The 72,089-nt window shown below is 40.5% G+C and overlaps 1 long non-coding RNA gene across 2 annotated transcripts; it reads left to right on the top strand.

Moving 5' to 3' along the window:
• The first annotated feature begins 48,613 nt into the window (after nucleotides 1–48,613).
• On the top strand, nucleotides 48,614–70,395 carry LOC113603648 (uncharacterized). Of its 2 annotated transcripts, none has more exons than XR_008300014.1 (4): nucleotides 48,614–49,006; nucleotides 64,437–64,622; nucleotides 64,950–65,025; nucleotides 66,730–70,395. It is a non-coding gene; the product is annotated as an uncharacterized LOC113603648 (long non-coding RNA). The 2 variants fall into 2 exon arrangements; XR_008300013.1 differs by having other exon boundaries at nucleotides 63,718–64,622.
• The last annotated feature ends 1,694 nt before the right edge of the window (nucleotides 70,396–72,089 follow it).

The raw sequence follows: 72,089 nt of genomic DNA, 5'->3' as shown, positions 1-72,089 counted from the left end.
CTTAGTCTTCACACACCTCCTCTGGTTCTTGCCGCCTAACTATCTGTGGTCTGAGTGCCCTCTTCTTGAACCACATAAACTTTCTAGCAAGGTGCAAGCATAGGTGGCTAGAATCTTGTGAGAATAATCAGCACAACCAAAGCACCAAGGACGTTTCTGACGTGTTAAATGCCACCTGTACAAGAAGACATTCTTTGATCCTAATAAACAGTGAATGTTTATTTTAAATAAACTGCTAATTTGCAATGGTGAACTTGAGTTTAAAAGAGTGCTAGCCACCAGTTTGCCTCCAGCTGATTAGAAATCTACTCCCAAATGTCCTTCAAGTACAATGCTAATAGGACCAAGTTTGAAGACTGCCCTGTTTGTGCAGTTTAAGAGTATGTTCTTTTTGGGGTGCTTGGGTATTTCAGTCGGCTGAGCATCTGAGTCTTGATTTGGGCTCAGGTCATGATCCCAGGGTCATGGGATAGAGCCCTGTGTGAGGCTCCATGCTAAGTGTGGAGCCTACTTAAGATTCCCTCTCTTTCAGGGCTTCTGGGTGGCTCAGTTGGTTAAGCATCCAACTTTGGCTCAGGTCATGATCTCATGGTTCATGAGTTAGAGCCCCATGTCAGGCTCTGTGCTGATGGCTGGGAGCCTGGAGCCTGCTTCTGATTCTGTGTCTCCCTCTCTCTCTCTGCCTCTCCCCTGCTCAAACACTGTCTCTCTCTCTTTTTCAAAAATAAATAAACATTAAAAAAAAAGATTTCCTCTTTCTCCTGCCCCTCTCCCCAACTCACTCTCCCTCTCTCTCTAAAATTAAAAAAGAAAAAGAGTATGTTGTTTTCCCTTCTGATTCTACAATTAATGCACATTCAGTGCAGGAAATTTGTAAAACAACAAAATATACTAGCCATAAATTTCATAATCCATGTTGTATACATGGGTTGGTGAATATATTCCAGTATTTTTCATATATATCGTGGACTACATAGTACAAGTTGTTTAGTAACAACCTGCTATTGACAAATAAGAGCATATTGTGAATATTTTCCCATGTTATTAGTCTTCTACTTTGTTGTTTTAGTGACTGACCTATATCCTATCACAAGGGCATACCATAACTTTATCCCACAAACTCTATTAATGGATGTATTAGTTACCTATTGCTGTATTATAAATTATCTAAAATTTAGTGGCTTAAAGCAGCAAGTATTTATTTTCACAGTTTTTGTGGGTCAGAAATCCAGACACAGGTTAGCTGGGTTCTCTGACTTAGGGCCCTCACAAGGCTACAGGCTGGGTCTTGGCTGGGGCTACAGTCATCTCAAGGCTCAAACAGGGGATGATATGCTTTCAGGCACATTCACATGACTATTAACAGGTTTCAAGTCCTCACTAACTTTTGGCTGGCAATATCAATTCCTTGCCATGTGGGCCTCCCCATAAGAGTTGTCATAATGTAGTAACTGGCTTCCAGAGCAAGGGTTCCAAGACAGTGGACACCCAAAATAGATGGCAAAGTCGTTTTGTACCCTAATTGAGGAAATGCCATACCATCACTTTTACCATACTCTAAATGCTAGAAGTCAGTTACTACATCTAGCCCACACTCAAGTGGGGAGAATCACACAAAGGCGTGAATTCACAAGACATATTATTTAGGACCATCTTAGAAAGGCTAATACAGTTGACAGTAACACACACATATGCACAGTTCAAGTATTAATAACAGAGAAATATGTTTAAAATATCTTAGAGGAAATGACCAGTTGAAATTTTCAAGACTCAATGTTTCAAACATTGAGTAAAAACAAGAAAAGATTGTCTTGGCAAATTTTTCAAGTCAGTTCAGAATGCAAGCCAGAAAAATCACCTGTGAAGTAGATAATTTGTTGTTTTTTAAATTTTTTTAACGCTTACTTATTTTTTTGAGAGAGAGAGGAAGACCAAGTGTGAGCGGGGGAGGGGCAGAGAAAGAGGGAGTCACAGAATCCGAAGCAGGCTCCAGGCTCTGAACTGTCAGCACAGAGCCTGAAGTAGGGTTCAAACTCAGAAACTGCAAGAGCATGACCTGAGCCAAAGTTGGACGCTTAACCTATTGAGACACCCAGGCACCCCGGAAGTAGTTAATTTGTAAACATTTTACCAGTGTGGTGCTGGATTTAAAGAAGCAAGTTCTACATCAATGTACTTTCATCTTCTTCCTAAACAAAGCATTCATCACCCCAGTCCCCAGCTCATCTTCATCAGGCAGCCATAGTGATGGAAGAAGAGCCAAACTCCTCAGCCTAGCATTTAGCTCATCCGCAGCACAAGCACTGGCTGTTTTCCAGTCTCTTCACTACATGGTCTCTCTGGTCCACCCTCAACCTTAAAAAAGCGCTTTTGTATTCTCTTCTTTCCCACCTGTCTAAATCCTATCCACCCTTCCAAGTTCAGCCCAAATTAAGTCAAACCTCCTTCCTTCCTTTCTGTGACAGTCCCTACCATTGTCCCAGTGATCACTCCTGTCTGAGCTTTGGGCTCCAGGATTGAAAAGAATGAGAGAGTAAGAGTTAAGATAGGAAATGGAGTACCATAAAGAGAAAGCATAACATCTGCACCAACAATTGCCACAGAAGCAGTAATGGTAGCATGCCTGGTGCACCTTTGAAGATGCATTGAGCTAAAGAAGAGCTTAAGGGGTCCCCATACCAAATCAGGGAATACTTAGACTCAAAAATTAGGAAAGCAAAAATCCAAGAACAAAATATTCAGAGCTAAGACCAAGATGTAAACCTGGAGTGAAATGGTGATCAATGAGAGAGAGAGTTAGCCCCAGTTATCATGAAGAACTGCTAATTACAAAAGAAGACATATCTGAACATTACAAATGTAATCATCCACATGTTTCTGTGTTGTCCAGCCACATATATGTTTGACTGTTCCCATACACATATTTTTTTTTAATTGCTGAGTGAAAAATCCCCACTGAATCCAAAGCAGTAAGGTCCAGAAGTCTAGGTGCGGTGACAGAAGTTGCATAAGTGGCCCCAGATCATCCCATCTTCCAACCCTAGGCAATGTGACTCCATCAATAGTGAGACACAACTGACCATACTACACAATTAGAAGGAAGTAAACTTCTCAGTCCTTCTATCACTTGGAAAGACAGCAACAAGTCAAGTGCTGATTATGTGTGGACTGTTCGTCAGTCCCTGGACATGTAAGAACATTGGGATTAGTGTGAGGACTGAAGAATTACTAGAGATGGCCTCCACATCTGGATGGCCTTCTTCCTGAAGACCTTTTAGAAACTGCAAGCTATGGGACAGTTTTCCAGCCTGCATGTATTTCTTGGCTTCTTTCTATGTTTATAGCAATTGATAGGGGCCCATGAGAAGAGCAAAGATGAATAGACTATAGTCCTTGTCCTCACAGTGCTTACAATCTGGCTGGTGAAATGAAACACATTCACCTTAAAAATGAAGTGACATGTGCTGCAGTGTATGATTAAGTACCAAATGAGTAGGTGATCAATCAATGGCATGTCAGGTTGTTAATCTGCACGCTGGTCTGCCAGCTACAGCTCAGTGCACAATGACATGAGTCAGGATGCAGGGGGACAGCGGGTAAAAATGACTCAAGGCACTTAGATGTATATAATCAACCCAGAAAAGCAGCTACATCGGGGAGGGGAAGGGGGGCAACGCAAGAGAGGGAGCTTCCACCGCCCCACCTTCCTTTCTGCCTCCCATCTCCACTCCCCCTCCCTGCCACCTTTCTAAAGAAGACCCTTGCATCTTTCCATCCCCCACCTCACTATAGGGAAGAGGTGTATTTAGGTTCTTTTTCATTTTTTTCTCAGCACATTTCAGTTCTGCTTTTGGGCTTGCTCTATCTCAAGCTCATTAAACATGATTTAAAATATTTTACTTTACTTCTTTATTCATTTAGTTCTTTAAAGTTTCCCTTCCCCACTTGTGTTTTATTATCAGCTCTGCATTCTAATCATGTTCCCAGCTGCAAATATCCTCACACAGCCTTGTTTGAGCAATAGGTTTCTCTTTCCTTTCATCTTCTAATTGGAATTTACCTTCAAAAACTTTCCAAGACTCCTTCCTGCAGACTCCCCATTTTATTACCAGCCTTGCCTGTGATTCACACCCTCTCATGTCAAAGCTCCCTCCCTTCAGGAAGTCAAACACTAGTGTTTTCTCTAAGTTTCTCTCTATTCAGTTACTCATTTCTTAGAAAGACTTGTATTAGAACCTAAAATTCAACATAAAATGCCCAGCTTAAGTTGTAATGGAAACCAGCTAATTTCTGTAGGATGAACCAAGAGTTCACTTTGATTCTACCATGTAATAGGCATCTATGAAGGAGGGTTAAAGGCAGAAAGAACAGAGAAAAAGAAACTACACTTGATTGTAATGGTGCCCTATGTGGGTTTTTTTTTCCTTAAATAAGAAACTAAAAATAGAAAATTTGTCTGTTCCATAATTTGCTAGTGAGCAGGGTCCAGATGGCAAGGAACAATAGACTATTTAACTCTGTACAAAAAGAAAACCAAGTGTGAGTATGTCAGTCCATGACTCGAGGAAAGGCCACAGATGCCTATCCCCAGCTAGAGGCCTTCTGAGAAACAAGGAGGAACTTGTCCCTGCCAGGACCAGCCAAGGGCCTTCCAGGAGTAGTGACTGTCAAGACAGGCTATAGAGACAACAAAGAGGAGGTTGATCCTTCTCAGTTTTTCTTTTCAAATTTTGCCACCCCTGAGAAAATGGGCCAAGGATATATCCTGACTAGGCAACTGCTGCATTTAGAATTAATATCCTGGAATTAATATTCAGAATGGTGGGGGTGGGAGAGACAAGCCTATGAAGTAAATTTTGAGAAATCCCTGAATGTGGGGAATGGGTGGGCCTAAGTACTAACTAAATCTGCAGTTACACTCACCCAGGGCTGAGATACATTCCCAGCATTGAGATTCCATAGTCTATAATCAGGATGCCTAAAACTTTGACACAAAATAATCAGCAGGATGATATTCTTTAACCATTATAAACAATTTCCCCTTAATGATTGTGTTGAACTCAGAAGGAAAATAGAGCATTGAAAGGTGTATAAGTCATAGAGTAAGTTCATATGTATTCTTAGTAGAGGAGCAGCAAGCCCTAAATTAGTGGTAAACAGTTTGTTGAATGGTGATGTTATCCATTTTGGAAAGTCTTGGAAAGTGTCCTGAACTAAACTGTAGAGCCTCCATATGTAATAGCAGCACTTACATTTTTTTATAACCACCCTCACCCAGCCTGTGTCAATGTCATGGAATTAGCAGACAGTGTCAGTCTTCCAGAAATCTGTAGTCACCTGTTTAGAATCTTTCTTGACCATTAGAGTCATAAAGAAGGCCCTTATACACAGTGGCTGTTTGATCAATAAGTATGAACGACTAGATTCTTCATCAGTATTATAAACTAGTCAATATTTGGTTTTGTCTTTAAGAAGCTACATTTTATTTGAATGTGCTGAGGGTTCTAATGAATACAATTACTCTACTAAAGTCTATGATTCTGTGAGCTAAAAACACATCTTACACTTGGACAATAAGGAGACAAAACACAGAATCAGAAGAATGACCGCCACAAGGACTGAAAGTCCAGGCTAGAAGTAAGGCTGATGTACTAAAAGGCAATGAACAATGAAAACGTCTAGACAAGCAGTTGGCAATGAGATCCAAGACAAAGAAGGGGTGTCCTGAGATTGAAAAAACTCAGGGTGACAATTCCTATGCCTGACCATCATGAAAATATAGATCATGCCATAGACTGGGAAGAAATCATCATGTATGATTTGCACATATGGGATGTGCAAAACACATCCCATAAAAGACTTATATCTGGAATATAAAAAAAAGTTCCTTTATTCAATAATAAGTCAATTTGAACAAACAAAACAAAGATACATGGATGGCATTTAGGTGCATGAAAATACTCATGAGCCATCAGGGAAATGCAAATTTAAACCACAAGAAGATACCACTGCTACCTGCTTGAATGGCTAAAATTACAAAGACCGATCTACAAAGGGTTGGCAAAAATGTGGAGAAACTGAGACTGTCATAGACTTCTGGTAGGAATGTAAAATGGTTAAACCCCTTTGTAAAACAGTTCAGCAGTTTCTTACATAATTAAACATGTACCTACCCAACCATATAACCTAGCCATTTGACTCCCGGGTTGAGAACTGTAATCATATAAACACACAAAGACTTGTAGACCATGTTCATAGTAGCTTTCTTTGTGATAGCCCAAACCAGAAACATGTCAAATGTCCATCAATAGCTCAATGAATAAACAACTGTAGTATATTCATACAGTGGTAAACTATACCACAATAAGGAGGAACAGATTATTGACACATGTCCCAATTATAAGGTAAATATTGTATGATTCACTTATATAAAATTCTAGAAACTACTATCTGTAGTGATATAAATCAGATCGGTGGTTGCTTGAAGGTGGGGAAGGGGTGAGAGGATGCAAAAGGAAAAGGTTGTGAGAGGCACTAGGAAACTTTTTGAACAAATTGTTCCTTATCTTGGCTGTGCTGATCAATTCGTGAGTTATACATGTGTTAAAATTATCACATTTACACTTTTTATAATATGCAGTTTATTGTGCTTCAATTGTCATTACACTAGCATTTTTTTTTAAAAAAGAAATGCTTATGTCTTCAGACTCTCCATTATTAAAGTACAAGGATTGAAGTTCTATTTTAATTCAAAACTTCCAATGTATACCCACAAGAAATGCAAAATCATAATTGAGACACACACAAAAAATGACAACATTAACCTACTACAGTACAGGAAATAGGAACATATCTGAGTCCATGTATATTTAAAGGATGAATTGGACAAAAGCAATATTCTAATGGAACAGGAGACAAAATAATAATTGGTTGACAACAGTCGAGAAAAATGTCTTAACATACAAATACCAGAGTTAAAACTCCAGTCCCACTAGTTTCTAGCTTGTGGAACCTCAATCAATTTCAACACTTGTGAGCTTAAAGAATGTTTATAAAAAGAATGTTATAAAAGAGTAATACTAAAAATGTCAACAACATAGGTGGTAGTGAGGATCAGATGAGAAAAAATTTGTGAAGTTTCTACAAAACTATAAATCATATAAGAAATAACAGCCATATTCTGATTATAATAAGTAGTGCATTCCAGGCAGCATCCTGAGAGCTTTTGACCTGTGCACTCTTGCCAACAGCCCTGGGAGGTGAGTACTGTGACTCTCCCCACCTGCAGATGAGTGTACAGTGGTTTAGAGGGCTGGGACAATTTGCTCGTGAGCACATATCTAGCACATGGTGGCAGGGCTCTGATTTTCCCCAGGTCTCTCAGATTCCATAGCCCTCAATCATGAGTGTTGCATAATTATGACTTCTCCTATGATTTATGCAAGAAGGGAAGCCAAATGCATAAGTGGATGCATGTATACCCTGGGAGGCCATATCCCCTACTAAGGATAGCTAGGCTTCCCATAACTCTGTGGAATGTCATGTGTGCTTCATTGTAAAGTATATATGGTATAAAATGGAACTTCGAATCCCCCCACATACACACACATACACACATACAGGTGGGTAGAAACCATCTCTACCAATAGAATAGAGAACGATGCCATTCTTATAAAAAAGCAATACTGTGTGCATGTTTGTGCAACCATTTTAACTATCAAAAGGAATAGTCTCAGATGAAAAAGTGGCACCTCAAGGGAAGCCACTTTTTCATCTGAAACTATTCCTTTTGATAGTTAAAATGGTTGCACAAACATGCACACAGTATTGCTTTTTTATAAGAATGGCCTGGGTGGCTCAGTCAGTTAAGCATCCAACTTCGGCTCAGGTCATGATCTCGCAATTCACGAGTTTGAGTCCTGCATCAGGCTCTGTGCTGACAGCTCAGAGCCTGGAGCCTGCTTCAGATTCTGTGTCTCCCTCTCTCTCTGCCCCTCCCCCACTCATGCTCTGTCTCTGTCTCTCAAAAATGAATAAACATTGAAAAAAAATTTGAAAGAGTGGCTTCCCATAGCACACACCTGGATTGATTAGGAAAGATAGGAAGCAAGGTTTATGTCTCCAACACATACTTATCACATACTTTAATTTATTAGGCTTTTCAGTTTCATTCACCCATTCATTTTCCTGCTCATTTCCCTATATTTCTGCTTTTTTAAAAAAAATCTTTTCAATTCTCCTCTTCTACTTCCTACTTACTGTTCTTACACTGACCACTCATTGATGGTTTAATTAAATGTGTCTAATATCTTGAACGAGCCAATGAAATTGTCTTATAAAAATAAAATGGAGAAATGAGAATAAATAGTAGCTGAAAATGATATCCAGCCAACTTTCAATTTCCCCATTATGCTGGCAGAAACAGAGAACACAATTACAAAAAAAAAAAAAGACTCCAATTAAACCATTAAAAATACTACTTTAATCTTCTGTCTAATCACCTGTTTAAGTAATAATACTTAGTAGACTATCACTTAATGAGCTTCAAAATGGGCAAGCAAATAATAAAATGTAAAGAGAGAAATTGAGCAAAAGGAGAAATAAGACAAACTATATGTTCTACTGTGCTATGTATATTATATAAATCATACATTACGTATAATATATAACTAATTATGTTATTTATTAAGATGATTGTTTTATATATTATGTATTAATGTGTAACATATATATTGTGCCATAGAATGAACTGAACCATGTATCAAATGTATGTGTAATATTTGTTTATATAATTTAGTCTGAAGAGCAAAACCTCATGATAAAGATCCTTGTTGAACTTCATCGATTTGTTAAAATCATATATCCAGGTATAGATGCTCCAAAGTGTCTCTCTTTTGTAACAGAAACAAATTCTTTTCTATAAAAAAAATCTTTTAAGTTTATTTATTTTGAGAGAGAGAGAGAGCGAGTTGGGGAGGGGCAGAGAGAGAGGGCGAGAGAGAGAGAGTCCTAAGCAGGCTCCATGCTGTCAGCACAGAGCTGGATGTGGGGCACAATCCCACAAACTATGAGATCATGACTTAAGCTGAAGTCAAGACTCTGAGGTTTAACCAATGGTCACCCAGTTGACCCCAAATTCTTATTATCCTAAAGGAATTATCCATTTCAATCCAGATCTCTGCTGTACCCTATCTAACATTATTTGTTATTTTGCATAATTTTCTAGAGGAAATATTTCAAATGCAAGAATATTGGACAGCCTGTTTACTCTTTCATAATTATGTATCTTATTTCACATGTGCCCTGTATATAATGGAACTGCCTCCCTTGGGGAAAAAACCAGCATGCCCCCAAAGTGCACAAGATAGAGATATTCAGGTTTATCTCCATATGGTAAAAGAAATTCAAATCGGGGTGAATTATTAAAACAAGCCAAGTTTTGGTTGCACTTGCTTGAGAATTTTACCTTCACGGGTATTGAATTTTTTGCCTGAGCTAGGTTTAGGCTTCTGTGTATTTTTATATAACCAGCGTTAAGAAGACCCCTTGTGCTTCCGGGGAATTCCCCAGTTAGGTGTTGGTGCAAAGCAGGACCAGCTCCCACCACTGAAACTAGCAAGGGCAAATCCCCTTCCTCCACCTGCTAGCCACAAGGTATGAGCATGTGGCCTGGGCTCAGCCAATTGAATTTTAAAACTGAAGTCAGTGATCATAGTGGAGCAGAGAAGCACCAACCTGGGCAGGCGCAGGGCCCACAGGCACGGTTCTGTTGGGATTCCAGGAGCCAGTGTGCGGGATGGCCATGGGAGGGCAGCAATACGTCCAGAAACAGCCTACCTGGCTTGTGCCTTGGCTGTGGTTCCAGCTACACAGCTTCCCTCGGTCCCATCATTTAGTTCTTGAGTCTTTCCGTTGATTGTAAGAGGTCCCAACATCATGGAACCAATTCCACTCTGGCTTAAGTCAAGCGGAACTTTTTCTCTAATGTAAAGCCAGAAACGCTGAAAGTATACTGTAGATACTTCTCTTAAATGTGTGTTTTGTCCCAATGCAACATGTTTCCATAATGTTTATTCTACATAAAGCAAATCGTAACTCAGAGATGTGGGCAACATCCAAACTAATAAAAATACCAAATTATGTGCTTTTCCCCCCTAAATGCATAGTATTCATTTTAAATTCATGAAATGATTAGGATGAGCTTATTCTAGTTCCTGGAGGAAAGTGAAGCAAATACATTAAAAATGAACTCTGCTTGGGGCACCTGGGTGGCTCAGCCTGTTAAGCGCCGACTCGGGTCATGATCTCATGGTCTCATGGTTCTTGAGTTTGAGCCCAGGGTGGGGTTCTGTGCTGACAGCTCAGAGCCTGGAGCCTGCTTTGGATTCTGTGCCCCCCTCTCTCTCTGCCCCTCCCTGGCTTGCACTCTGTCTCTCAAAAATGAAAAAAATTTTTAAAAATTAAAAAAAAATGAGCTCTGCTTAACAAATTACCTATTAACAAAGATCCACTCTTAAGGTCTTTAGAATATATTGCTAGTTTGCAATCTTGGGGAAGGCTAGGATTTGTCTTTAAGAGATCAGTGAGAGAGGAATCAACAGTCTTCCCTTTTAAACTATTTTTTAGGCTTTAATTCCTTTGCAAGGGAGAGGAGAAGTAGAGGAGCTTGTTTAAAATGCAAAGATTCCTGGATAATCAATATATTACTGAAATGGTAGGGAATTTGATTGTTGTTTATTATGAAAGAAAGAGGAAGTAGGACAGAAGAGACTCATGTTTGAAAGAAGAGTACTAGGAATCTCTAAGACCCAGTCCAGTCGGAGGGCCCTAAAGGGACAGAGGAAAGACTGGGCCCCCATGAGGGGATAGGGGAACCCAGGAGGGAAAGCGATATCTTCACATGGAGGCACAGGCAAAGAGCCAACTGGACCACCTTCACTGCATTGTCCAGAGCCAGCACAGGGCAGGCCAGATGTCAGTTTAGTTGATGGCAGAATTGTTACCCATTTTAAAGTAGGGGAACTCCAATTAAAATTAACTTGTGGAGGGGCGTCTGGGTGTCTCAGTCAGTTGAGCATCTAGCTCTTGATTTCGGCCCAGGTAATAATCCCAGGGTCATGGGATTGAGCCCCGTGTTGGGCTCCATGCTGAGCCTGCTTAGGATTCTGTCTCTCTCTCTCTCCTTCTGACCCTCTTCCTCTCTCTCTCTCTCTCTGTCTCTCTCTCAAATAAATAAATAAATAATAGCTTGTGGAGTGAAAAGCTTCATGTGAGTGGGTATAACCCATTTTGCATTTTAAGACCAGTTCATTAAGAGATCCATCTAACCCCTCAAGTTTTTCAGATGACCTTCTTTTAATGTTCAATCTAAATACCATTGTATTTACATTTGTTTTATAGCTTAGGCCTCTAAACTATAGTTCAAATATGTTGGCATTTAGCCTCAGAGAGAACCATATGAATTCCCTGGACTGGTCAAGTAATATGTAGTTGAGAATTGCCTTGTTTCTGTTTATTGTTAGTACTGTTGTTACGTTTCCCTCATGAATCTGTCCTTCAGATCATTCATCACTTCTGGGACTCTTCCTGAGCTTTGCCACAATCTGTTCATATTTCCCCAGCCCTTAACAAAACTCCCTCATTTGTTGTTTTTGTTCCCCTTTGACTCACCTGTAAGTTTTGTAAGAAATGAAGGAAACATGAGTATTAGTGTCTGTCAAGCACAGAAATGCAGCAAGTATCCAGATGCTGTGCACATAATAAGCCAGTGAGCCAGATTCTCCCCAACGCAGACTTGCTCCCTGAGGTCAGACCCACAAGACGTCCCTGAGAGTGCTGTGAACTCTCTAGCAGATCATCACAGGATGATGGCCATGGTCAACACAGAGTCACAATGAGGAAGGGTCAGGGCAGGGCTCCAGACTAGGACTCAGAGGCTGGCCTGGCCACTGCCTGGGATGAGACTTCTAACCTTTTGGTGTTCTTAGCCATTTCAAAGATGGCTGCAAAGGCGCAGAAGATAATTTTATGGAGCACCTGGGTGGTTCAGTCAGTTGAGCGTCCGACTTCAGCTCAAGTCATGATCTCACAGTTCGTGGATTCGAGCCCTATGTCGGGCTCTGTGCTGACAGCTCAGAGCTGGGAGTCTGCTTCGGGTTCTGTGTCCCCTCTCCCTCTGCACCTCCCCCACTAGCACTCTGTCTCTCTCTCTCTCTCTCTAAAAAATAAACAAACATTAAAAAAAAGAAGATAATTTTTTTTTAATGTTTATTTTTTTTTGAGACAGAGAGAGACAGAGCATGAATGGGAGAGGGGCAGAAAGAGAGGGAGACACAGAATCGGAAGCAGGCTCCAGGCTCTGAGCCATCAGCCCAGAGCCTGACTCGGGGCTCCAATTCACAAACCGTGAGATCGTGACCTGAGCTAAAGTCGGACGCTCAACCGACTGAATCACCCAGGCGCCCCAAAAGAAGATAATTTTAATACCTCCCTAAGAAAATATAGTAAGGGCTATAGCATCAGCAGACCTCAGTTTAAATTTCAGATATCTCCCAACTATATGACCTTAGTTAAGACCTGAGCCTCTACGCATCTGTCTGTAAAATGAGGATAATATTAGCATCATGGAGGTTCATAAAGATTAAAAAATATATATAAGATGCCTGCAACATTTGGGGCATAAAATAAATGTTAGATTTTTAACCCTTTCCTTTTCTTCCAACGGGAAGTGAATTCATTTTAAGAATGAATATTGTACTTATTAAATGGTGTATAAATTAAAATATGGAAACTCCTGGGTAACTCAGTTGGTTAGGCATTGATTCTTGATTTTGGCTCAGGTCATGATCTCACAGTTTATGAGTTCATGGCCTGCATCAGCCTCTGTGCTGACAGTGTGGAGCCTGCTTGGGATCTGGGATCCCCTCTCTCCCTCTCTCTCTGCCCCTCCCCTGCCCACTCTGTCTCTTTCTCTCTCTCTCTCTTTCTCTCAAAAATAAATAAATAGACTTAAAATAAAATATTAAAATAATGTATATGAAAATGTCCTATATGCTCTAAAGAGCAACATTAAATATAAAACATTTTGAAAGGTAAAGCACTCCATAAAGCAGGGAATTTTCATTATTAATTATTATATAAATTCACTGAATTAATTTTGTCCTAATTTGCTCATCTTAATAGAGCACAGCGTTCCCAAAGAAGCTATTACTTATCATTTATATTTGTTGAAAGGAGTCATACACTACATATTCAAAGAGAGCAGATAATTTAAAAGTTAATTTTAGAAACTCACCTGCCCTTTGAAATGCATTTTATGTCACTCGAGAACAAGATCCTCGGAGGTAGAAAACACCAATAACTCCTTTTTGTATCCCCAAATCCTTGCTCATAGGAGATGTCCTATAAACAGTTTTTGAGCTGGGGTGCGTGGATGGCTCAGTCAGTTAAGCGAATGGCTCTTGATTTTGGCTCAGGTCATGGTCTCACAGTTTGTGAGATGGAGCTCCACCTTGGGCTCTGTACTGGCAATGAGGAGCCTGCTTGATATTCTCTCTCTCTTTCCCTCCCCAACTCATGCATTCTCTCTCTCTCTCTCTCTCAAAATAATTAAATAAACATTTTTAAATACATTTTTGAGCTGAATTTACTAAGTAAAAAGTCCAAAATATTTATCAAGTGTATATGTGACATGGGAGAGTCAGAGGACAAACATGAGATTAGGAATTCCTCTCATACATTTGCAATAAGCCCCACCTCACAAGACCTGGATTCAGTGGAGAAAGATCCCCAAAAGGCCTCAGCACTGGCTCTGAAATAGCCGTGTGTGTGTCACATGTAGCCCCATCCATTAGCCACCTACCTCTGGCCCTGCTTCTCAGCACATAACTTTGTCTCCTGTTTGCTAAAGTATTAAAACAGCATCAGTCTCCACACACCAAATGTACCAACTCACCTGATCAGCATCCACTTTCTTCTTCTTGCTTCCTATTACAAAGAAAGACATGCTTCCTCCTCATAAGTGAATCTTCAACTTGCCCACACATCCCCAGCTGCAGCTGCCTTCTCTGGGGTCAAGACCCTCTGGATTGATTATTCCCTGTCCTGCATCTGTACCTCACACTTGCTGACTCTCTTCAGTCAGCATTGGAAACCCTGCAAGCATTCCCATCTTAAGGAGCAAACAACAAACAAAATCTCTTTTTACCATTCATTCTAGTTCTATCCCCACTTCTACAGAAAACCTAAGGAATCATCAATACTTGTGTGTGTCTGCTTCCTTACCTCCAGCATACTCCCTTGGCCACTCCCGTTACTCCCTGAGAACTCTTCTTACTGGGGTTTCCATCAATGATCTCCTTCTTGCTAAATGCAACAGATATGTGTCTTTATCTTAACCCTTTTGCAGTGTTTATCAATGTTGACCATCCCTCCTTTTCAAAGCATAATATTCCCTTTAAACAAATAGTATTCTCTTGTTTTTCTACCTCCTCTACTTCTTGAATTTTCTCTTACATACCATTTCAGTCATATCTGAAGGTTCATCTTCCCTTGCCCATCCCTTCCACGTTGGCATTTCTCAGGTTACTCTGCCCTAGGATCCTTCCTACCCACTAGATTGCACCAAGAAAAAATGATGTCTACCTCAGACACTCTTACATCCCCAGGACCTTGAACTGCTTGTTTAGGGAAAGCTCTGAGAGAGGTGAAGAGGACAATGAGTCCACATGGGCAAAAGGGCAGATGTTCAATTCATTCAGTTGTCCATTAGGTGCCTGACATGTGCACCTAAGACAGCTGGCACTCTGGAAGCTGGTTACTCAACTATCCCAACAGGAAAAATTATAACATGAAGAGCTAAAGTATGATCCTGGGATCATGGATCTGGAAGGTCCAGGGCAACCTGTTTAGGGATCTGTGCCACCAGAACGTCACTGCAAAATAAACCAACATCACCAGTCATCCTGCAGAGGATAAGCTCTTGACAGCAACTCTTTTCTGGCAGTGGGAATCAAAGGCGACCTGTCAAAAACTCCAGAGATTTTTTCTATTCAAGCTCAGGGGAAAACAGCTCAAGAGGACCGTGTATCACAGGAGTACTGATGCATAGGGGCACTTGTACCCCAATGTTTATAGCAGCACTCTCAACAATAGCCAAATTATGGAAACAGCCTAAATGTCCATCAACTGATGAATGGATAAAGAAATTGTGGTTTATATACACAATGGAATACTACGTGGCAATGAGAAAGAATGAAATCTGGCCTTTTGTAGCAACGTGGCTGGAACTGGAGAGTGCGATGCTAAGTGAAATAAGCCATACAGAGAAAAACAGATACCATATGTTTTCACTCTTATGTGGATCCTGAGAAACTTAACAGAAACCCATGGGGAGGGGAAGGAAAAAAAAGAAACCAAAGAGGTTAGAGTGGGAGAAAGAGCCAAAGCATAAGAGACTCTTAAAAAGTGAGAACAAACTGAGGGCTGATGGGGGGTGGGAGGGAGGGGAGGGTGGGTGATGGGTATTGAAGAGGGCATCTTTTGGGATGAGCACTGGATGTTGTATGGAAACCAATTTGACAAAAAATTTCATATATTTAAAAAAAAAAAAAAAGGACCATGTATCAACCGTGCATCCTACTGATACAGTATGCGGAGGTTGAAGTAATTCATTGAAAAACACAAAGGAGAAGAGACCATATGCATACTTTAGGTGGGTACACAGTGCATAGTAAGCACCCAGGCTAGGATGCTTATGTTACATTTATTTCTTAATGGTATTTTCTCTGTATCCAGAAGACTCAGCAAGAGAAGGAACAGGCAGAATATGTTTCTCAGTGACAGTCTTAAAAATAAGTAGCAATTTTATCTCTTGCTTATATTTCTCATGAAAATACTATGGCAAGTATGTGCTTCCCCAAGAGCCCTGGAGGCAGCCAACACTTTGACATGCTCAGTAAATAATGAGCAAACTCCTTACAGAATGTCTTGTCATATGATGGCTTGCGACATGATATTTGCTACGACTGGGTGGAAATAACTTGCAAAAAGACCAGAGGCATTCAATCCTGCTTCTATGGAGCCCCTCACATGTATTTTACTCCTGAGCCTTGCTCAGATTGGAGTTGAAAGTGAAGGTGGTCTGGTTCCTTCAAGAACATGATGGAACATGGATGCATCCAAGAGTTAGGTATTCATACAGTGACGTATCCCTCAGGGATAAAATTTCCTTTTTTGTTTGTCACAGAGGAGACACATTTGCTCCAAAAAGCCTTCCATTTTTACCTAAAAATCAACCCCTAGGGTCTGTCACCATCCTCAGAATCTCAACAAAGTTGGAAATTCTTGCCTTTCCCTTCCACATCCTTCCTCCTTTTTTCAAATTTTCCCTTTTCAACTAATTCTGACCTCTGGCTGTGAAGGAGCTCCAGCCCCTTACCATCAAAGCCTGTGTCCAGTCTCACCCTGACACTCAGGTCTCCACCACCACCCTAGCTATACTAAATGCCATCCACTTCGGTCAGTTTTCTCCAGAAAGTAATATCTTACTGTGCTGATTTGTTAATGTGTGTTAACTTAAAGTACTTTTATTTTTTAAAACAACTTTCATAGACAAGTTTATTCTAAAGCTTTGGATCAGTGACCTGAAAATGGGAGCTACAAAGGTAGAGAAAAAGAGGTCTATTTGGAAGCTGGAGAAACCCTAGTACTCTTCAAGATGAATTCTAGTACTACAAAGATGGCTGCCTCTTGCTTCCATTGGTAAACTCCCAAGATAATCAAAATTATATTAGCTCATAAATCGAGATAATAAGGCCTCATTAGAATTTGTTCAACAATAATCTCAGACAGCCATCTGCCTCCTGGATTATTCACAGACAGTTCCAACTCAGTATGCCCCATCTTAATTTATTGTCCACATATGACATATCCCTCCACACACAAATACATATGCATAGAAAAATAAAAGTAAACACCTACTTCCAGCCACTCCCACAACCTCTCATTGTACCCAGGTGCTCTCTGAGAAAAGATGGGAGGTTGAGAGAAATCACTTAAGATGGGAAAAATACTCCTCAGAGTAAATCTGTACTTTAAAATAAAAAATATTTACCAGAGAAATGTTATTTTTAACTAAAAGAGGCTGTTATTTTTAATTGAGTTGCTTATATTTTCACCATCAGCAAGAATGAGATCAATTATAAGAAATATGAATATTTTGCCCTTCTATTACATATTTATGCTCCGCCTTTTTCCAGAAAATATTTAAAGAAAAAAATATAAAATACAGGGTAACAGAAATTAAAAGGGAAGAATAGAAGAAAGAAAACAAAAAGAGTAATATAGGTGGAACCAGGGGAGGTGACAGTGTACATTCCAGGATGAATTCCTCACTTATAATTGTTGGGCTGCAAGGGAGTTCTTTATGTTCTCCAACAGTTAATGACAAAAGGGTGATTCACAGTGTCCATGACATTAAAAACAAAGCACGGCTTAGAGGAAGTACAACTTTCTCCTCAGGAAGTGGGAGGGGCCCTTCTAAGTAGGACACCATTCTTACAGCAAAGTCATAGTAAGTTACACAAGGCTACATTTTATAATAACCTACTTCTAGTGGGTATGGCATTACACCAAAATGTTCTTTGGAAGAAGCAATTCTTTAGGGGGACATTAGAGTGTAATATAAGGCTTCAGTTTCCAACTATACCACTTGATCCAGGGAGTAAAAATTTTTTTTAATTTCTGAGGGAAGTAATGGGCTTAGCATACTTTGATCCACTGAGTTTCTCATAAATATTGGGCAATATAACCACTCCCTAGCAAATATGTAGTTATCTGTACATCCATCTTCCATTACAGGTAAGTCGGGAGATTCATTGACAGCTTTTTGTAAATGCACAAAAAATGGGAGAGCATGGTTCCAAGGTACAAATAAAATTGTATAAACACACACAATTTACAAAATGGGTAAACCACATGATCACCTCAGGCAAACTAGTCACATCAAAAGAATGTTTCATTCTGAATAGGGCTGCTCTTTTGCCTGACTTCCAAAATAAATTACTTGGAAATATGACCCAAGGAGCAAATTGAAATTACTTTTTGTGGGGGAGTTATTATGGACCAGATAAAAAATAGGTAACACCCATCAAATATAATAGCTTTAAATTTTGAGTTGTTCTTATATTATCTCACTAGTTGAGTTGCCGTGGTAAACACAACCATTCTATTTCTCCTCCTTCCACACAAATTGGAGGATTGTGCTTTCCTGCCCCCTTGAAAGTTAGGCATGGCCATGCGACTTGAGATGTGAGCAAGAACACTGGCACTCTGGCACTCTCAAGTGGAGGATTTAAGAGCCAGTATTCAATTCCCCACTATCCCTTTCCCCCCTTGGCAATCACTGGAATGTAGAGATGGAGCTTTCTTCAACCAGAATCTCTGCATGAGGTCCACACCAACTTAGTCAATCTATCACACCAACATCAAGTGCATATTCACATGAGTACACCTTTTCTGACTTGGCAGCCTTGTGGATGCTAAGCTCTCAGCCTGGAAGGGCTTTTCATATCCTATTCTTTCAATATCCCCACAGATAACTCCTTCTCTTAAGACCCAAGTCAGATCATCTCTTTCAAGCATTCCCTGGAAGGCATTCCCAAACCACCATCCCATTCTGGCACAGCATTAGAAACACATTTTTTATGCTTCTAGAACATCTTGCACTTTGTTTTAATGTTGCATATCAAATTGAAATGATGGGTCCCTCCCTCACTTGGTTTTGAACCCCCTGACATAGAGACTTACCTATTCAGAACCTTTGTATTCTCAGGTGTCAACTCAGTACCTAGCCTATGGAATGTGCCAGTAAATGTTGGATGAACATGACTGACTTAATGAATGAGTGAATGAAAATTACTATGTGTTGAGGCAGAGAGAAGTCCTCTCCCCAAAAGCCATGCTAAAATCTTTAAAGATCCTATTGCTACTAGTTACCAGATAGTATATGATGACCACTGAATAAATATTTATGGAATGAATATCAGATTAAGGCCTTCTCCCCATCTTCTTATGTTCACATTTACCACCCATTTCAGAGAAGAAACTTCACTGTGGGAAATCTGTTATTTAGGCTCTCCAATTTCTGTATACAATACTAATGAATTCTAGTGACAGAATTCTGGAGCTTGTTCAGTGTGGTGACATTGGGCAAACCAATTAACCTCTCCCTTTCTTCAACTATTAGATAAGAAAACAGGCCCTCATACCTCTCAGTCTTTAAGTGCTGAGAAACAACTCCACACAAAATTTTCAATTACAGGCACAGAATAGTTGGTCAAGGATTCTTTTGAAATTGAGCCAGAAAACAAAATCCTGGAATGAATATCTGAAGTACAGATTATGTGTATATTGTGCCTCCAGCCTACTGATAAAAATTAGGTTGGGCATTCTCATAAAACAACTAGCATGCTAGCATTCTTCCCTGTGCTTGTGAAGGTCAAGGTTCAGGGTGTGAATGGTGTCTCTCCCATTATATTAACGTGTTCAGACACTGCACTGGCATTTCAGGCTGGTTTATGAAGGAACAGAAAAAGGTCAGGATTTCAGTTCTTTATCTTCATTATTACACAGTTTATACAACAAACAACCATAGGCTCTCTTCTGTATTCATGTTGCTTAGTGACAAGAGCATCACCTTCTCCCCTTCCAATAAAATATATTAAAAAGGAAAGAAAAAAAAAAAAAAACAGGGTCAAACTTTCCCAAAGTCTCAGGAAATGAGAAACCACAAACAAATCAAAAACAATTTAAGATCCTTCTAAGGGTAATATGAAGTTTACTTTTTCTGACAGATCTCTTGTGAGAGACAGTGGGGGCTGGGGGTGTTGCACATTTTATGCTCTTCTTTGGATAAACACATTTTACTATTCTTCTTCACAGTAGCTGTGCAAATGGGATCTAGTCACTGAAGTCTGCTTGCCTGCCTACCCAACCCCCCCACCACTGGCAGTCACCCTTGGGAGGGTGAGTAAAGGACAATAAATGTTGAACTTTCTCACAAGATGAAATTCTGCATTTTAAATTAGCCAAGCAGAGAAATCCAGCCAGAATGAGTATCACAGGGTCACAGATATTCAGGACCATGAATCACGACCAGGAAACAAATGTTAAGATAGGCCCTCCTTGGAAGAATGAGCTCATTGTCACACTGGGGTGCCCTCTGTGAGAGCAAGATTGAAACTTCCCTGACACCATCCTTCCCCAGCTAGATGTTAAGAAAAATAATAATGCTACCTGGCATGGAGGGAGAACATGATGCTTATTCACAATGACAAAGGATTCAGCTGGCAGTTCACGATCTTTCTAAATCACTGTTTTATAGATGAGCTACCAGTTACCCTAAGTGATCCCAGAGTCTGACACAGCAGGACTGGTGTCTTACCTGTGGGCTTGGCCTCCTGGCCATACATATGGTTAGGAGGTTAATCAGATCTTACAGCCTGGAAAATCCAGGAGCAAACTGGTTGAGCCTTAACCTACCCCTTCTCACAGTGGTTTGGCAATGTGAGAAAGTCAATTACCAGATGTCTCTCTAGAAAGAAAGTTCCATGTCAGGAGACTGAGATTCAAAAAAAGTGCTAATAGTAAAGAAAAGAGCAATACAATCAGTGAGGACAGGTTTAATTTTTGTTTATTTGTGTTTTAACTCCACAGAGCAAGGTACAGTGTATACAGCCAGAGGGGGATGGTGCCCTATGATTCCCCAGCTATTTCCCAGGAAAAAAGATTGCATGGAGTTGGTAAATACAGGTGAATCATAGTGAAGATAACGGCTTTCACTCCAGCCCAGGAGTGAATGAGGAAGGGTAACTGCCTATTTAGTTCAAAACCAAACCTCTCTCAGCATCATAGCCCCACTGTAGCATTTATTTGAAAACCAGTCACAATCTGCCTCATCGCTGCCTTTTGTTCCCTTTGCTAGAATTCCCCGAAGTTGCCTACAGCAAATAACCTCTACTCACCAGTCATCCTATGTGGACAGCAAACAGCATTCAATATGAACCTACAAATACAGCATCGTAGAAACACACACTATGTGTACATCCATAACTGATAGATTGTGAATGATGGCCCATTATACAGAATTCCCACCTAGGTTTCCATGTTAATGTCTTGGGTATATTAGTGGTGATGCCAAAGCAATTTGCAAGCAAATATTTCTCTATTCTGAATCTTTCAGGCATCTCAGAATTTCCCTGATTTTGCAAGAAAAGGATTTGTTAAACACTTCAATTCAGCTGATCATTAGATAAATCCTCTCCTTTCTTTCTTACTTCAAAGTGGCCCCAATCCCCACTTTCAGCCTAATCTGTTTTTAAGGCATAGACTATTAACCTAAGACAGTCACATTTGAAATGCATCTGTAATGTATGAAGGAAGCGTTCAGAAGTATAAATTTTCTAAATAAAAGTGTCAAGCTCCTAGTAAAATAAGATGGATTTATTTTTCTTTTGTATCTCTGCAGCATAATTTGTTTCCACCATTATAAGCCCTGTGCAGAATACCAAGATTCAAGGTTTTCTCTTAGCAGGAGACATTAGCCTAATTCCTCCACTTAAAATGATTTAACTTCCCAGCAGATGTCCTAAGCAGGCTTGGGGTATGTTTAGAGGCTCTCAGCAAATTAGCTATAGTCATGTCCTGGGATGAGGAGACCTTTGAATGCCTAAAGCAGATTATTTAAAAGATGAAGGGAAGCAGACCAGCACTAGAATAATAATTGTGAAAACCCTCTCCAAGCATCTGTAATGCAACAAAATCTTGATGTAAAGAACAGCTTATTATTTCACAGATACAAATATGCTAAAGGTCACACCATGTCTCTAAAAACAACTGCATGCTGTGAAGCCTGGGTAAAATGCACTTTGACCATGAGGTGTATGTTAACGCTGTCTCCCAGACTTTGTTCAAAAGAGATTCCACTGTTTATTCCAATTTAATAGTGGGGCTTGGTGCTCTGCTTCTCCATTCACACACTAAAAGGAATATGTGTCCTCCTGTGTTAGATTCTAAGTTGTCAATGGATGACTATAATCAACAAACTATTGAAGAAAGCCAAGTATACCTATAAATTAAGTTTACTGCTATAATCAAATAAAACTTACAATGGTACTCTGGGGTACATACTTCATTATTATTGCATGTCACAGTAATTAAGAATAAAATTGGTGGGTTTATGCAAATGAATTTAATTAGTATTACTTTTATACAGTTGTATCAGTAGGAATTAGGTTTGGCTACTGGTAACAGAGTATCCAAAATAACAGAGGTGTAAAAGTCTGCTAGAACTGATACATGAATTTAGCAAAGTTGCAGGATACAAAATCAATGTACAGAAATCAGTTGCATTCTTATACACTAGTAATGAAGCAACAGAAAGACAAATAAAGAAACTGATCCCATTCACAATTGCACCAAGAAGCATAAAATACCTAGGGACAAATCTAACCAAAGATGTAAAAGATCTGTATGCTGAAAACTATAGAAAGCTTATGAAGGTAATTGAAGAAGATATAAAAAAATAGAAAAACATTCTGTGCTCATGGGTTGGAAGAATAAATATTGTCAAAATGTCAATACTACCCAGAGCTACCTACACATTCAACACAATCCCAGTCAAAATTGCACCAGCATTCTCGAAACTAGAACAAGTAATCCTAAAATTCGTATGGAACCACAAAAGGCCCCAAATAACCAAAGTAATTTTGAAGAAGACCAAGGCAGGAGGCATCACGATCCCAGACTTTAGCCTCTACTACAAAGCTGTCACCATCAAGACAGCATGGTATTGGCACAAAAACAGACACATGGACCAATGGAATAGAATAGAAACCCCAGAACTAGACCCACAAACGTATGGCCAACTCATCTTTGACAAAACAGGAAAGAACATCCAATGGAAAAAGGACAGTCTCTTTAACAAATGGTGCTGGGAGAACTGGACAGCAACATGCAGAAGATTGAAATAGACCACTTTCTCACACCATTCACAAAAATAAACTCAAAATGGATAAAGGACCTGAATGTGAGACAGGAAACCATCAAAACCCTAGAGGAGAAAGCAGGAAAAGACCTCTCTGACCTCAGCTGTAGCAATTTCTTACTTGACACATCCCCAAAGGCAATGGAATTAAAAGCAAAAATGAACTACTGGGACCTTATGAAGATAAAATCTTCTGTACAGCAAAGGAAACAACCAACAAAACTAAAAGGCAACCAAGGGAATGGGAAAAGATCTTTGCAAATGACATATCAGACAAAGGGCTAGTATCCAAAATCTATAAAGAGCTCACCAAACTCCACACCCAAAAAACAAATAACCCAGTGAAGAAATGGGCAGAAGACATGAATAGACACTTCTCTAAAGAAGACATCCGGGTGGCCAACAGGCACGTGAAAAGATGCTCAACGTCGCTCCTCATCAGGGAAATACAAATCAAAACCACACTGAGATATCACCTCACGCCAGTCAGAGTGGCCAAAATGAACAAATCAGGAGACTATAGATGCTGGAGAGGATGTGGAGAAACTGGAACCCTCTTGCACTGTTTGTGGGAATGGAAATTGGTGCAGCCACTCTGGAAAACAGTGTGGAGGTTCCTCAAAAAATTAAAAATAGACCTACCCTATGACCCAGCAATAGCACTGCTAGGATTTTACCCAAGGGATACAGGAGTACTGATGCATAGGGGCACTTGTACCCCAATGTTTATAGCAGCATTCTCAACAATAGCCAAATTATGGAAACAGCCTAAATGTCCATCAACTGATGAATGGATAAAGAAATTGTGGCTTATATACACAATGGAGTACTATGGGGCAATGAGAAAGAATGAAATATGGCCCTTTGTAGCAACGTGGATGGAACTGGAGAGTGTGATGCTAAGTGACATAAGCCATACAGAGAAAGATAGATACCATATGGTTTCACTCTTATGTGGATCCTGAGAAACTTAACAGAAACCCATGGGGGAGAGGAAGGAAAAACAAAAGAGGTTAGAGTGGGAGAGAGAGCCAAAGCATAAGAGACTGTTAAAAACTGAGAACAAACTGAGGGTTGATGGGGGGTGGGAGGGAGGGGAGGGTGGGTGATGGGTATTGAGGAGGGCAACTTTTGGGATGAGCACTGGGTGTTGTCTGGAAACCAATTTGACAATAAATTTCATATATTGAAAAAAAAACAAAATAACAGAGGTGTAAAACATAATTGGCATTTATTTCTCTTGCTCATAAAAGGATTCTGGCTAGAAGATATAGCCCCCCCTCCCCCTCAGAAACCACACTGAAGTTTCTGCAGAGGTGAGGTGGTGGCTGCAAAGTTTCTGGAATCAATCTGCATCCTTTGAGAAGAATTTGAACCCAGGGTGGGACCCACTGAGTAGGGCGACCATCTGTCCTTGTTTGTTGGGACTATCCCTTTTTATCACTGAAAATCTCCTTTCCTGGAGCCCCCCCCCCCCAGACTGGAATTGTTTGTCAACAATCACCTAGTACCTCTCCACAGTGCATAGAGGAAGATGAGTCTGGCAGGGTGTCTCCGTGGGAGTTCCACAAGGCCTTTGTGGAGTGGTCCCCTGATCAGGTCAGGCCTGGGGATAGATCTGTCAATCAGCCAGGCTCTGCAACTAATCTTGCCTCCCATACCACCTTTCCCCTATTAAATACTTGTTAGACACTCATTCTACAGTCAGACAACATCCAGGCCCACCTCACACTGTACCCTGCTCCTGATGAATTTGGTATGCCAGGAACAGCCTATGCCACATGTGAAGCATAATTTTATTTTCCTCTTTCTTCCATGGGAATTTAGGTCACCATCAACTGAAGAGGAGAAAAAGGCCATAGGGACTCTGTCTGAAAAATAGAAGAGAAACCCTCAAATCCTCAACTACTATAGCATTTGAAGAATATTGTGGATGGATATAAAATGATTTAGAAAGATTTTCACAATGCATTGTTAAGTGAAAAAGAATGAGTTTAGAGAACAATGTGAACAGTATGATCCTAATTTATAAAAATATGTGCATAATCTTTACTCATTTGCTTCTTATAGTGATAGAAAAAAAAGCTGGAAAAACGTACCAAAATATTAGCAGTTATTACCTCCGAGAAGCAGGTGTAGAGGAGAAGCAGCTTTGAGGAAGGAGACCCACCCACAGCTATTGTGAAGGCAGAGTGTAAAGGCTTGACAGTGAATTTGATGCAGAGAGTAAGGAAGAAGGGGCAGCAAAAGATGATAGGCAGCCTGGGTGGAGAACAGTGGTGCAGTTAATAAAAACAAGGAAGTCGGAGAGAGGAGGAATAGGGGAGGGAGAGAGATGACCTGATCTTGAGACACAGGGAACTGTACAAGACTGTGGACCTTCAGGTCAAGATTCCCAACAGGTACTCAGAAACACAGAAGTAGAGCTCAGAGGCTGGAGAGAGCTGGCAATGCAGCTTTGGAAGTCATCCAGAAGGAAATAAATGTTGAAGCCCTGGGAGTGCATGAAAATCAACGGCCAGAGTAGAAACAAGAGAAGCAAGTCAAAGGCAGAAGACTGAGAAACATCCATACCTGAGGGGGGAAAAGGGGAAGAGGAGAAGGAAATTATGCAACATGATGGACAAGGGCACATTGAAGCTGGAGAAGCAGGGGAAGCCAGAGTGAAATAAATAAAAAAACAAGGAGGGAAGGGAAGGGAAGGGAAAGTTCCCGGTCTGTCTTGGGCTGGCCTCTTACTCTGGCCTGGCAGAGTTTACAATTGATTCTCTCATGGGTTCTCTGTGTTCCCTCTATTGGGGATCTTCTATCTACAGTAAAGACAAGCCTGGAATGTTCCTCTTTTCCTCTCTTCTCTCCTTCAACTTCACAGAGGTGAGAAACCAAAGTGTGGGGAAGGGGAGCTGATGGATTAAAGTACAAGCTGGAGAAAAACTAAGTCAGCCACTCCCCTGCATGCTGCAAATAACCGGCACAGCAGCTGGGAAAGAGGTGCTGCTGTAACCTTGAGCCAAGTTGAATGCTTGGGCTATTACCCTGAATTGGACACATTAATTACTGATTAGAAGACCTTTTATTACCTGAAGGTGACCATAAAAGTCATGGTCATCCAGGAGCAAGAGACTAATTAGTTCCACGGAACAAAGGAGTGGTGGGAGAGAAAATAAAATCGCTTAACAATTACACCCTGGAGTCACACTTAGTCAACATAATAGTTACAAAGGGATGAAGATACCTGGACCGGTGCCCCATCCTTGGGTGGCGGGATATTGAGCAAGTCTTCTTCTTCTGCCTGAGAATTGCAGCTAAAATTCAAAGTTGAAATAATAGTGCTAACCCCCCCTACATTCTAAAGAGAGCTGACTCCAGTGGCAGTCAGACCATTCTCAAGGGCCTTTTGACCCTGCTGCCATCAGCCCACCATCTACCTCCAATCTGTATGTGCAAAACAAATGAACAAACAAACAAAACCCACTAGTTGGAATTGGGAATTGGTGACTTAGTTGGAGACCACTAGAGTCTTCTCCCTCTTCCCTGTTAGCAGGAGAAGGAACAGTTTTCTATTGCTTTGTCACAAATCACCAAAAATTTAATGGCTTAAAACAGCAGGAGCTCATTAGCTCACAGTTCTGTAGGTCAGAAGCCCAGGCATAGTGTAGCCGGGTTCTCTGTTCAAGGGCTCACAGGCTGAAATCAAGGTGTCGGCAGGCTATAATCTCACCTGAGGCTCTGTGTTCAACTCCAACCTTGCCTGGTTGTGGCAGAATTTGGTTCCTTGTAGCTGTAGGACTGAGGTCCCTGTTTCTTTGCCCTCAGCTAGGGGTTGCTCTTATAGGCCATCCACACTCCTCACCATGTGTTCCTCTCTACTTTCAAAGGCAGAACCAGAGCTCCCTTATCCAGTCCTTCTCCCACTTCAAGTTTCTTTCCAGGAAGAGCCTGATCCCTCTTAAACACTCCCCTTATTAGGTCAGGGGCACCCCCAATAGTTTCCCTTTCTTAAAGTCAACAGTGCCATATGACCTGACCTAACCATGGAAGTAAAACCCATCATGTTCACAATCTTGGGATAATGCAGAAGGTATACACCAGGGCTGGGATCTTGGGGCTGTCTTACTGCCCCAGACAGATACTCCCTCCAAAAAAAGCCAAGAGCTCCAAAGTCTCACTTGTGAAGAATAAGAGCAAATGCAAGAAAAGTTACTGGTGGACATTCTTCAGTTGACATGCTGGTCTGCCCTTAAGTCCTATCCGAGAGACACCGCAGGATGGCCAGACCAGCAAAGTTGCACCCCATCATTTGCCTCACCAGGATGTGTGAGCTGCTCATGAACACTGCAGAATGTGGTCAGTTTTGAGTGGGTTTCCCACTGTGGCATTCAGGAAGCAGTTTGCTGTAGGTGTGCTGGAGGACATAGGAGCTGAGGGCACAGTCAGAAAACAGGGGCGCCTGTGTGGCTTAGCTGGTTAAGTGTCTGACTTCGGCTCAGGTCGTGATCTCACTGTTTGTGGGTTCAAGCCCCATGTTGGGCCTGGTTCTGACAGTTCAGAGCCTGGAGCCTGCTTCAGATTCTGTGTCTTCCTCCCTCTCTGCCCCTCCCCCACTTTCTCTCTCTCTCTCTCTCTCTCTCTCTCTCTCTCTTTCTCTCAAAAATAAATAAACATTAAAAAGAAAAAGACATCAAGCCAATTGGATTTCCACATCAGGAGCCTTTGTGGGGGGAGGCAGCACATCACCCCCCTGCCAGAGCACCCACCTGCCCCCATTCCAAAGCTGGCCCTTTGAAGTCTCCATACAGGGACCATCAATAGCCAGGAGAAAACTCCAGTGGCAACAGCTACATGAAAGCTTTTGCTCCTTTTCTCTAATTATACCTCCTCCTTCATCCCAACAGAGGCTAGAAGCAGAGGTGAAAGCAACAAAAATGCCAAGCACCCTCCTCCTCTCTACAAGGTCCTGGGTGCCTGGACAGCTCTCAGGGAAGGGAGTGAATGAGCCCTAAGGCTGATAATATATTATGTTTTCATCTAGACCAGGCTGTGGTTTTTTGGATGCCTGACAATAACTGAGAAACTGTGGGATCTATCATTAAGGGAAGGAAATGGAGGTTTGACAAAGCATGGTGAAAGGTTGTGTTTGGAAAAATAATAAAACCACTTCATGTGTGTTCCTCACCACATTTATACCATTTAATAAACCAGTTACACATATGAACACAGTAAGTTTTCAGCTTTTAGGAGTAGACACATGCAGTTCCAGCTACCTCGAAGAGTGGAAGAAATTCAGAGACTGTCCTTATGACCACAGCCCAGACATGGAGCCTCATGAATGTGTGCAAGAGTGTGTACATGTGTGCATGCATGAATGTGTGACAGAGTGTGTGTTCACATGTGAGTGTGTGAGGAGTGTGTGGTGAGCGAGTGTGAGGGAATGCACATGGGTGACTATGTGTGCTTGTATGTGTTCACAAATTAGTGTGTTTGCATGTGCGAGTGTGAGGAGTGTGTGTGGTGCATGAGTATGAAGGAATGCACATTAGTGAGCATGTGCATGTGTGAGAGTGTGTTCAAATGTTGTGTGCGTGCATGTGAGGTGTGTGGTGGGTAAGTGTGAGGGAGTGCACGTGGGTGAATGTGTTCAGGGGTGTGAGAGAGAGACCACCACACGAGAGTGAACACGACTCTGTTTGGGATGATGGGACAAAGAGGATGGCTCAAGGCCAAGAGGAAAGAAATGGAATGAGATGAAGCCGTGTACTCTGAGCTCTGACAAAATAAAAACAAGAAGGGGGCGCCTGGGTGGCTCAGTCGGTTGGACGTCCGACTTTGGCTCAGGTCATGATCTCGCGGTCCGTGAGTTCGAGCCCCGCGTCGGGCTCTGTGCTGACAGCTCAGAGCCTGGAGCCTGCTTCTGATTCTGTGTCTCCCTCTCTCTGACCCTCCCCCGTTCATGCTCTGTCTCTCTCTGTCTCAAAAATAAATAAACATTAAAAAAAAAAATTAAAAAAAAAAAAACAACAAGAGGGTAAAAAAGGGAGTTGAGTAAAGTAAAAAGTTTTCTGTAATTTGGATTCTCATTTAGGAACTGGGATCTTAATCTAGGCAGAAGACCAACATGATGAACTGTTATTGAGATTTCCAGAGTTGCTAACTTTATTCACTCCCAAGCCATTTGCCTCTCTGGTAGCTTAATAATTTTGCACAGCTGTTGTGTAACATAACTACTGGTGCACTACTGAGCTGATTTCTCCCAGCCGGTCCTGCTTCCAAAGAAACTAATGGGAAGAGACAGCACCAGAATCTTCTCCACAAGCTTGCCAGAGCTTGAAGATTGGGTCGCAGTGTGCTCGGTGCTGGAGGCAAAGCCCAGACATGCTGCCACCTTCATTCACTCATTCACTTCATTCGCTTCATTTCCCTGGGTCCTTCTCTTTCTTGCAAAGCACATCTTTCTCTTTGACTTCCAAAGAAATCTCTCCCTTTCTCATTGCCCTCGCTCTTTAAGGAAAAGAAAAAAAAAGAAAGCAAAGCCAAAAAACTAAAGATATTCATTTAGGCACAGCTCACAGAAATAGTCATTCAACAGCTTTTGATTCTTTCTATAAAGAGCACGGCTTCTATTTCCATCATCTTTTGTCCCCCTGAAAGCATTTTATGGTTATTTCTTGTTCTCTGTTTTCCCAATTGGATGACTTAAACACCATTCCTGAGAGGCAGCTGTTTCCAGAATATTGCACAGTGTATTGAGTACACGAGAATTGTGGCCGTCGGCAGCACCGACCTTTACAGAGAATCAAAGGTGCTCTCATTCCAGTTTGCTGACTTACAGAGAAAGCAATTTCTCCGGGTGTGTCCCTTCATCCAGGAACAGGAGCCATCACACTTTCACAGACAGAGGGGGAAGGGCTCTTCACCACCATTTGTGACAATCCTCTCATTTTACACATGAGAAAACAGACCTAGAGAAGTTAGGTTACTTGTTAAGTAGTCCCCTGGTAGCAAGCTGCAGTTAGCTCTTAGCAAGCCTGATTCCCAGCCAAAGGCTGTCTCCCCTAATCTCTGCAGCCTCCTAGATATTGGTCTTCTTAATATTGCAATACAGCATGTTTGCCCTGTGGAACTTCCTTATTCTGAAACAAACTGATTCCTAGACTTTCCTTAGTGGATATATATATAATTAGAGCTATTATTTATTAGGCTCCAACTGGGTGTCAAGGACTGTGCTGTTTTGTTCACATTAATGCAGTGAGAGAGCTATCATTTTCCTCCAAGCTATGAGATTTAGGAGATTGGTGAATGGCATAGGAAAAAGATGGGAACATCGATAAAACAAAGCTGCAGCACAGAATATCTTCCCCCTTGATATAACCATGGAAACTAGCCTGGTCAATATTTGCAGTTCACAAAAGAAATCAAGGGCTTAAAGAAATATTCTCAGCTACTGAGTTAGGGGGCTGGCCAATGAATTTGGTGTAGGTATGTAAACGTGTGTGCTGGTTGTGTGTGTGTGTTATAGGAAGTGAAGTTAGAACGAAGCTGGGGGGTCTGACAGGTGATGAGAATGAAAAACAGCTTTCCAGGAGGGAGTTGGAAAAGCATAGGCACAGAGAGAATGAACGGGCCTGCGTCCAGTCACCTCATCTGCCCAGATGATCATAAGGAAGACATAAGGAAGACGATCACAAACTATGTACTCTGCAAAAGCACTGTCCTGCTCACCATAACATATAAAGACCAGTTCTAGCCTACCTGCCTGCTATTGTTACCTTTCTCTCTGTTACTTTGGCAAAATAGCTCATGGTCACCCCTGTGAAAACCCTAATGCCAATCTTCTTTCAGGAATTGAGGTGGTTTTTCTATAATTATGTGGGTATGATGAGTCTTGAGGAAATTGCTACTTCATAATCTTGCCCCAGATTTGATCTTGCCCTCAAGGTGAGGAGGAATAAGCATCCAGAGAGATCCAGTCTACCTCCAGAGGAGGCCAAGGAGGGAGGGCGGTGCAGAGAGATCCCTGCTCAATTAAGTGCACACCATCATTTGGTATTTAAAGAAAACAAAACAAAATACCAAAGACTGGGGAACATCGACAGGGCCAAATGACATCAAACTGCAATGGAGAGACCCCCCTCCAGGATGTGTTTAAGTGAGTCTGAGAAATCAAGGTATTCTAATTAAACACGTAGTTTGAAAGAAGTGTTAAAGTACTTGGCAGAGAATTACTGAGGTAGGAAATTAATAAAGTTCACTCCTAGTGTTAAATGAGCTTTCTGAATTCTAAAATCCAAAAAATGTCTTTGGTTGTGTTCTAAATTTAGTGGAATTAGGGGCACCTGGGTGTCTCAGTGGGTTGGGCATCTGACTTTCACTCAGGTCATGATCTCACATCCTTGGGTTCAAGCCCTGCATTGGGTTCTGTGCTGGCAGCTCAAAGTCTGGAGCCTGTTTTGGATTCTTTGCCTCCCTCTCTCTTTGCCCCTCCCATACTCATGCTCTCTCTCTCTCTCTCTCTCTCTCTCTCTCAAAAATAAATAAACATTAATTTTTTTTTTTAATTTAGTGGAATTATATTCAAGAGAAAAGAGAGACAAGGCCTCTCCCTGCAGAGGTCAGTATGGCCGCTGAGTGAGAGTCAGGAGCAGGCGACTGTGGAGTCAGATGCTGCTTTTATTTAAAATTTTGATATTATGTTTATCTTGGGTTTTTTTTATTAGTTTTTATTTATTTATTTTTTTTTTATGTTTATTTTTGAGAGAGAGACAGAGCATGAGCAGAGAGAGAGAGGGAGACACAGAATCAGAAGCAGGCTCCAGGCTCTAAACTGTCTGCACAGAGACCAACACAAGGCTTGAACCTACAAACCGTGAGATCATGACCTGAACTGAAGTCGGATGCTTAATTGACTGAGCCACACAGATGCCCTGATTAATTTTTATTTTTAAACATATATCAGTGTAGTATTTACCTTGAATGCTGAGCTCTTTTATATCCCCCAAATTTAGCACTCTATTTGAGTGCCTCAGTCTTCCCTCTAGTCTGGTAAAGAGCCTAACATGTACTCATGCAGGGAAAATCACCATCTATTATGGGCTGAATTGTGCCCCCATAGAAATGTTCAAGTCCAAACCTCTAGTACCCTGGAACGTGAACTTATTTGGAAATAACATTGTTACAGATGTAGTTAAGAGGAGATCATACTGGAGTAGAGTGACCCCCTAATCCAGTATGACTGGTGTCCTTATAAAAAGGGGACATTTGGACACACACACACACACACACAGAATGTCATGTGAACATGAAGGCAGAGGTGGGGTGGCTCATCTCTACCAAAGATTGCCAGAAAAACACCAGAAGCTAGGAGAGAGGCATGGAACAGATTCTCCCCTATAGTCCTAAGAAGGAACTAACTCAGTTAACACCTCTATTCTAGACTTCTGGTCTCCAGAACTTCAAGATGGTAAATTTCTGCTGTTTAAGCCACCCAGGTTGTGGCAGCTGTAGCAAACTATAATACACCATCCTTGGTCTCAAGGAAAGAGAGCACCCCCATACCAGCTAGTCATAAGTGTCCTGTTTTAACCCTGTAGCCAGGGAAGACCAGATCAGCTCTCAACCCAGAGATGCAAATATCTAGCCAACTCCAGAGGCTAAGAGGGATACAAGGTAAGAGTTGGTTCGTTGTAGGGAGGATGCAGTAGGGTTGTAGTTAGGGCTGTGATAACTGTCAGACATGGCAACCCCAGAAAATGCCAGAGCCAGGAATGTCAGAGGAAGGAAACTCTGAGGGTGTGTCTGTGGTCAAAGAAAGGGGAGCCATGGGAGAGGGAAAGCGCATTTAGTATTGCCACCAGATGACAACTACTTTATCCCCACAGAGCCTTTATCCATCTGGGAAGCACACCTTTGAGCCCAGCATCTGACCTTGTGCCTTCTCAAAGCTCCAACTGTGTGCTCAGCTCAGTGCCAGTTGTTGTGTCAGAAAGTCTGTTAGAATGAAGGGGTCACCTCAAAACCTAAAGAGAAGGAGAGATATGAACGGTGGGAATCCCTTGACCTTGTCTTAAGGGTGCTTCTCATGAAGAATTTGTAATTGACTTGTGAAAAGAAAGAAACAGGAAGGCAGGGAGGAAAGAAGGAAATGGGAGGAGAAGTGGACAAAAAGAAGAGAATCGAGGATGAAGGGCAGTCTTTTACCCGTAGCATCCCATACTGGACTTAGTCTATAGAGAAGCCGATTTTCATCCACGGTTTAGACCCTTCCCCACACTCTTGCATGAACCTGAGGGAGAGACTGGTCTTGTTTGTGAAAGCCTGATATTCATGGGTCAGGACAGCTATGCTAAAGGCTAGTTCACTTGCAAGTGTGGCTTTTCTCTTCTCTTGCATTTTCTGGATTTCAACTGCCGGTATGATAGGAGGGAAAGGATCGCTCTCTCCTTGGGACAGGAGGCCTGAACATCTCCTATCCGGTGTCAAGGGGAGCCTGGCTGGTCCAAACCATTGGCCTCACATAAACTAAGGGACTTATATTTTAAAGATTTCCGAAAAGTTCAATTAACACAGTGTTTCTTAAATTGAGGTCCATGGATCGGATCACTAACATCAGAATCTCCTGGGATAGGTATTAAAAATATTTTTTTCTGCCCAGCCTGCCCCAGATAGGAACTTAAACAAGCTCCAAGATGTTTTTTATGCATCCTAAAGTCTGGGGTCTAGACTATTGTGTGGTTCATAGTAACATGGCTAGTGGTTTTCTTGCCATGAGTATGAGAACTTAGTAAGTCCACTTTGACTGTTTCTCAGGGAGCGTCTGTTCCTCAGAGCCCGCTTTTGGATGACTAACTCAAATGGCTTCTTTTCTGACTGCCTCAAAGTCTCCCCTAACCCAGGGTCCTGATCCAATCCTTGCAGATATTCTAGAAGAGATCCTAGCACCCATGGGATTACTTGGGTGGAATAATTACCAAGAGCTCTTTAGAGTTAAAAGCCTTCACACATGAAGATAAGGACTTATTAGATGCTCAGTACCTAAGATGTTAAATGTAGTCAAATAACACTGCTTTCTAATACAAAAAAAAAAAAAAAAAAAGTCATTATCTTGGACGATCTCAACCAAAAGGGAACCACAAGATTGGTGAACATTAAACATGCAGAAGTGTAAAGGGTAGATGTCCTAGTTTGGGGCTACATGACTTGGTTTCTCTTTCCTCCCCAGGGGACATATGGCAATGTCTGAAGACATTTTGGGTTGTGACAACGGCATGTACTACTGAATAGAAGACAGAGATGTTGCTTGTGATCCTATGGTAGCCAGGACAGCCTACACCTCTCCCCGCCAACAAGTAACTATGCATCTCAAAATGTCAAGTGCCAAGGTTCAGAAACCCCAGTTTCTCAGTTTTTAAAAGGGATCAGCCAGATATTCTAAAATTATAGGAGAACTGAGTGATATTAATGTTAAGAAATAAAAATTGAGGCACTCTGGAAAGCAAGAAACAGAAGCTATAGGACATCGTATTGGAGGAACAAGAACTGGGGATCCTTTGAGTACACTGACCCCTGGAAAGAAAAGAAATTCATAGTGTGACAGATATAGTTGGTTTTCCTCCAAAATTCATTCATCCTTTATTCCAAAGTCATGCAGTTGCAGCCTGGCATATGGTTGCCCAACTAAAGACTACACACCTGGCTGTCAGATATGACCATGTGACCAGGTGAGCTGAAGCGATGTGTGCAACTTCCACCTTAAAAGGAAATTGTTGCCCTCAAATTTCTTTTCTTTTTTTAGAGAGCTGGAACATGGACACGGCCATATCTGAGCCTCCACCATGCACATGAGGATTATAGCAGGGGTCAGCAAATGTTTTCCTTAAAGGTCCAGATAGTAATTTTTTTTTTACCTCTATGGCCCATTTAGTCTTTATTGCAACTATTCAACTCTACCCATGAAAGCAGCTACAGACAGTGTGTTAACAAATGGGCATGGATGGGTTCCAATAAAACTTACTTACAAAGACAACCTAAGGGCCATAAATTGCAGATCCCTACCCTAGGAAATAACAGAAGACTGAGATAAGAGGTGCATGGGTTCCCCAGTGGACTTCATGGAGTAGGGGACCCTACCAAATCAAAGCATTATTAGGGATGGATTATCATGAGAAAGACATGAATATCTCTATTCTTTAAGTGTTTGTAGCTTTGGAAGTCTTTGTTGAAGTCACTTAACCATTACCTTCACAGACTATAATATTCAGACAGAATCAGGCACCTTACATATTTTTCATTTAATCTTTTAAAAAACATGTTGAGTTAAATCTTATTATGTTTTGTAAGTAGCAACACTGAGGCTCAGAGACACTTCTAGTGCCTCACCCACAAAGGTAGGAAATGGCAGCGTTAGGAGTGGTGATTTGGATTCAGGCCTATCTTATTACTAGACTCCGGGGTCTTCCCACAACACCATCCTGCCTCTAAGAAGCAGCTAGTGTAAAAATCACATGCAAGAAAAGGTGTGTGGGTTCTCTTATCAGCTCAAGGCCTCCTGGTTTGTACTTTAAAAATCCAGCCCAATGCCCACTTTTTCCAAAAAGGCTAAACCCCTTGCCCTCAATTCTTGCAGGACAAATTGTAAACTTTGATGAATATTTCACTTTCCAACTCATATGGTTATCTTTGCATTGATATGGCAAATCTCCCTAAATGGAAGGTAAACTCTTCTATGGCAGAGCCTGCTTGGTATCTCAGCAACCCCTCAATCCCGAGGACCTCGGCTCACACACAGTGAATGCCGCTCCCCCCGGCTGCAGGCTGTGCACGGGCCATGGCTCTGGGATTCTAACAAGACCTGGCAGGAGAAGAGACACAATGGGGGTGGGGGATTTAATCTGTTCACATCTCCATGTTCTCGCTACTGCTGGACATCTACCTCGTGGGCAGAATCCTCCTGTGACCAACCCAAAGCATTCACATACTATAAGAATCAGATTGGATTGAATTGTTTATAGCATCACATGCTTCTTGAAAGCAAAACCTGAGGGGATCCAAGCACCCTCTTCTCACTGTGGCCAGCAGAGGTCTGCTTTCTTTTGCTTTGTGGCAGGTTTGCATGTCACTCTCATGTATGCCCAACATAGAACTTTTCGTTCATAGCTGGATTTTCTGTTGGTCTGGTTGAATTCTTTCTCAGATTCTCAAACGACATGTTGTTGTGAGCTAAATGGTGCCCAACAGGAATTGAATGCTGTGAGGAGACCACGCAGAACTATTCTCCAAGTGACGTCACCTATTCTCAGGTGAGAGTTCTGCCACCAGTACCATCCATCTCACTGCAGTGCTTTCCAGTGACCGGGAAGAACCTCCAGGTCTGTGTCTTTCTTCGACCTCAAAACCTATCATGTTAGCCTCCTGCAAGTAAAGACCCACTAGAAGCTAGCTTCTTAAGTCACTGTTAGCTTTCTCATCACCAGCACTGCTACACTAAAATTACTCATCAGTGGGAGATAATTCAAAAACTTCAGAGAAACTCCCGGGGTTAGGACTTCTGCTCTTCCTTCTGAGACTGAGGACCCTGCAGGGTAGGATCTGAGTCCTATTAATCTTTAAACCCTTAATGACTAGCCTGACATTTACTAGGTGATCAAGAAATGTTTGTAAACTACAATGATATTCATCATCCCCTGCACCAAAGAAAGACAGCTGTCCCTAGTGGGAGCCCACTGCAGGCACTAGCCCCTGGGGACAGCAACTTTGGAAGTCAGACACTGTCATCCCATCCACCTCCCCCACCTGAGGATCACCTGCCTGTTTCCCTTTATTATTGTAAGAACACACACTTCATGTGTTATGACTGGGATGCTGAGGGGCAGTCAAACGCCTCCTAATTAATTAAGGTGGATTAAATAACCTAAATAGAATATTCTGAGCATTCTGTTGTTTTAGCTTTATATTTAAATATTCAATGACTACCTGCTCTTCTGCGTGCCATGAATCATGGCGTGAATAAGTGATTTAAGGTGACTACTAGATTATGCCCAGGAGGGCCTGTCAATACGGCTTGCTATCAACTGCCACTTTATATCAAGGCTAATGGAATGAAATGTAATATGAAATTCTGGTTTGGAGAAAAATAAAATAGTGGTTGTCCATTGATTAAATTTACCTGAAAGTCTGACATAGCTATCGACCAAATGTTATATTTCTGAATGAGTCATCTGCTTTTAAGAAGCTGCCAGTAAAATGCTGCTTGCATTTTAGACTGATCACTGAAAGCATTTGTGCCTTAGATTAACTCCTGGGCTCCTAGTTTGGACTGAGTGCTCAAACTCCAAACTTTCCCAGGCAGTTCTGTGGTCCTTGAGTGATCCTGTCTGTCTCCTGCTGAAGATCCAAACCTGGTGGGCATAGACAGCAAACCAGAAAGAGCCGTGGGGTAAACATGTCCAAAGCTCACATTTCATAGATGAAGACACCTTTCTGCTACACCATCTTCATTCATTTCCTCTTGATGCTATTACACATAACCACAAACTTAGTGACTTAAAACAACACAGTGATAATAATAAGATAATGATCTTACAGCTCTAGAGGTCAGAAGTCTATGATATGTACATAGCACTGGGTTCCTTTTGCAAGTTCCAGGGAAGAATCCCTTTCCTTTCCCTTCCCAGCTTCCAGAGGCTTCTGGCTGTTGTCTGCCTCCTTCATCCTTAAAGCCAAGAGCATAACATTTCTCTCCCCCTGACCTCCTGTCTTGCTCTTGTAAAGGCCTGTGCATTTATATGGGGTTCAGACAGATAATCCAGGACCATCTCTCCATCTCAGTACCCTTAATTTAGTCACATCTTCAAAATCCCTTTTGCCATATAGGCAACATATTCCCAGGTCGCAGGGATTCAATCATAGACATCTGGGCCGTTGATACTATTCAGCCTACTATGCTGTTGCCAAAAAAAGGAAATGTTGCAAACAAGACACTGAAAATATTTCATTTTCATGGAAAATATTTCTGTCCGTTGACATAATGTTGTCTACCTTCGGTGAGTGTGGCGGTGAGAACCTAGAGCATCAGCACAAGGATCATGCAGGCTCCATCTGGCCTGGCTCTGCTGTTCACAAGCTCTGTAAACTTCAACCAAACAATTCATGAATTGTCCATGTGGCTTAAGCATCAGCACCTTAAAGGAAGTGGCCGGAAAGGAGAGATAGCATGAGTGAACCTGAAATACCATGTTAAAGAATCACAGGCAAAAATGTGAGTTCCATGAAAGCAGAGCTCTCATTGCCATTTATCCCTGGACTGTCAGTACCTAAAATAGTATGACACGATGAATATTTCATGAATGAAAGAATGAGTGTTGTTTCATGAACCTGTACTATGAAGGCTTTTATGAAAATCATTTATGTGTCTCTGTCTTTCCAACTAGATTATAAACTCCTTGAGCAAGAGGGCCAAATCTATTTTATATGCTCACAATACCTAATACCTAATAGGTGCATGCTTAGATACATCTAACAGGTAAAAACCTGATAGATGCATGCTCACATGCAGTTAATAGTCAAATTACTAAAAAAGTTTTAATTTAATGTTCTCAATTTCACAGATAAATGTAAATTTGAAAGAAATCATCTATTTAGTAGCATATTTATAAACTTTCTCACACTGGTCTCTTTAGGAAATCTTTTTGGCAATACATCCACTGGTTTTAATATAAAATGAAACAGGCTCAAGAGGAATCTTTTTTGTTGTTGTTGTTTATTTATTTTGAGAGAGAGAGAGAACATGAGCAGGGGAGGAGCAGGAGAGAGAGGAAGCAGGAGAGAGGAGCAGGAGAGAGAGGAAGACAGAGAATCCCAAGCAGGCTCTGTGCTATCAGCATGGCACCTAACGCTGTGACTCAATCCCACAAACAGTGAGATCATGACCTGAGCCGAAATCAAGAGTCAGACGCTTAACTGACTGAGCAACCCAGGCGCCCCCAAGAGAAATCTTAAAAACACCATCTACTACAGCAGATGTCCGGGCGCCGCCCAGAGCACTTGTGTCTACCCCTGCATCTGCCAATCCTACAGCTCCTTCTACGATGTGATAAAGGCTTTCTCTGGCCACCAGCTCACAGCTCAGCCAATGGCTGATGGGAATTAGGATACACACCTAAGCCCTCACCTCTAGGATGAGAGAACCCCAAGGCCCATTCTACATAGTCTTCCAGCATTCCACAGTAGGATGGAGCCCTGGCTGCCCATAGTGGTAATATGGCCAAAAACATGTTTGTTGGCTTCCTTCCCTTCTCTTTCTCACTTTCCCACTCCCCTACCAGTGCTTTCTGAAATCACCTCCTAAGTAAAACTACCTGCATCAAATCTTTGTCTTGGGGTCTGCTTCTGAGGCCACAAATCAAGGCATGCCTACAGCCACCAGAAGCTGGAAGAGGCAAGGCTCCCCTAGAGCCTCTGGAGGGAACACAGCCCTCCTGTCACCTTGATTTAAGCTCAGTGAAGCAGATGTTGAACTTCTAGCCTCCAGAACTGTGAGAGAATACATTTCTGTTGTTTAACGCCACCAAATTGTGGTAATTTGTTACAGCAGCCCCAGGAAACTAATATACTTTTACACTGAATAAGTCATTCTTTTAGCAAAACTGAAGCATCTTGAGAAGTGCTTACTTCTTTTAGACCTCTAGGATTTAATTTCTCTGTTTTGAAATGGAAAATGACACATTCTGAAGCAGTCATTTGAAGCAGATAACACTACTCCCCTGTATAAAATTCTCCAGTGGTTTTCATACATCTTAGAATAAAATCTGATCTCCATACTGAGCTGCAAAGTGCCACGTGGCTCTCTGCATGACCCCTCTGTCCAGCTACATGGACTTTCTTTCAGATCCTTGAGCAAGCCTCTGAGCTGCTAGAACCCTCTTCTCCCTGACGACTGCCTGGCTAACCCCTCTCCTGCATTCTGATCTCAGGATCTCAGCTTCCACACCAGCCCACAGAGAAGTCGTCCTGGTTCCCCATCTGAAGTCGCTATCAGATCACCCTGCATAGTGCCGGTTGGTGTGCTGGGTTTCTCTTGATTACTATTCATTCACTGTTTTCCCCTCTTAGATGGTAAGTTCCAATGCAGGAATCTTGTCTATATTCACTGTGCTATCCCCAGTGTTAGAATAGGCTCTGGCGTAGAGTCAGGGTTCAATAAATATTTGTGAGTGGATGAATAGAAGAATAAATAAATTGTGGTGAAGATGCGATTTAGTGGATTTAATTATTTCCTCTTTAATACAGGTTGCAAACCCAGATTCCTGCAGTGCCAGTGGCTCAGTAAGAGAATGCATGGCTGGTGGAAAAGGCACAGACCCTGACAATTCTGCCATGAGGAATTTGGTTCCTGTGTGTGGCCAGCACTTCTAATGTTTTATTATTATTATTGTTATTATTATTATTATTAGTTTAATGTTTATTTATTTACCAGAGAGTGTAAGCAGGGGAGAGACAGAGAGTGGGGGGGGGGGGAGAGAAGAGGACCCAAAGAGGGCTCCACACTGACAGCAAAGAGCCCGATATGGGGCTCGAACTGACCAACCGTGAGATCATGACCTGAGCCGAAGTCGGATGTTCAACTGACTGAGCCACCCAGGTGCCCCTGATTTTTTTTTTAAAGAGACATACCACAGGGGTGCCTGGGTAGCTCAGTCAATTGAATGTCCAACTTCGGCTCAGGTCATGATCTTACAGTTCACGAGTTTGATCCCTGCGTTGGGCTCTGTGCTAATGGCTCAGAGCCTGGAGCCTGCTTCAGGTTCTTGGTCTCCCTCTCTCTGCTCCTCCCCAACTCATGCTCTGTCTTTCAAAAATAAGTAAATGTTAAAAGAGAGAGAGAGAGAGAGAGACATCCCAAATCCAGGTTTTCAAACAAAGCCACCAGTTTGTAAATATTGCCTCAAATTGTTTAAAGTACTGTTTGAGCCAACAGAATATGTCTGCCAGAAACATTCAGCCCAAGACTCTCATTTTGCTGCCTCCTCTTCAGCCTCCCTTAGTTTCCAGGGCAGTAGGTGATGGATTACAGAAGTACTTGAACTGCTAGTTTATCAGAACTTAAAAAAGGAAGAGGAGAAGTGTCATTTCAGAAACACACACACACGTAGAAGCACATAGTCTGATGAGAAGATCCTGTTGGCCTTATCCTAAAAAAAAAAGAAAAAGAAAAAGAAAGAAGAAAAGAAAAGAAAAAGAAAGAGAGAAAAAAAAATTGAGAACCATCACATCTTGGAGCAGATTAGGCCTACTATCAGACCCCAGCATCCAGAAAACACAACCCTCTTCTTGTGCTATTGCTAAATTAAGCAGAGCTCAAGGACAGTTATGGATCCTAGAACTTGACTTAAGTCTTCAACCCGCAATTACAGTGGTCCCCCCTCATCCACAGGGGATACGTTCCAAGACCCCCAGTGGTTACCTGAAACCGCAGATAGTATTGAAACGAGCCTATGTATACTGTTTTTCCTTGTACATTCATACCCATGATAAAGTTTCAGTTATGAATTAGACACAGTAACAGATTAACAACAATAACTAAGACTAATTAAAACAATATTATGCTAAGTGAAATAAGTCAGAAAGAGAAAGACAAATACCATATGATTTCACTTATTTGGAGAATCTAAAAAAAAAACAAATGAACAAATGAAAAAAACAGAAACAGACCCATAAATACAGAGAACAAACTGATGGTTGACAGAGGGGAGGGGTGGGAAGATGGGCAAAATGGGTGAAGGGGAGTGGGAGACACAGGATTCCAGTTATGGAATGAATAAGTCACGGGGATGAAAGCCAAAGCATAAGGAATATAGTCAATGACATTGTAATAAGCATTGTATGGTGACAGATGGGGGCTTCACTTGCGGTGAGCACAGCATAATGTATAGTCCTGTAGAATCACTGTATTGTACACCTGAAACTAATGTAACATTACATGTCAACTATATTTCAATTAAAAAATAAAACTATAACAAAAGTTATGAGAACATGGTCTCTCTCAAAATATCTTACTGTACCTGGGTGCCTGGGTGGCTCAGTCGGTTGAGCATCCGACTTTAGCTCAGGTCATGATCTCACAGTTCGTGGGTTCAAGCCCCGCATCAGGCTTTGTGCTGACAGCTCAGAGCCTGGAGCCTACTTTGGATTCTGTCTCCCTCTCTCTCTGCCCCTCCCCCACTCGTGCTCTGTCTCTGTCTCTAAAAAATGAATAAACCTTAAAAAAATTAAAAAAAAATATTTTACTTACCATACTCACCCTTCTTGTAATGATGTGAGATGATAAAATGTTTACGTAATGTGGTGAAGTGAGGCGAGTGGCATGGACATTGTGACATAGTCTTAGGCTATGACTATTGGCCTTCTAATGATTCTGCTTCCAAGCCACGAGTGACCATGTGTAACTAAAACTGTGAATCAGGGGGAACTACTGTATCAAGTAAGAAATACTGCTTGGAACTTGTTGCAGTACACGGTCTTCATTATTAATGTGCACATGCTTGTTTACTGGCCATGGATATATTTCATTCAAACGTGTGTTCTTCACTTCCTGGGATTTCTGATGACAAAGTGTTACTGATGCACCCTTCTAGGTGTGTAGAGCACTCTCAGATTTTCAGGCCAAGTATGTGGTTGCTACTCTTTCATCTGTAGACTTAAGGGGATGGAAATTTAGATCAGATAAACCCCCTGAAATCTCACATGTCAGTATGGAATGGGGAAAAGCCCCAGGCTGGAGACTCAGCTTTTCCAGAAACTATCAGGTGACCATGGAAAAGTCAGTGACTCTTCCTTGGCCTCAGTTTCCAAAGCTATAGAACAAGGAAACTGATTGTGAAATGGCTTGCAGATCCCTCCCTGATGTGACAGTCTCTGATTCTATGACTGCCTCGTCACTGCCAGCGTCACTTGTGGGCTTCTGTGATGCCTACCAACATCTGCAAAAGTGGAAGCAGTGGAGAATGAGTGCAAAGATCTAAGGAAGAAGAGAATAGGATCAGCTTCCTCCACATCCTCGCTTAACCAGATCAGGCTTTGGGAGAGAAATTTCTGTAGTAAACCCTTGTCAGGTGCACCCACCTATTTGTACCGCGACCTCAGAGCCACAGCTGTCACCTTGAAGGAGAAGAAAATTGTTCTGAACGATTCTGGGAAGGGTGCTGGGGAAGATTATTTGTGATCACAGACAAACTCAGAAATATATTTGCTTCTTAATCCTTTGAATAAATGATTCATAGAATGCGGCATTTTAAGGAATTGAATGCTTTTTGTTGTTTTCCCGGAACTCTCCATTTCTGAACAGTCTCTAGAGGCTAGTAATAAATATACACAGCCATAGAGTGAAGTGATCATGAGAATGCCCTGATGTGTCTGTTACATTTGCTTTAAAAAAATTCATTAATAAATAAACATATTCCATAAATATGCCAGATAAAACAAAGGTAATGAGATTCACTTTTAACAAGTCAATACTAAGAATAACAAATGATGACTTTTTCAGGGATTTTCCTGTAAGTTTCCTGAAAGCCTCATAAATCTCTTCCATCACCTACTTTTATCCTACTCCTGATTAAAAATTTACCCTCCTAACAATTAAAAATCCACAGTCAATTATGCAGAGTTACAGAAAGACATCACAGCAAAGAATCATGGGAATGAGTCTTCAGATAGTTCAAGCTCTCTTAATGTCCCAAATGACACAAGGCTGCAACCCTAGGTCTCTCCTCAGGCCGTGGTGGGGAGGGGGGATGGGCAACAGAGATGAAGTGTGATTTAGGAGAGTTAGAAATGTATTGTGCTGAAATGACTTCCCCACCAGTACTGTCCTCTGCGCCTGCAATACCCCCAGTGTATGGTGCAAAGTAAGGACTCAAAGGAATGAATTACTCAAGTCAAAGTACAGGGTCACACTTGTTTTCTCAAAGTATATGGAGTATAGGACAAGGATGGAGAAGGGGATCCCATTAGGCTTCCACAGCTTAATTAACATACCCTCTAAACTTATAGCAGCCATGAGAAAAGAGAACAGATTTAGAATCTTTCAGACCTGGTTGAATCTAAACTCCATACTTAGAAACCAACTGTGTGACCTTTCACAAGATATTTAATATCCCTGAGTCTGTATTATATTCTCTTCCACCAGGTGGCTACAATAATGGCTAAATCACATGATGTTTGAGAAGTATAATAAAACATCGTATGTAAATTACTTAGCTCAGCACTGAACGTAGTAGATGTCCAACACATGTTTAGGTTTTCCTCTTGATTCATCCTGGCACACTAACCTGTTGGCTTTTATTTTAATCCCGGTTCCTCTAGTAACCCAAGTAGGAAAAAAAATGTTTAACAACCTAATGAATTTTTTTCTCCTATTAATTTCATTGCATAGTGATTTACCAATTAAAGTTTGTGTTATTATTTGGTTTTGGAACTTGATGGTTAGAATCTAGAAGAAGGAACCATTCTAATATACAAAGAGTTTCTGTCTATACTGTGGTTTGGAGATGTGCATTCACCTTTTTAAAGACTGATCTTTGCTTTGGGAAAATCTTTAAATGGCCCTTTAACTGTGTGGATCTGAAGGAAGGTACACTATTATTGTTCCTGGTACTTCGAAATGACCATTGACCTGAATGCAGTGTTCAACACTGAGAGACATTTTGTTTGAAGAATTGAAACATTGCTAGAATCAACTGAGCCAAAGCCATTTAAGATTTCTTGCCTTTTTTAAGGGTTTTGAGGGAAGGGTACTGGGAATGTTTCTTAGCTCTGTGTAACTTTAGAGGGCATTGTACACACTGCTGCATGTAGTCTGGAGATTGCAAAAGAATCTAGATTGAAGAACTAGCAAAAGATAGAAAGGAATGGTGCTTCCCAACAAAACAGTCGTCTTAGCAGAACAGAATCCATGGAAAGAACTCAGCCTGGGCTTGACATAGTCCAACATGGACCTGAGTATCAACTCTCCTAAATGATGTTATTAATTAATAATTAACTATTAACTCAGAATATACTGATATCAAACCTTTACACATCCTTGTGCATAGGAGTGGGATTTCTCTGAGGGAAGTGGATATTTCTCTGGTTAATTATTGAAGGAAGAAGAAGTAAATTCTGGGACAGGAACCAAGGACTTGGGAGTGGCGCTTAAACTTGAGCCACTGAGCAAAAGGCTTTTGCTCTCTCTGTGCCTCATAATAGCCTGGCATAAACTATCCTACCAGTAATTCTTGGAATAGGGTCTCTTCTGGAGTCATGGCAGAGCACGGGAGCAGGCCATGAAGAACCACTATGTCCAGAGCAACAGCCAGGATCAACTGAAACAGTCATACAGTAGCTCTGAGAAAGATGCTGCCTGAGAACAGGAGAATTTATTTAAGAACACAAGCCAGACAGCACCAGGGGATGGCCTTGGCCTTGGGAAGGCTAAAGGTTCTTCATGCATAAACTGGAGGCTCAGTCAACATCCTTTGAGTAATAAAGGAAATCTAACCACATCATGTATTCATAGACTGCTTAGGCTTAGATATTTAGTCGACTCATGAATCACTTCCCTAACCATGCTCATTTCAACTGACTTGATTAAAATAGTTTCCAAACTAATTCTAAAGAGCAGAACCTGAACAAAATGGAAACCTTCTGTACCTAATCACCCAAATCTGGCATCCCATGTCAGCCCACCCAGTGAGCAAGCCTAGAGTTTTTGTGCTTGCTTTTAAAAGACTTTTCCCCCTGCGTTCTGCCTTTTAACACAAAGAACAAGAAAGGAGAAAAAAATATGTGGAGCCCAGTCCAGTCACGATTTTTATTCACCAGATACAAATTATTTCTGCATTATAAATTCAAACCTGAATTATGCGTTAGAAGCAAAACTGGCCCTGTGTTTTATTCATAAAGGGAGATGGTGAGATCCCCCAACCCTAGCTCAGTTGGAAAGAAGGACATTTCTGCGAGGCTGTTCATCTTTTGCCTAATCACATTTGCAGACACCACCTCAGCAAAATAAAGCAGAAGAGAAAATCACTTTGGAGGCATACCTAATGCACAAGATAAACACAAGCTACTGGAAAGCTGGGTAGGATCAGAAACAAGGACAGAAAAAAAGAAAGCACAGTACAGTTGGAACAGAGGGAGGGAACCACACACCAGTCAGCAGGGGAAATCACTGCATTTCTTTGAGGCAGGTGCACTGAACATGTTTGTGTATTAAATCATTACTGAGATTTCAAGAGCCTATGTAAGGCAATGCCACAGATTGATTCGCATGCTATTTATAATTCCTTAACCATGTTTGATGTTTTGCAGTCAGAAAAAAAGATCATGGGAATAGTTCACTAAAAAAAAAACACAAAACATATTTATTTAGTTTTCTGATGAATGAAGTGGCACAACTACCATTTATACTTTTCTCCAACACCATAAAAATGTCCCCATTTGTTATGCATGACACTGTATAAAAAACAGTAAGAAGACAATTCTTGCTTACCCCCCTGTGCAAGAGCAGAGGAAATGGGATGACAATCAGGCTCCCCACTAAACTTGTTCTGAGGTCCTATGCAAGACTCTGAGGGAGGAGACTATGGTAATGAACCTGTGAGCCTTCAGACTCACCCTTAGCAGCAGCCTCAAGACTGGGAATGAGATGCTCAAATTGCCCTTAAACCCTGTTTCTAATAAGCTTGGCCTGAGCTTCTTCACAAACTTTCTTGGAAATGGAAGTGAGAATGTAGAAGCCCTGCCTAGCACTCAGGAAGCTGGAGGCCTACCAGCTGACTCTGGCTCCAGCTCCCTTTGGAGCCCTGGCAGGAATTCCTGCCTTTAACAGGGGTGTGTCTGAGACAGGAGCCTCTGAAATTTCACAAAGCACTTCGTTCTCTACCACAGCTCTGCAAAGCTTGTTGGAGCTCTGCACTACAGGGTCATAGCTGCATTTTCCCATTGCTTCTGGACAGAGTTGAAGAATCCCTATAGTGGCAAATAATCCCCAATCTTCAACCACCACCTTTGCTTGTGGACTCAGACGAGTGAGTTACTTCTTCTGGAACTCTTTTCTCACTCACAAAATGGAGGGATTGTTCTGGGCTCTCTGAGGTTCCTCCCAACTTTGAAACCCTACCCCTCTAAGTTTTAGTATGAAATAAATCATGTCCAGGGCTGCTAAGAAGATAAAAGAGGTGATGAATATAAGTATGCTTTATTACTTACTATCCGAGTGCCAGGCATTTCCATGGGATGCATAGTCCATGATACAACAGAAAAGAGAAGCCACAGGGATCAGTTCTCCTTTAGGCTTCCCTCCAGATGCACCACATGTGGGAACCTCTAGTCAATTATATTTGAGCTCCATCACACTTTTATTAAAGTTCTAGGTATGTCTGCACATAATTTGCATATCCACACAGTTATGCATTTTGCACCAGGTACTTGGCCATATTTTCCCCTGCATACTCTCATGCAGTAAGTTAATACACTAGGGCATCACCAACTGCCTTCGAGGAGAGGTTGTCTTTGGGGGATTTCCATGACCAAACATTATGGGAAGGGTCACAAGGTATGTCTGCTAGCTCTGACTTCCATACCTTAACAAACACGACTAAAACAAATCTGCATGTGTGCCCATTTCCCAGATGAAGAGAGACAATGAAAAAATTGATACTCCAATAACATCATTCAGACAGATATTTGGAAATAGCCGGATATTTGATTTTATTCAGACAACCATTGTTGACAGGTTTTTTCACAGTATTTTGGCAAATGTTTTCAACCTCTTTCAAGACTAAGCCCCATGGAAATGACTGCACCGTTCCCAAGCTAAACCTTTTAAGAAGTAGCTCTTCACATTCAGTAATAGTCCGTTTTTTTCCTCTCTGGTTAATTCTCAGTTATACTTTGTGTCACTATTATATGTAATGTCTTATTCTCCACTACATGCTGAAGTTGATTAACGCTGGTATGGTGCAACACTGTCCATCTTCTACCCAGAGGCTTGCTGAATTCTCAACCAGTTCAAAGTTTGCCCAATGGTTGCCAAAGCAGAAAGCGAGTATCCAAAAGTCCAAAGACTAGAGGTGAGCTTCCTGGGTTTTAATCCCAGATTGACCATTTAATTTTGGAAAAACTTTTGTCGGTATGCCTGCAAATATTTTATCTCCTCTATTTTGCCTTTTCACTATTTCTGAGTCTCTTGTCCTGATATTTGTTTCTACTTCTCTATAGCTTTGCTTGTTTCTCAATCTATCTTTTTATCCCATTGTGATGTTTTTAAGAGAATTTTATTTATTCAGCTGTATCAATTCTGTTATTCAACCATCCACTAATTCCCTTATTTCAACAATTATATTTTCAAAGTCAAAATTTCGAATTGATTCTTCTTTACAATTGCTTGTTCCTGTGGCATTTTTCAGTAGTCTTCCATATCTCTGTGGTGATGTTAATTGTACTTATTTTGTACTTGTATTTATTTACTTGATCAGTTTTTGAGGTTTTTTTTAAGTGGTTAACATCTTTACTGCCTTGGAGGTGTTGGGGGGGCAGGTACTCAGGAACTGTTGGTGGGGCAGGCAGCTTCCTCTTCACTATCACAGGCTTCTGGCTGCACAGGGTGGCACTGGCTCTGTGGACCGCAGCCAAGTACAGATCTGGGTGGTACGTGTTCTCCTAGGTCATATGCCTGAAGTTGAGGGTGGCCAGTGTGTTGTTGAAGGTGGTCTGCACCAGGAAGTCACAGGGTTTCACTGGCCAGATCTCTGCATCCTGACCACCACTACACCTCTGCCATAGCCCCAACTCCACGCCCACAGTCTTACAGTGAATCAGCCCATTGTAGCGAAGGAGTTGCAGCCTTCAGATGACTGGGGTTCATGCTGTATGACTGCTTATTCCTCTTGATCAGGAAGCCAGAGCAATTCCACTGGAGACCATCCATCACAGGTAGGCAGACATGGCGGCAGCTCCTCTCACTATAGTGGCCAAGAGGGAAAGAAGATTTTTAATTCTGCTTCCTCTGGGAGAATTTTGCCCATTTGTTGCCTTTTTTTTTCTTTTTTTCATTATGCTTGTACTCGTCAAATCCCTGGCAATTTCCCCTATGATTTTATTTTGTTTCCTCTTAGGACTAACAATTGCTTTAGTTAGTGGTGTCTACCCAGAGAAGAAAACCTAGGATCTAGTTCCTGCCTTATGAGAATAGATTCAGGTCAAAGAGACTTTAGAATTGTAGGGGCGCCTGGGTGGCTCAGTCGGTTAAGCGGCCGACTTCGGCTCAGGTCATGATCTCGCGGGCTCAGGTCATGATCTCGCGGTCCGTGAGTTCGACCCCGCGTCAGGCTCTATGCTGACAGCTCAGAGCCTGGAGCCTGTTTCCGATTCTGTGTCTCCCTCTCTCTGACCTTACCCCGTTCATGCTCTGTCTCTCTCTGTGTCAAAAATAAATAAACGCTAAATAAAAATAAAAAAAAAAAAAGAGACTTTAGAATTGTAATTTCAGTTCAGACATCCCCTGTTCTCCTCAGGCATCCTACCATTCTCCAAGGGAACCTCATAGTTACTCAACCAAGTGTCTGCTCTCTGTAGCCCTGATTTGTAGCGTACCATCTTCTGTGTCTGTGATAATGACCTTGCCCTTAGGGAAAGTAGGGAAATTCCCGGGCCTGCCAATCTCCTGTACTTATCTACTGACTTCCCCTCCCCGCTGGGCTCCTGAGCTATCCTAGGGTAACTAATCTTACTACGTCAGACTGGCTTTCTTGCCACAAGGTTGCAATGGGGTTGACAGAGATCCTTCCAGAGAAGGAAAGGAGTTACTACTAGGAAGTTGTTCCCAGCACCTCTCCCATTCATAGCCATGGCCCTCTCCCACCCCAGGCCACCATTCATGCAACTGTTATTCTTCCCATACAGAAATCAACCATCATTTATCTCGACAAGTTTCTTGATGGTTTGGTCACTTGACCATCACATAATTTGTGCTGAAATTCCTTAGATACATATTAAGACTTCATTAATGTGAACAATGCAAAAGTGGTCTTGAATTGTTGTTGCATCTTCTGGAAGGTTTCTTTACCTCCAGTCACTGGCCCTACTCACCCACCTTTTCATGCTTGATATCACCAGCTAAGCCATTCTAACACATCACCTCCATCTGGGCATCTGCCCCTCAAAAATGTCTGCCCCTCAAAAAGGGCACTTTGTTGTGTATGTCGTGAACTGAAAGTTTTGCAGGCTACCATTTCAGGCCCTCCCCCAGTGGGTCTCATCCTAATATCCCAGACTTTTTTTTCTCCAGTCCCCCAAAACAAACTCATATAATTTTCCTTCCATTGTGGATTTCCTCTTCAGGACTATCCTTTTTTCTACATCCTACCCACATGCCACACAACTTTGTTCAGTAAATGGTTGCCTGAGTCTTCCCCATTGGGATTGCTCTTTCTGTCCCTTGGCTTCTAAAGCAAGGATTCAAACACTATTAATTGGGGACATATCATTGACTGCTCTTTAGTATTTTGAGATGTCCTCAATTAGATTATGCATTCCTAGAAGGTAGGAGTTTTTGTCCTGTCATGTACATCTCCCTTAGTCTTGAACATGGTGTTATGTACACACAAGGGAATCAATGGCTATTTTTCATTCATCAATTGATGGAGACCCTCAACAAATTCCACACGTCACATAATTTGGAAGCCCGTAGGCCAGATAGAGGTCAGATCATTTTTTTTCTCTCTGCTCTCTCAGCATTACACCCACTGCCAAGATACTTGAAGCGCTATGTAATTCTATCCTTGACATCAGAACAGCTTCACTTCTATCGAAATCTATGAATAAGTAATGCCTTCTCTCTGGCATCTCATAATGAGAACCCCAAATAATGATAATTCATTTGTTGTGCCCTGCACTAAAGAAAGCAGTGCCCTTCAGGAAGGTAGATGTGTTTTAAAGAAGGTAGACTGAGTGAAATGACCTTGCTTTATCCAAATTAGCAGACAGGAAGCAAACAGGAATTATCCCAGATGAGACTAAGCTTGCAATTTTTGCTCAGTAGCAGATAAGCTCTTGAACAAATCTAATTACTTGATATCTAATCTGCAAGCTTCCATAGGTCACCCTTCATTACTTGGGAGCATCTTAAATTTACAAGACAATTGGAAATGCTGAAGTCCTGAACATCGTGATTACTCACAAAATACTTTATTATAGGAAGTTTACTCCTGAGCAACTTGAACTTTTCTATTTACAATCCTGATCCCTGCAGTTTCAAAGTCAAAATACAACATCTACAACTTTTATACCAATACTTTGAACCATAGATTTGACTTCAAAATCATACATGTGAGAGTTTAAAATAGCCTTACTTGAAAAATCATAAACACACAATTGCATTAACCATTTCTATCTTGGACTTCTGGTATGTTCAGCCTTCTCAAATACACAGGGAGAAAAGTTGGAAAATGTTAATCACTGTTACATAATAGGAAAGAAGGAATCATTTGGAGCTAAAGGGTCTAGATTAAAATCTTATTTTGACAATTTTCTAGCTGTATAACTTGGGACATATTCTTGAACTCTCAAGGATCTATTTTCCTTTTCTGTAAAATGTGAATAATAATGCCTATCTCACAGGATAGCTGGGAGAGATAAATTAAATAACAGATATGGAAATGATTAAATAGAGCACTTTGTAAACTAGAAATTATTGCACATATGTTGGTCACCATCATCACTTTTCTTCATTTAAAAAGTCATAATGTCAATGTATGCATGACCCTAAATTAGGTACCCTTAATAGGTCAGGAAAGAGTCCCATTAAAAAACATTTATTTTAATTAATATACTTTATAATTCATCAGAACACTGTCTCTAATACTCAAGGACACTGATTTACACTTACCAGTATAGTTCAAAACATTCAAAGCACTTAGCCCCCAAGGAGATTGTCTAGAAATCTTGACATGGTCACCTAAGAATAATTAAATAAATGAGCAGTAGAAGCCACAGCAGCAGTAGCTAGAGGCTTCCCGAATGTTGCCAAGTAGCAGGCTTTTGATGTGTAAATTTACTCTAGACTTTCCTTGTCAGGTTCTTTGATACTTCAAGAGAAAGACCTCTTACTTTATGCAGAAACCACTTCAAAATTATCTCAGAAAGGCGAGAATGGTACATATTTTTTCAAGTGTAGGAGGAAATAAATCTTGCATCCTCACTGATCCTGCTAAGCAATCCACGTTTTTTTTTAGGGAATCTGCTTTGCAAAACTTCTTTAAGAAAGAAATTCCTATGAAAGAATAAAAAAATTATATTTCAAAAAAAGAGAATAAAAGAACAAAAGCTATGTATTCTGCGTGTAGAGTAACTTTGTACGCAGAAACTTAGGAACAATTCCATTCCCTTTGCATACTTAGATGATTTGGACTTCCCTAATAAGCTGCTATGAGTTATTTCTAAATTACTATCTGATAAAGAGAAGTAAAAAACCATATTTTCCACTGTCTCATTTGATGTCAAAAGTGAAAGTAAGCAAATTAAAGACATAAAGTAAAATTATAGATTATGGTTAGGTATCTCCAATGGTCCGATGGGTTGTTCCAAGGTATATTTTATTTAATTCTCCTGGATGCTACTGAGCTGTTAAAACCAAAATTGTGCATTAAATTATGTTTCTTTCTATGTCCACCATCAGAATTCAAGTAATAATAATTCATAGTAAGAGTTACAATTTGTCATTTATAATGAACCAGACAGTATGTTAATATACTTTTTTTTAATGTTTATTTATTTTTGAGAGAGAGAAAGAGAGAGAGTACAAGCAGGGGAGAAATAGAGAGAGAGAGAGAGAGAGATACAGAATGAGAAGCAGGCTGCAGGCTCTGAGCTGTCAGCACACAGCCCAACGTTGGGCTTGAACCCATGAACTATGAGATCATGACCTAAGCTGAAGTCAGACGCTTAACTGACTGAGCCCCCCGGGCATCCCTGTTAACATACTTTCTAGTATGGAAAATTAAGTGATGTGCCTAAGATCACACATCCAATAAGTGGAAGATTCCAAGTCATGTTGGTAACAATGCAAACAACCTGTACACATGCTACTATGCATGAAGAAAGTGCTTAGATATTCACTGATTGTGGTTTGATGGAATACAATGGAAGTATACTTATTTATAAAAAGTCACCTGCCACATGGCTTCATTTTTATAGACTTGAGTTAAAAACCTGCCAAAATTGAAGCTTTATTGCATGTAGAGTATTTGATTAAATACTTCCAGATAGTCAAACTAAACCTAGAATAGGAGACTTGAACCTAGATCTATCTCTAATAAGTAATTTCTTTTCTAACATCATTTTACTTTTGAACAGATAGATTACGTAAGGGACTGGTACATGAAACAAGGTACTAAGAAAATCTGGTTTTAATATGCAATGATTAAAAGGTGAAATAGCCCTAACCCTGAATTCCCTCACAGCTTTAGCTATGCCCTGAACATTACATTTATGCTGTAATTTTGTTTCATTTTGGTTTAAAGAAAGAAGCTTTTATGGGCAATGCCTATTGAGCTACTGTGGTCAAATATTTATTAAAAAGAAGATATTGATTTGCAGATTATAACTGACCACATATGAACCCTTCTTTCCAGTGACATTCTTATTTAAGGTATTGATTAAAGGCTTTTCATACAGAAAGCATTTTTCTTGTCAGTTCAGTTATGCTGGCTTTTGTAATAAGCTAATTTGATTTCCTTTTTTAACCTTTGTTTGATTAGGGGAACAGACATTTGCATTAAAATTCAAGAGAGATGAAGTCTATCATCGATCTTGACTTCCTCATGGACCTCTTGTACTCAGCGAAAGATGATTTAGAGAATGTCAAGAGTCTTGGAACAACCATAATGAGAGAGGGGAAAAAAAATCGCTTCAGACTTACAAACCAGTAAGGGCTTATTTGACAGAAAGGGCAATTGCATTTGGTGGATATATTTTAGAGAAATCAAATTCAGGAAGTTTAATTTTGTTCTTAAGCCAAGTCATTAAGAGATCTATGAGATGAACTGCCATTAATAAAGTACACGCCAGTTAAACCAAAACATTTCAAAACATCTGAAGAGGTTAAACAAAACACGTACATTGTTACTTGCCACAAAGAAAGACTAAAAGTAAATTCTAATATGTCTTTATAAACATGGTCTTGGTGAAACACTAACTTCAAGACAAGTTTGTGATTTAATCCTCTATTGCTGTCTATTGCTGAAAATTGTAGGGATAAAACCTGTATCAGCCACAGTCCTCCACTAGTGTACCCCAGAATTAATCAGTTGTCTTGTACAATAAGACTCAAATCTATCTGCAAATTGTTTTGGTTAACCTGGCCTCTGGATCCTTTTCCTAGCCAGGAACCAATGTATTCTGGGGCCTCAATAGGTCAGATCCATTGCTCATTCTGAAATCCCTCCCAAAGATCTGTATCTGGATCTTTTCTGGAAGAGGAGGCTTCCATTTTCTGAGGAGCTCCATTTTCTGTGGGGATAGTTTTAATGCAATAAGAATTGAGCACCTACAATGAACCTAGTAGTGTAGTAGATGGGCAGTGGGATACACCGAAAGTATACCAGGTTTGTCCACCCATCCTTCGTTCTTTTTGCTATAGCTATTCGGAACATTTTCAGCTAATACAATGCAACAGTGAGCAAAACCAAAAGACAGGAAAAGGAAAAAAAAAAAAAAAAAACTTGGCTAGAATCTCCCAACAATTGGTAGAAAAATTTCTGGTTCCCAGGATAATCGGACTATGTCTCCTAACTCCACTGAATGAATTTTCATGATTCTAGGTTTCTTGGAAGAATTTCTGGAGTCAGCAGCCATTGGTAATTTCTTTCTCTCTCTGGAAGGGTCATTGAGTTTATTTACCAGAAGTGACTTTCTATTACCCACAATTCTAACAGAGATGGTTTATCTTTCGTACCAAATTTCTAAATTTCACAGCTTACAGTTGTGGCTTGACTATCTTTTTATATTAATTTTTAATTAATGTAAATTAATGTTTTTCACCTTTAAGTTAACATAGGCAAAGATTCTAGGAAACTAAATTTTTAAAAACTTCATCCAATTTAGAAGTAGAAGATACTTGATATTTGGCATTAGAGGTAAATCTAGTGTTTCCTCTGTGAGTAATATTATAAAATTACATATATTTTAAGGACCACAGATGAAATGAGATTGTTTATATCTAAAATATTTTAAAATTAAGAAAACAATACAACTAACATACTTTTCAAATTCTGTGAAGTTGGGCCCTTTTACAGTAAAGATGGCACTGTTTTATTTGATGTCTAACAAATAATAGAGATGAAAAATATTCCATTTATGGCAACAAGTCTCCAAACTGTGTTAGTTGTATGAAACTCAAATATCCATAAAACACGGCAAAAGAATTTAAGGGAAGCATTTTCATATGTCCCATATGGGCAAACCATTAACTGTTCTTTCACGTTATGAATCCAAAAGTATCTATGTTATATTTTATATTGTGTTAAAATCAATATAATGTAATATAAAATTCATCCAGAGGATAATATATTTATGTATTCCTAAGGCATTTTTAGTTGAGGCATTTACTTGGGCTTTAATTTTTAAAATAATGCTACTCAGCTCATACCTGTATTGTTCCTCCAGGCTCATGGCAGGATCAACAGTCCTGGCACCTGGGAAATCCATCAGATACATCCCAATGGAGGTTTAGAAGGCAGACACGTCGTTGTTTTAGTCTTCGGTTGCCTTTCAAATTCATTGAACAGAATTCCTTATCTCATAACAAAGATTTTACTAGAATATTTTATGTGTAATTTATCAGAATAGCTGCCAAGATGTTCAGTTTCTTTTTAAAGACAGGAGCTTTAGGGCAGACAAGCTTGAGCCTTAAAAAGCCTGATTTTGCATACTCTATTTTCCCTGTGGTCTCTGAAGTCTAGTTTATTGGTAACCGCCATGTTACTGTTCCTGTCTCAACTGGCTCATTACTCAAAGCCAATAATAATTGCTAAATATGACTAATATCACGTGGAAGGTCGCAAAGTTCACTGCTAACCTTCATTCCAGCTCAAAATGTTTTCAAGGTTAATAGATTGATTTTGAGCTGAGATATGATGCATTTATAAAATGGAAGAAAATGAAAAATTTGGCATCACCAATATGCGGATAGTTTTAAATGATTCATTTGTTACATTTGGACTATAGCCATGAAATTCATTTGATATATATCTCATAGTTATATTCTAACCTAGACACTAGAAAATAAATTAGTGATACATTTTAACATTAGACAATTTTACACACACACACAATCCAGGATGAGAATTAGGGCACTATAACTTATTAAGTATTTCAGCTGAGGAATATCATGTATGTAAGTAGAACCTAACCACTTTTAAAGATTGAGACAATGCTAAAATACAGTTCAGTTAAAACTATAATTCTAAAAGGCTGGATGCTGATTGCTTCCCTTGGTCTCCTTGCTTGGAACAAAGACAAATAAATTCCTGATTTCATCTCAGTTCTGTGCTTCTTATACTCTGTGGGACTCTGGTTTTGGTCTATAGAAATCTCTTGTTTTGCCTACACCCTTGATTGGGCCTGACAAGGACTTCGGGATATCAGAGGGGTCCTTATCACCAGCCCTTCTCATCCCACCCAGTGCCTGGTTCTGGGCCCAGTCTTGTGACCAATTCCTGAGCTTGATTTCAGTTCCAGTTTCATGAGTCTGAGGATCTCTGGCCTCTGGTTCTGACCTGGATTTATGGTTTGACCCAGCTTTGCCAGAACCTGGCCCACCAAATAAAGGCAGCATTTCCTGAGAGTTTTCCAATTCTCTTTAGGCTTTATGGTCCTTATTAAGAGGAAGTCACCAAGGCCTGTAGTTTCTTTCTTTCAAATGTTGTTCAATTCACCATTCCTTTTAATTCCATAAGGTCTAGATTACTAAATGCACCTTTATTTATATACGTGCACTTAGTGTACCTTATATAGATTGTCTTTATTTTCAAGCTCTTCCTATCTCAATTCCTGATTAATTAGCCCAACCATGATTAATACCATCGTGGTCTTCCCCCCACCCAGCACCACCAAAAAGTCACCAGCGACTTCCCCTTTCCTTACACAACAGCACACAAACCTTGGCTTGGCTTGGATCCTAACTGTTGTGCCACATTCTTATTCTCACTGTTTTAGGAAACAGGTGGATCTGTGATCCGCTCTTGACTCAGCTGTCCCCCTTGCTAACTGCAAATAAGGAAAATCACTTAATTTAGCCAAACCTCCATTTTTCACCTCTGTACAGTGATGAAAATAAAATCTTCCTTACCAGTTTTTGTGAGGATTAGTCATGCTCCGCATAAAATTCCTAATGAGTTCCATGGCATGTGGCAAGGGCTCAGTGTACTTGTAAGAAGGCTTTGTTATTGGACTGCAGTTGTCACCCCTTCTAGAAGACTCTTTGCCTACTCAATGCCCACTCTGTCTTTAAGACCATGTCATACTCCACACTCTTCACAAAGGCCACTATGATTAGGCCAAATGTAATCTCAAAATGCAGTAGTGTTTGATCACTTCCTATTCTTATCATTTCCTAGTCTTTCAGGTATGATAGTCTTGTCTTCCCAACTAGATTATAAGCTCCAAGAGGGCAAACTAAAAATTTTGTCCTCTGTCACTATAATTTTGCTGCGTTTTGGTCTTGCCTGGTTCCCTGCATTCAGTGTCCCCTTGTTTCAGGTATTTCTAGGGACCTTCAGAATGTGTCTCCAGGGTTCTTTAATATTTCCCTTTTGTGGTGTCTAGCCTTTGTGGGGCATAGCAGTACCTGTCCAAGACAGCCTCATCCATACATTCCCATGCTGCCTTCAGGAAGCATATCCACAGGCACCTACTTCCGCTGTCTGCACCGTCATTCACGTCATGTCTGCTGAGCACACTCACTGCCCTCCCTGAAGGTCATCATGTCCACTGATCATCAACTCATTACACTGGAGCCCCTGGATCTGTTCCCTGTGTCCCCCCCCCCCCCCCCGCATCTTATGAGAATTTATAGGACAACAGTCCTTATGTAGGGAAACATTTTTCCTGGGATATGAATTTAGTGGAAAGCAGCCAAGAATAAAGCAGAGTGAAAGACTCAGTATTCCCCTCATCCAACTTGTAATAAGGCTTTATTACTGGGTTAAGTCTGGATCCCATTGCCTTTTTCCTTAGGCTGGTTTCCTTCCAGGAGCCCTCAGTACCTCAAACAAGTAGACACCTAATGAGCCCCCTACCCACTCACCAGCCAGGTCTTATTTCCAACACCAGCATCAGCTTAGCAGCAAGATGGAATCTGCTTTAACTTCTTTAATAGCACTCTGCTGGACACACACATAAAATCCAGCTAAAGATCACTAGGCCAACTATCTTAGCCCAGTTATATAAACAAAATAATTTGGAGCATTATGTTGAATCTGTACCACGGAATTTTATTATTTTTTTAATTCTTGTTTTGAAACTGTTTTTCTCCTGTCTATATTTATTTTAAGTAAGAATAAAGGGAAATAATGTCTGTTATTTGAAACATGCATACAGAGGAATTTATAGCACAAGTTCAAATAACCAGGCTGAGGAAGACTAAACTTTGCAAAAGCACATGTTCAAAGAAATACTGATTTTTGCTTTATGCACTTTAGCCAGCTGACACCAAAATACTTCCAACTGTAGAACAAGAAGTCATCAAAGAATCTTGCTTAGGGTACTTCTGAATCTACAAAAAGTCTACTGGCCTGAAAATTCAAAACTGCTTCCTCACCATTTCGGTGTTATCCTTAGCTTCCCCTGGTCCCAGTTAGCTTCCTCTCCAGTCTGGTACACTTCCGGGTCTTCTGTTAACTATCCTTAACCTTCCCTGAGTGGATGATCGTGATCTTTGTAGGCAGCAGTAGAAGCATGGTGCTTAGAGGCCTCTCCAGCAGCACCGTGGTCTACAGGAGACTTTCTCAGATTCTGAAAGAGAAGCCAGAGAAGGGGATGGGTCATTGGAAGAAATTTTTTAAAAAGGAGAGAAAGAAAAGTACTAAGTTTCCCTGAGCCTGACCCTCTGGTTTTTAATCTCCTAAACACAATGGTTTTACTTGGTTACTTTAAGGATTTCAAATCTGAATACAGCACCCTACACAAATACATATCCTAGACATGCATATACACACATAGACACAGACTCTTTCAGAATTGAAAATAGTAAGACAAACCAACAAGAGATTAATTTCACAGTTATGGCCATTTTCTAGTGACATAAATTAAAAGCAGTAACAATGGAATTGATTTTCCAGATGATATGATATACAGATGTGGCATGCACAGAACATTAAAGCCAGAAGTGACCTTGGAGATCACCTAATTTTACTTCCTCAATTTGCACATGAAGAAACTGAGGTCTCAAGTAATGAAGTAATTTGTTCAAAGTCAGGGATATGTTCAATATTGAAACTGGCATTAGGACACAGTTTTCTTTAAAATCTACCTTTTTTTTTTTTATTCTGTCCTCATTTGCCCAGTTTTGGGACTTAGAGCTAAAGTTGTCTCCTTAACCCTGATTTTTGTAGTAGGAGGTTTGCAAACAACTAGCCTGCTCAAGTGTAAACATGTTTTGTTGGTTTCCACACATCCTATGCGTAATATGTTATACAATAGCTGAAAGACTTGAAAGAAGTCTAATTGATACTTTCCTTATTTCTAGTGTTTGGTACTTTCATTTAAGAATTCTCTCTCTTTCTATACATGCCCCTGCCTTGTCCCCAGTTTTGTGGAGGAGTCATTTCTGTGGCTTGAAGTTTTAGTAACTTAGAGCTATTGTCAGAAAGCTTATGAAAAGCAGTAGGAGGAAGCCCATTACCAATTGCCTGCTAGCCCTGGCAAATTACATGCCTGTTGCTTTTCGCTGCTTAATTTCATAAGATCATCCCTCTAGCACTCACCTTGGGCAGAAACTTAGGGAGACAATAGACTATCTAGGCAGATTCTGATGCCAAGGGGTAGGAAAAAATGGATGGAGCGGACAAATTACAGCGTTGCCTATTCAGTCATGAGAATGGAAACATGTCTGTGAATCAATGTGTGAAAAGGATATTTAATAGGATGGGAGAAGTCACTTTAACACCTGTTTCTTCTGCAATTGAATGTGCTGGTGCCAATCACTCAGTCTGGATCCACTCTCCAAGCAGAAAATGACCTCACCTCTTATTCTTTAAGGATTGAAGCAGCAGTACAAGGTCTATTTTTAACCAAACTGGGAGCAATAACCACGGCATTGACTGCTGGGAAAGTCTGTCTTAGAAGGTCTGGCCTGAGGCATTGAGGAATCAGAGCCAGGAGAGAGGTTGTGAGCTTGTATAAATACAACCACATGAAATGAGGAGTGCAAAAAATAAAAAAAAAATCTGAATAAGGAGTGAACTCATTTTACCCTGAAAGTTACTAAACCTAAAGTCATAAATGCCAAGATAAAGAGAGAGGAAGAGGCTCAGCCAATGCTTTTTATTACAATCCGTTATGGTAATGGAAAGTTTTCTTTTGAACTCTAGCTGTCTGTGTTGACTTTGGTAAGGTGGAAATTCAGGCCTATTTATTGGGAAAGAAGGATTCCGAGTAAGTCTCAGCAGGGCTCAGCTCAGAGCTTTGAACAGTCCCCCATGGAAGGGCACCCTTTGCAGGGATCATGCAATGAAATGTTAATATAAGCTTATTTCTTTTCTGCACTTCTCCAAAACTTGAGGCTTCCTCCATGAAAATTTGTGGAGATTGCATTTCATCAGAGGCTCTCCCTGAGCTCGGTTTTATTCTTTTCCATGCACCTGAACCAGCACTGTGGTGAGCAGTGCAAAGAACACAACATCATGATTATCTTGGCCTCAGAAATGCATTACTTACACTTTTAGTTTTTATATTTCTCCAGAGATGAATAATGCATCTAGAACACATTTCCAAACAGCTTACAACTTTTCTTCAATAAAACTCAGTCTTTTTATTGATTCCAAATTTTGGCTGATTCCTTTTTTTTTTTTTTAAGAAGAGTTCTCAATTTATTCATATAGCTTGACATGTACATCTTTAAAAATGCAGAATAATATCAGGTATGTCATATCTATCCATTTAGCATAAAGGTAAGTTCTTTTCATTTCTATTTTCATATGACTTTGTTTACTTTTCTTTCTTTTTTTTTCTATTTAAATTCAAGTTAGCTAACATACAGTGTAGTCCTGGTTTCAGGAGAAAAACCCAGTGATTCATCTCTTACATATGATACCCAGTGTTCTTCCCCAGAAGTGCCCTCCTAAGTGTCCACCACCCATCTAGCCCATCCCTCCTCACCTCCTCTCCAGCAACCCCGGCTCTGTTCTCTGTATTTAAGAGTCTTTTATGGTTTGATTCTTATGTTCACTAAGAGTTTCTTCAGTGAGACAGTGACAGCCTTCAGGACTCCCAGGTGTAGATTCACTCAGTTATCATTTTACAGCACAGGGAAAAGACATGTAGGCAAGCAAATAAGAAAGATGCAACATAGTAAGTTATGGTAAAGTAATATATAGGATATTTTGGGAGTGTTAGGAAGGTGGTAATTAATTGGGCCTGCAGGAGGGAGTTCAAGGAAAGTCTCATAGAAAAATAGCTGTCTGAGCTTGTTCTTATGTGTAGGGTGAGTTGGTGTTTCAAACAGGAAACATTTGCAAATGCCCAAAGGTGTGAAGATATGTGACACATTCAAAGAATAGCCACTAGTCTGATCTGGTAGGAGTGTTACATGCATGTGGTAGGGAAGGTGGAGGCTGGGCAGTGAGCAGCAAGAGGTGAAACTAGGTAGGTTGGAACTGAACCGTGAAGAGCTCTGTACCAGATGCCAAGGGCTCAAAATTTCTTTTACCAAAGAGCAGAGAACTCCTCTGACTTAGTTGCATTCTTCTTCGCGGTAAGTAGACATCACTCAATTCTTACCCGTAGGGGTTTCCTCTCTACAAGGCTTGGTAATACATTCTTCAAACTCATACACCTGCTTCTTAGTCTTCCAGGAAAACTGAATTGCACAGTGTCCCATACAGTTATGTGGAGCCATGTGACTGAGTTCTATGACACGTGGGCAAATGCAAAAGACGCCACTACCAGAAACCTCTGGTGGAGAACTCTGGGACTCCAAAGATGGCAGAGTCACAAGATGGAAGGATGGGGGGGATGTGCCAGAGTTGATGCATGGGAGGCCACCACCAAATAGACTATGATTCCAGTGAAAAATAAACTTTCTATGCCATTAAAGCTACAAAGAATTGGATATCGTCCATCCTGTAGTTAATCTATGCTAATTCAGTGGGTGAAGAAATTTTCAGGGAAAAACTAGCTGCTTGCACATGGTATATTCCACTGTATGAATAAATACCAATGGTGCTGGCTCGCTTTTCTCCAGAAGGACTCCCAGCGCATATGTCTAGCCCCAGATTACCTCTGACTAACTTATTGCCAATAGGTTTGCAGTGGTTACCTCATTCTTGCCGCCCTGATTGGCTACCTCCATAAGGCAGGGTAGAACCAGTTCCATAAAACCAAATCACTTCTCTCCTTGCTCCTCCTATCTTGTACACGTCATTCAGGGTGTCAGCTGTGTTTTATGACTTTCCTCAAGGCCATTCTTGCTTTTATTTTAATTTTGTTTAATGTGTATATAAATATATTTATTTAGGGAGTGTTTGGGACCTGCAGTCTATAGTAGGTCTGATCTCCATGCCTCTCTGGAGATGAGCCTGAATGAAATTTACAAAAAATTCTTCTTCCAGGAAAATCTGAGCCAGTTCTGAAGAAATGAGAGTAGGAAAAGGATGAAGGGTCAAGGACAAAAACACCTCACTTGGAATTCTTGCTACAACAGGCTTGTAACATATGGCTTTAATTGCTGTTTTCTGACCATGTTATTTTAAAAGAACTTTTGAATCCAGAGACTTGGGCTAATAATGACAAATATTTTAAGATTTGTCACAAAATATTTCCTTAACTGAGTGTAATGCTCAGGAATTTGAACTCATTTCACTATTTGATACCTTAAGTTTTTATATTCTCAGAGTCTAGGTGAGAGTGTAGCATAGCAATTCTGAGAGGGAGCTGAGAGCTTCTCTGAAGAGATCCAATTATTCAATATGCTGCCCTAAGAGTACTGTCATGTTTTCAGTATTCCTGCATTGAGCTTTATGATCTCACAAGTTACAATTGGCATCAATTTAATGAATTATTTCTTGAAGAAATCTGTCACAGCATTTTTACAAAAAGCGTTATTATTCCTGTATTTGAGTCTTCCACGAAAATTGTTTTCATTGCAGCCTGCTGAAAATTTAGACAAGATGATACAGATTGTTCGACAAAAATGAGAGTTCCCAGAGGAAGAGTCTAGAAAATGATTCAACATCATGAAGTTAGACTCCCTAAGATGAAATCTTGGCTCTACTACTAAGAAGATAGAGGACAAGGTCCAAGAGAGGTCCTCAAGCTCTCTGTGCCTCAATTTCCATCTCTATCAAGAGAGTTATAGCAGTATCTACCTCATGAGGCATGGATTTGTATCATTTGTTCACAATTATCCATTTTCTTTTCATCTTTTCCAGTTTTCCCTGTAGACATCCTCATGCCACTGATTGGATATGAGGGCCTTGTGACTTGCCGAGATGGGCCATAAATAGATGAACCATTTGCCTCATCTGAGCAGAGGTTTTTAGATGAGCTCTTGTGTTCTGACCTCCACCCTGAGACCATCAAGTCTCATGTAGTGGCTACTTCTTCATCCTGGGTTCAGGAACGAGAAGACACAGGGAGCATTGCCAAGAAGAGTCCAGCAGAGCTGCAAATATCCAGAAATTTCAGAACTTTTAGGATTGAAAATTGAAACTTTCTTATTTCTAACAAGTTAAAGAATCTAAAATTCAGACAAAGATTGTTCACAGATCCAACACACCCTTGGTCAAGTCTACTGATTAGATTAACATGGCCTTAGTAAATGATCTCAGTTAGACAAATGGCTCAGGGAAAAGACACTAAAGGTGCATCCATCTGAAGCTTGATAAGATCAAAGTATCTATGAAGGTATTTCTTGAAAAGTTATGGGTATGATTATTGACTCACATGAAACTTGTTGGGATCAAACTGATTAAAAAGAAAAAAGAAATTTTGTAGAGAGCTGTTGCCAAAGTACTCCCAGTCTGGATTAGAAGAGACTACAACTATTCAAATCATAAATAACTCTTGGGTCCCTAGTCTTCTACGGGTGTGAAGCAATCTGAGATAGCCTGTCAGTCACAAATGGCATCTTTTCTGATACTCACTTCAGAAAAGGCCAAGGAGGATAACGGAAAAGGAAGAGTTGTCCAATCAAACATCGTGGAGAACACAGACTAAGAAATGACTCCCAGAAAATATCACTGGAGCAAATCAAGGAACAGTCCCTACCATTAGTGTAGAGGAACTTGCAACTTCTGTTCAGTGGAATATCAGAACTGTTATTCACCAGTGACTGGTATGTACCTCCAATTCTTCCAATTTAAAAAAAAAATTATTTATTTTTAGAGAGAGACAGAGAGCAAGAGTGGTGGGGGCAGAGAGAGGGGGGAGAGAGAACTCCAAGCAGGTTCCACGCTGTCAGTGCAGAGCCCAACGAAGGGTTTGAACTCACAAACTGTGAGATCATGACCTGAGCTGAGATCAAGAGTCGGATGCTCAACTGACTCAGCCACGCAGGTGCCCCCATTCTTCCAATTTTTTAATAAAGTGTCCCTACTCCACTATTGTATTATATTGGGTTTAGGAGAATAAGAGGACTGACATCTTTTCACTTTACTCATAGGTCACTGAATCAAGAAGAGCAGCCAGCAGACATGATATATATTCACCAGATTCTGGACATCTGAGCCCAATGCCTGGTATTTTTGGGAAATTGGGGAGAGGTGAAAGCATCTTGTGAGCAGAAGAACAAATTGGGGCAGACTGCATGATTATTCATAATTATTTGTCTTCTCACTGCCATTGCCAGTCTTCTCAGTAGATGGAGTACACTTGTTCACTCCACTGGCTCTGGGTGTGGCTATGTGATTTGCTTTGGCCAAAGGAACCAGAATGAATGAGATGTTTGTCATGACTGAAAACATGATTTCAAAAGCACTGCAAGTTTCCATCAGTCTTTTCGCTGTCTCGGAAAGTGGCTTTAACCTGGTTTTCAGAATGAGAAGACATGTAGGACCCAAAACAGACCAGCAGTGCTGCAGCTGACCCCCAACCTCAATATAATATGAGCCAGAAATCAATATTTCTTGTTGTAATCCAAAAAAATTATGTATTACAACAACAGAAGTTAATACATGAGAATGTTTTGAGCATTTGATGTGATAACACATGCTTAATGCAATGGCTGGCACATCCTAAATTCAAAATAAATGTTCAGTTCTGTCATTGGTGTCATCTCTATATCCCCATTCACCTATAACAGCTCTAGAAACAGAATTGGCATTCTTCAATATTTGTTGAATGATTGACGACGGATTATTGATATGTATAGCTTTTATAAAGTTAAATAAGGTGAATGAAATACAGAATCACTTTTCCAGTTCTTGTGAATCTAGTGATATACCCTATAAAACATAAGGGATATACTTTCTTGATCTATATTTGAAATACCTTCACTGAAGAAGTATATGATATGAATGATAATTTTAAAACCCACCAATAAATATTTTGGGCCAATATGTTTTGCTCTTCCAAAATAGGAGAGTCAGGTTTTCTAGTATGAATGAGTTCTGGGACTGTAAGAAATGCTTCATTAGTTGCTTTGGTGACAAATACCCAGTAAACCTGAAACAGACTCAGATTCTGGTTAATGGGGCTTTCTGAGAACATCATTCCAGAGCAAGGACATAAAATTCTTTCGGAGATTTTTAGAGTATTCCCTCAAGCTGACTTTTGGAGATACTGTTGATGAGTTCTAAGGTCATTTATTTTTGGAACTTAAAAGATTCCTACAAATAATGGACAGCTCACTTTAAAGCTGCAGTAGCAAGGAAAGAAGGGTGATAAAAGTGGATAATAAAAATTATAAGGGATTTATTTGGGGCTCTTTAAAAATTAAGATGACTCCTTGGAAGGGCACATCCTTTTAAAATTTGAAATGTCCCCTTGGAAATAAAAAGATAATCCAGAGTGAGTGAAATACTTTCTTGAACCTCCCTCCTTCTGAGGCCTGCAAAATTTTTAAGATGGGCGTAAAGAGTTGGTGATTTTCTTTTTTTCAAAATAATTACATTATTATTAATCATGACATCACCTAACATATAGTGAATTCAATTTGAAGTACTTTCACATCTTTTTTGTCATTGTTCTCCGTATCAACCCCATGAGTCAAACTACACAGGCTTTATTACTGTCTCTATTTAACAGATAACAAAATACAGGCTCAGAGAGCTTTGAAGACTTGTCCAAAGTTGCATAGCCAGTAAGCAGCAGAGATGGCTCATTTTGCCTCAGGACCATTGTTCTTTTATCTATTATTAAATATCAATTAAAAAGTAGCAATTGATTTCCAGTATTTAAATGACAGAATAAAGGTATAACTGCCCCTTTCCTCTGTCTTCCAGAAACATGAGAAGCAGAGCTGAATGCTCAATCACAGTTATCCCATCCATACATCAGACAAGATGGAGGTGAAGGCCTGTGCATGGCACACAGTGCTGCCAGTCTCTGTTGGGCATGAAGAAGTCTGAAAGAGCTCACTCTTGTACATGACTCTGCTGGGAGGATCTTTCCTATGACTTACAAGGTTCTCTTCCTCCCACCTAGGTGCCACCTGCAATTGCTGGTCCAGAATGCCCATCCTAAAGAGAAATGATAGCCAGATGGAATCATCCTGGGATGTAGTATACAAAGATACTACAAGAGAAAAGATGGAGAGGGACAGAGCATGGGGGCTAGGGAGCAGTGGTGTGGTGACAAATTAAAAAGCATCAGAAATATGCCAGAAATGTGGCACTGCAGCCCAGGCAAAAATTAGCATCAAGTCCATGTATCACCAAGAATTCACAAGGTAATGAAGCTATTGATTGATGAAATAAGAATTTTTCCATTGGGTTATGAGGGCCCAGGGAAGATAAAGTGAAATAATAGGTGGAAAAAACAAGCCCTTAGGGAAATATGAGGTTTACTTTGGAAGCAGCACCAAGGAGAATAGACACTGCTGAGAACACATAAGGACAGTGGATGACAAGAGTGAGAAAGTGAAATGGCAATAAACAAGAATTGGAAGGGAATGTAGATAAATGATCAATAAAGAAGACACATTCATTGGATCCAGAATTAATGAGAGAGGACTCTAAATCCTAAATGGCACATCTTATTCAAGGGAATACAAAGTTACATCAGATTGTCAACACTAAGACATAGCGTAGTGAAGTCCTGAATATCCAAGATAGAGATTTCCTAACAATGGAAACATTATATAAATAGCACAATTCAAAGAAAAAAAAAAAAAGGAAGGTAATGTAAGGGTAGAGACTTCCTTAACTTTCACAGCCAGGCAGCAAAGCTGACAAACCAGCTAATACAACTTTTTAAAATATACAAATATAATAGAGTAATAAAAATCAAAATCAGCTACTAGAAGGAGTACTAAGGAGAAGTGGAAATTGCTGATTTCACCAGTAATATGGTAAGGAGTCAAAGAATGCTGATCAAAGAAATAGAGGTCTTAAGTAAAGTATACCACATGCTTATTAAAACAAACCACTAGAGAAAAATTTATATTTTTCATATAATCAGCAAAAAGCAAGAAAAAACACAGACCACATAGTGAAATGTAGAAATAAAAAGGTCAATAAAAAAACAGAAGTGTATCATTAATTATGACAAAAAATAAGATCCATCAAATCCATTTTAAGAAATGTATCTTCCAAATATATTCATATATATGTGAACGAGGTATGTACAGAGATGTCTACTGCACAGCTGTTTGTAACAGCAAAAGCCTAGGAACAATTTAAAAGTTTATTAATGGCAACTGATTCAATAAATTATACCACAAAATGGAATACTATACAGCAGACAGAAAGATTGACACAGCTTCAAAATCATAATGTTAGGTTTAAAAATAAGGTATAGAATACACAACCATTTGTACAAAAATTATATGCACACATAACATATAATCTGTGTATCTGTGTATGGTAGATACATACCATCTTTGGAAGAACAAGGAAATTTGTAAAAACAGATGTGACCAGACAGGGAAATTGGGTCAGTGGAAGATAAAGGCCAGAAGAGTACTTCTCATGTACTCCTCTACACTTCCCAAACGGTGTATGTGTGCAGATTCTGTCTAACCAAAATCATATCAATTACCAAATTGTTGACCCTATTATGCAAGTGCCAATTTATAATAGGTTGGGCATCAACATAATTCCCTACCTAGAACATCTCTGAGTATCCAGTTTGCTTGTGTCCCATTAAAAGATAAGATTTTATTTTGCCTTGGACTCACTTTTAGAACTTGACTTAGAAGGGACTCGAACGCAGATGTCACCATCATCTAGATAGAAACGGTCCAGATCACCAGCTAACACCTGCTTCAAGGGAAGGGTAGAGAATGCCCGTCATTTGTGAGCATGCTGACCAGACACAAGGAAACTGAGTTAAATCAGATTGAAGTCGTAGTTATAGTTAGACAGAAGGGTGATGTGTCCAGGAGCAGTCCAGGACAAGCTGTGAAGCTATTGTTAATTACTCTTCAATTTTTAACTTTATAACTGAATGTCCGCTCCCACTGAGAATGCCCTCCTGCAGACATCATTTGAAGTGAGAAAACATTTCCTGCTTTACCTGTATTTTGTGGATTTTTTTTAGCTTTCTTCTCATAGATTATAATCTCTAGACCTACACCTGAGGGACAATTTACCCAAGATTATCCACACAGAATGATCTTCCACAATTTGCTGTTTCAAGGCATGAAAAAAAAAAAAAAAAGAATCACAACTGCCTAGGGAGAAAAGAGAATCATAAGGCCAGTCTCCCTCTTGAGAGTTGAATTTGATCCTTTAAGGCAAGCAATTCAATCTTTTAAAAGGCACATCTCTGTTCTAATCAATCAAGCTTTCATTTCCAATGGCAATAAGCTTCCCTAGGCACTCAAAAAATCGGAAACTAGAGCCTTAGTACATGAAAAGTCAATACAGTATTTTCTACTAAGTTGACTTGGTCCTACAAACCTACCCAGGATTTTCTCAGCAGGAAATCTGGTGTTTCAATATATCATGTGATGTCAACACCATCTATCAGTGCCAATCTGTCACATTAAATGGAAACGATGTGGTTTGCATCCAGGACTTCAGGAATAGAGTTTCTGATAATTTTGTGAAGAACCAAAGACAAGCAATAGCCTCCAGTGTGTGTCCAACCTCACATCTTGGGTTATATTGCTTTGTGAGGACTGTGTCCGAAGTTGACTGATGAGATATTCTGGGCATTAGGGGTTCTGATTCTAGTAACTTATGATAGCAAGTGGCTTTGCAGATATCATTGGCCAATAAAAGAGTCAGAAACCATGGGCATGATTCCAATCCTCTTTTTCTTCATTAATAAAGTTTTGCGTGAAGTGGTAGGAAGATTCATAAAATCTAAATGAGTCACAAAGTGAAATTTATAGTACAAGCATTTCGTAATGCTTTTTTCCCCCAAGATGCCACATTAGAAATTTGCTCAGGGAACACTCAAATTTTCGCAAGACTAGAAAAATAATCTTCTATGCAAACATATTCCAAGGGCTGAATAGTCAATATGACATCCTGATGCAGTTCATATCTTAACACACTGGTATATGGGTAGTTAATGGAAGAAAAGTTCTAAGGCCTGGCTTCAGATCGCAGCCCCACCCCATACCACCACCACCACAGTATGAGGCATGTAAGAACTGGAGGCTTTTTAACTTTCTAAGCCTGCAAAACAGGCATCAGAAGAGCTGGTCCACCTTTCCACATGCCTCCTGGGAGAACTGTGGCAATGAAGTTTGTGCTTATCTTTTGTGTGCGTTAGAAGGGATGTCATTGTTTTTTAGGTAGTTCTTAGTGGTGGTAATTCTGGGCTCTTCATGAGCATTCTGCATCTAATGCTTTATATGGCAGTTTCCTAGTTGGATCTAATTATCTTTAAAAAAAAAAAACATGTTAGGGGTGGGTACCTGGTGGCTTAGTCAGTTGTCATGATCTCACTATTCATGGGTTTGAACTCCACATTGGGCTCTGTGCTGACAGCTCAGAGCCTGGAGCCTGCTATGGATTCTGTGTCTCCCTCTCTCTCTGTCCCTACCCCACTCATTCTCTCTCTCTCTCTCTCTCTCCCTCTCTCTCAAAAACAAAAATAAACATTAAAAAAAAATTAACCATTTCATTGGTGTGCATAGTTAATGTATCTAACTTGATGAGTTTGGAGATAAATGCACACCCATGAAACCATCACCACAATCCATGCCATAAGCATGTCCATCACCTCCAGAACTTTCCTCCTGCCCTCTTTATTTATCTACATGTATGTGATAAGAACACTTAACATAAAATCTACCTTCTTAACAAATATTTTTAAAACATATAATACAGTATTAACTGTAAACTCCATGCTGTACAGTAGATCTCTAGGACTGATTCATCTTGTAAAACTGAAACTTCTGGATCTAATTTTTAGCTTAAAATTTCCCACCACTACAATCATGAAAATGTTTTATAGCTCAGGTAGAAACCAATCTTCTTTATGTGTTAACAGTGTTATCATAAAATAAAGGTAATAATATTGCATTTCATGACACTTTTAGATTAGTTCTGATCATTTCCTCAGACATGCAGTTATAAAAGTCCCTTGTTACACCTATGAATGTAGACTTTCTTTACAGAATCTAAACCTTCTCCTGCTGCTTTTTGTTCAATTAATACACAGTTACTTTAAACTGGTAGAACTGTTTAACAATCTAGGTAGCATTTATTTTCCAGATCTTTAATAGGGCAGATTTCATCAATGCCATCCCTCTGAACTGCTTGACTCGTGTAGATATGATATTTTCATTTTGCTACTGAGTCCTCCCACCACGCTAAGCAGGCTGGAGAGAACGAATGCATAGTGGAGGGACCCTTGCGTGTAAGTCTGTGGAAGGAGGCAGACTCTGCTGCTGTGCTGGCAAGTCACCCAAGGTGCACACAGCAAGGAAAATGAATCCATCCTGTGGCCAGAGTTGGAACTACCTAGAAATCCTCCCTGATTCCCTTAACAACTCTGATCAAGACACTAATAGTAGTGACTTTTCTAACTGTTCAGCAGCAGTGTGAGACTGGGTGCCCCAGGATTTCTTTCACTGGGTGACAAATGTCAAGAGACAGTCAGAGTCACAGTTGTTTTAAGGTCCCAACAAATCATTTAATCTGCGAGCTGTGTGGAAGAATGTCATATACCCCGGGACACCAGTTTGTGGTTGTCAAACAGGACAAATGGGTGTGGGCTGAAAATGTGGCATAACCACCAAGATAGAACTGAAATTGCCAAGCAGGAGACACAACTACACGCCCTGATTATAATCTGTTGCTTGGTTGCTTCCTACAATATGAGTTCATGACAGTTATCTATAGCATGTGTAGCTGAAAATAAAGAAGGGTTTAGTGCATTGCTTCATCTACCCCTGCCAGTCCAATGACAGCAAAGTGTGCCAAGAGATGTGCTAGACAGAAGACCCCAGAGCCCCTGTCCTGGCAGTATCATTGACAAGAGCAAGTCTTGCAAATGTTCTGGGCCTTGCTATCCTCGTTCATAAAATGGATATAACAATACCAGCTCCGTCTGCCTTGTAGAATTGTGCTGAGGATGAAGAAAACCAGTCAACAAGTATCCAAGAGCTCCCAGAAGTGTAGATCCCAAGGTGGGGCTTAAAGAGAGTTAAGAAAATACGTGGCCCAGAGTATTTCACAATAGA

Source organism: Acinonyx jubatus, chromosome B4, assembly GCF_027475565.1.
Source record: "Acinonyx jubatus isolate Ajub_Pintada_27869175 chromosome B4, VMU_Ajub_asm_v1.0, whole genome shotgun sequence".
NCBI lineage: Eukaryota > Metazoa > Chordata > Mammalia > Carnivora > Felidae > Acinonyx > Acinonyx jubatus.
Note: the sequence above shows the minus strand (reverse complement) of the source record. Positions and strands in the feature narration are given on the sequence as shown.